Raw genomic sequence first — 61,859 nt, 5'->3', positions numbered from 1 at the left:
GTCATGAGGAATAAACTCCTTCACATTGGGACCTTCCGTCGAAGCCAACACCTTAGCTATAGAGCAAGACAAAGACGAGCACCTACAGAAGCTTCTGCAGAATAATGGAACATCACTGCAGCTGGTGAAAATGGCACACCCCAACAGCCCTAGAAAAATAGTGTGTGATATCAGCACTAACAAACTGCGCCCATATGTTCCAGCATCCTGTGTTTGTTCGTGATACAGCTAGGTCGCATACCCTGCAACCACCGTACCGCGGACCTTTTAAAGTCAACAAGAAAAACAAGAAGTATTTCAGCATCCTCATTAAGGACAAAGAACAAAATATCTCAATTGATAGGTTGAAACCCACAACACTCGAGGATGCATATTTAGAAGTAGATCCCTCAGAAAGGATGCCAGTCGAAGTGACATTGGAAAAACGCCCTCATAAAAAAACACGTTCGGGCAGACAGGTAAAATGGCCTGCCCATTTAAGAGACTTTGTCTCTACATAAAAAAAAACAAAACAAAACAATCTTCTCACAACATTCAATTAAAAGTACTCCATATTTTTTTTGGGGGGGGGAGTGTTGTAGGGGACTAAAAATTAGAGGACACCGGGGAGGAGTAATCTGCCCCTGCTCTAACGCTGGTTGGTTTTTCCTATTGGTCATGGGCAGACGTGTTGCCTTTTCCCTCTCAAGAAGAGGAGAACCTTTGTTCCACCACGAGGTGAGCTCTGAGAACTTTTTCCACCAGTCGGTTAGTCTTATCGAACTGTCGCTATTGTATTGTGTTTTGTTGTTGTTTAAATGTTTGTCAGTGTATAATAAATGTGTAAACGTAATTGGGCAATTGTGTTTATTCATATATATTTTGTTTAGTTAAAACTAACATATATATTATATATACATATATATATATATATATATACTTGTTTATTGTTATATAAACATGCTCACATCCCGCTGCTACAAATAGCCACTTGTTTCAATCAAACAACAGATATCATCAGGCAGCGACTTGACTATTCAAAAGTTCAATTTGTAGCAGCGGGATGTGAGCATGTTTATATAACAATAAACAAGTATTATCAGCTCTTTTTATTGAGCACTATATAACAACCTCGTTGAATTCATTAGTCCATTACTTTTGAATATAAAAAAACCCCGAGTATATATATATATATATATATATATATTCTTAAACCTCCATAAATGTCTCATATTTTAAAAATTCTATTTTGCTACATTGACAAGCGAATTATATTTTGATATATTGTTATACAATCTTACTGTGAAAAAAAAAAAAATCTTTCTGTAAAAAAAAAAAAATATTTAAACCTCTTTAAAAGTTTAATGCTTTTAAAAAGTTTTTTTTACTACATTGACAAACTAAAATCATATTTTGATACATTAAATCACCCATTGAAAAGAAATTATATTAATACATTAAATTAATATTTTGATACATTTTTTTATTCAATAAATGTTTTGATTTTTATATATTTTTGTGTTATTTATTTCGTTATATATATTTTGCGTTATTGTAAACACTTGTTTATATTTGAGGTTCAGATAATGGCCGTTAAGTGTCATTTCTCTTTCGAAGAACAGTGGTCGATAACTCGTTTCTGTTGCTAATATGTCACTGTCATGCAGAAGTGTTACAGGGAAAGGCTGTCCCTTTTCCATGTAAATAAGAAGAGTATTAGATAGGTGAAAATGAGATTAAGATAAGCCGAGACTCGAACCTTGTAAGCAAGGTTAAGAATTGTAATGTTAGAATTTAATCTCTATTGTTAAATTCTATTAGAATAGTTAGATATTGTTTTTTTTTGTTTTTTGTTTTTTGTTTTTTTTTACACAGTGATCACCACTTATCAAGGCCCGGAAGCCACTCAGGGATAAGGGTTATTGCAAGTACATTACGTTAGTGTGGAGATTTGATGAAGTGTTTACTTAAGGGGGCGGTTCATTAGGAATCCGTTAACATTGGACTTGAAGACATCCAAGTTGTAGTCCGGTGGGAAGCAGGCAGACGGAACAGAGTTCCACAGGCGTGCAGCTCTAAGAAAAGGTAACAGTTACAACAGAAAAAGGTAACGTGTTTTTCATCATCTTGTAATGAGCATTGTAAACCCTTCCAAGATATGTATCCCATCTCCTCCATCACAAGAATTGTCTCCCCTTCTCCAAGATGCGTTATAAAAACTGATATATAAATGTCTTCTCTCCCTCATCATCACTATCGTTATGTCCGTTATATGCACTGTCCCAATATGACCTCCCCCTGTCATATCTCTTTAATATGAAACCCCACAATACAACAGACGTGCCAAAATAAATGTAACAGGGGTCGATAACTCATCTCTGTTGCTAATATGTCACTGTCATGCAGAAGTGCCAAAATAAATATAATAGATAATTTTGTATTTTCCGACTCGTTTCTTATTAGCGACTTCTTTACTTTATTTTAATTATCTATAATATTTATTTTCGGTGCTTGTTAAGATCGTCAACAGTGAGATCGATTAAAAAAAAAATGTTCAAACAAAAACGATATTATGTTTTGTTATGTTGAAAATAGTAACATATCCAAAAATTACGAAAAATCATTGAGTAAAAAGTTAATATCTACGGAAAATTGAGTAAAATTGCGTTTTTTTTTTTAGACATGAAGTAGACAGTAGGAGTCTACTCAAGGGCATTGGTAGCTGAGGGGGGTGGTGGGTCCGCTTCAGGCAACACGTGCTAAAGCAGGCATTTTGAGAGGGTGAAAATAGAAATAAATAAATAAATAAAAAATAAATAAATAAATAAAAATTAAAAAATAAATAATAAAATAAATGAATAAAGAAAGAAACAAATAAATAAATAAATAAAAAATAAATTAAAAAAATAAATTAAAAAATAAATAAATAAAAATAAAATAAATAAGTAAATAAATTAAAAAAAAAATTTTTTAATTAAAAAAAAATAAATAAAAACTTACAAAAAATCAAAAATTTTATACGAAAATGAGTCTTTAAGGTTGTAAAAAAATCGGAACTTTTGGAGGTACCGGAATCGTTTTCCGATTCCAACACCGATTCTTTGAAATTTTTAACTTAATTTTTAATTATTGGTACTCATGATAAATATTATTTTTAAATTATTGCTAATTTGTTTAAAATTATCACTAAAACTAAAACGATAATAACCCCCAGGAACTGATTACTATATTGTCCAATTTCTACTGCACACTTTTTAACCCTTATCCTCGAGTGGCCTCTTGGCCTTGATAATGTGGTGATGTCTGTGTAAAAAAAAGAAAATAAATAAAAAATATGATGTAAATTTCTTTTACTTTTAAAGCTAAAATATAAAAATAAAAAAAATATTGCATGAATTCTCGAGGTAATTTATTAATTTATTTATTGCGGACTATTATCCTCATTTTTTCTTAGCTGTAATTTCCCGACGTTTTGGCCAACTATTCGTCGGGTGGTAACCGCGATGGGATAGGAACTCCAAATCTCTTAACTGCATTCTCAGCAATTACTGCCATCCATAGTTGTTGTTGTCTCACCACATTTTGGCCAATAATGAAGGTACTTGTACAGTTTAATCAAGACATTAAAAAATGAAAATATCGAAAAAAGTTTAAATTATACGTATCTGTTAAGGAATGAAGTTCTCCGAAAAAAAATTCATTTAATTTCATCAAGTGGTTTTTGTTTTAACAATTTGTTATGATACCGTGCAAAAGGTTCGATTTTTAGGAAGAAAAGCTAGTTATTAAAGATGGGGGGGGGTCGGCGCTTTACATAGAGTTATCTCCCATGTCGTTTCTAAAATTCAAACAAAAATTTAAAACAAATCCAAGATGTCTGCCTTCAACGCGCTCTCATAAAAACGTGTTTTCCCGCTGTAAAAAAAAAAAAACTACTCGATCAAATTAAGTGAAATTTTTTTTTCGGAGATCTTCATGCCAAAACGGATACGTACAATATAATGTTTTTTTTCGATATTTTCATTTTTGAATGTCTTGATTAAACTTTGCAAGTACCTGGATTCCAATTAAACAATATATATTCTCTAGGTAAAGAAAGCAGTTGAGATTTACATGTTCCAAAAAATGTTGAAAAATTAAACAAAATATTTTTGTCAAGAAAAATAGTTTCAAACATCACTGATAATTAAATGATGAAACGGAAAATTGGACACTGGAAAATTAGCAACATAAAATTACGTAATTTTGGAATTGTAGAAACATTTAACAACTCCGGAACAAAAATCGATTGAAAACAGATTTTATGATTGTCCTATCGGGGGGGGGGGTATACTTTTAAATAGGAACTAAGCGCTACATCTCTAATACAGCTACACCATTTTGGGCAAGTGTAGTGTCTGTTCTTCAGATGCTGCACTTCCATCTCTTGTTCCCTTTCGGTGGAGGAGCAGTCCTTCCCCTTCACGACTGAGACATTTTTTTATTTTTTTTTTGTACCTTTTCTCCACGTTAAAAAACGACCCTGGTGTCTTACTCTGTCCCGTGGGGAGGCATTGTAAATAGGTACACCTCTAATACTATTTAAGTGGCTTTCTATTCGATACTTTAATTACTGCCGAATTCCTTTCAAGTTTCGAACAGTTACGACGTAATTGATTTTTTTTTTTGTTTCGAACTATTAACAAACTTTTATAGTCACTGACGAATTTATGAATGAACCGAAATGTATTATGATGAATTAAATCTGGTAATAGAATTGTAGGGTTTGTATTACTGTACACATAGATTCAAAAAAGTTGTAAAAAAACAAATATATAACAAACAAATGTTATCAAAGGCAAGATAAGTTACTTTTCTACCAAACTGGATATATTTTTCGTGTTTTTATTCAATGTACCATGTTTATTCAGCTCGAAAAACGTACATTGTTTACCGATGTATTGGAAAATTCAAAATGGCGCCCGACTCTCTCTTTAACACGGTAAGTTTGAGAAAAGTTGTTATAAATAATAAACTAGACAAAATACTATTAAAAGAACACCGAATATATGTCAAGTTATGTCACGGTAACATATATTGAGCGAATTTCTAACAGTATTTTGTCTAGTTTATTATTTATAACATTTTTTCCCGAACTTACCGTGTTAAAGAGAGAGTCGGGCGCCATTTTGAATTTTCCAATACATCGGTAAACACTATGCTTTTCGAGCTGAATAAACATGTTAAATTGAATAAAAACTCGAAATTATATCCAGTTTGGTAGAAAAGTAACTTATCTTGCCTTTGATAACATTTACTTGTTATATATTTGTTTTTTTTGACAACTTTTTCGAATCTATGTGTACAGTAATAAAAATCTGAATTTTAATAAATTACTTTTTTATTAATATGATAATTGTAAAAGATAATACAAGACGAAACGTGTCCTTAGAACATGCACCAAACTTAGAAAAATCGACTTATTTGCTTTCAAACAAGAGTAAATATTTAAAAGTATGTATATTTCTGTGAGAGGCACTTGAATCCTATTTAAAACTATATCCTCCTCAAGAATGGTCTTAAAATCTATCTTCAATTGACATTTATTCCATAGATGCTTAATTTTTATACCTTGCAAAAATTAGTTCTCTGGTGTCTAATTTTCATAATTCAATTAAAATAAAAATATAAAAAGCGATTTTTAATGTTTTTGCTTCGTTTGGGATTTTATCTGTTTTTTTTTTTGTTTTTTTTTTTTTAATTAGATGGTGGGGTTTTTCCAGTGCCCTTTTGTCCGGTCCCCTAGCTAGCATTGGCAAAGTTTACAAACAGTTATCAAAACATGTGCTTACAAAAACAAACTTTTGATAATTTCAAAGTCTTAGTCTTTGATGGATAGGACAGTAATAAAATTAATGAATTCAAACTTTTCGCATTTATATGCGACAACATGTGTTAGTTCATTTTTTTTCTTTGATTTTGGTTTATACATCTGTATTTGTTCAGATGAATTGGGCATTAACAGAATTAATAGATTCAAAACTTTTCACATCTATACGTGACTAGCGGGGGGGGGTACCCGGCGATGCCCGGGTGTCTTGAGGTAAATCAAAACTCCGGGGGTGGGGGGTTAAATAAAAAAAATGTTTTGGTAGGTAAGTATGAGAATCGAACCCGTACCCTTGAGTTGGAAATTAATGTGTGAAAAAAAAAAAACGGGCGACGTTACCCATTAGGCCACCACAACACACATACAACATACTCAGGTTTGAATTTATTTATGAAACTATAAAAACAGGCGTGCGCAATAAAAGTTAACTCTGCTGCTTCCATTTGACCTAATTAAGAAGGTCAAATAGAAGTCACTGTTTTTGTTTTTTCCCCCCAACATCTGTTGGGGGGAGGGGAACCAGCTCCCAATTGTCCAGATTGAATAACAATTGTCTGATGTACAACATTGATCAAAGCTGATTGCTTCTGGACATTTCCCAGCGCAATGCCGAGAATGTTGTGCGTTGTTAACTTTGAATTAGTTTCGCTTTTTATACGAAAAAGCCTCATCAACATGCGAGAAGCCAAAATAGCAATAATTTTGTAAAAGTCGACGTAAATAAATCTAGATGCGACGCACTTTCCCAAATCGTACATATTATTATTTAGGACCCATATAAACAGTTGTAAGCGATCGTAACGAACCCGGGAGCGTGTACTCGAAAAGCCTTTTGAAGACATAGACGAAATGGTCACACACATTTTGCCTTTTATATATATAGATAACATGTGTTGGCGCATTTCCTCTATGATTTCAGTTTATGTATCTACTAAAACAAAATTTCTGAATAAGAGATAACAGATTTAGATAGCAATATGAAGCAATAAAATCTCAGAATACTATTAAAAATCATTTTTGATTCTGTTTGGTAAATTTAGTTTCCAAGTTGAATCCCCCACCTCCACCCCGTAAATCAAAATTATTTTCAAAATTGAAAACTTCAGTGGCCACAATACAAATTGGACTAGATTTGAAGAAAATATAATAAAAAAGTTTTACCACTCGATTTTTTATCTTCTATCTATCTATCTATCTATATATATAAAAGCGAAAATGTATGTATGTATGTATGTATGTATGTATGTGTGTGTGTTCGCTTTTTCTGTATGTCAACAAAAGGCTTTTTTCAGAGAAGTGGTCGCTCGCTTCACAACTTTTTAAAACTTTTTATATCACATATAAATCGTAATATCTCACAGTTAACAACGAAGCTCGCCTGTCTATTTAATTTGCTTGATTTCGGGAAGATAAATATTCAATATTTGTCGCTCGCCGCATGTGGGTTAGTCTTTTTCCTATAACATCCTGGGGGTGGGGAAAAAAAGCCTTCATGAATACTATCCCGTAGTTGACCTCATTAACTCATTAAAACGAGCACCTGCTAAATCCAACTAATTAAATTAAATTAAAACGTGTTTCCGTTAGCATCTCGCGCGGTGGGGCAATGGTTAACATCGCACATTTTTTTTTTTTTTTTTTGATTATTATTATAACACTTTAATTTACAACTTTGCCTCAACGGTTCGGGTTCGATCCTCATACTTACTTTTTTTTTTTTAAACCCCCTCCCCCCACACACACACCTCCAAACACCCGGGCAACGCCGGGTACCCCTCGCTAGTTCTACATAAACCTCAACTTTTGTGAGGGGTGGGGAACTTTGTCGTAAAAAAAAAAAAAGAAGCATATAAATTTTTTTTTTTTTTTAAATCAATCTTAAGCCATCCATTCCATGGGTAATCTTGACTAAAGTTGTATGCAAGATGACGGCTGCAAATGGATGTAAAAAATGGAACGGAATGCAAATTTTAGTGAAACAAAATTAGCGAGTCAACTGGACAGCCTAGCAAGAAAAAACAATAACAATAACAACTCGACTGTTGATAACAACAATTAATAATAAACGTGTTTTAATGTTTAACTACTCCGCATTTGTTATGAATATGCTAATAATGAAATGAAATAATTAAGGATGAATTCAAGGAAGTAGCATGACTAGAACCAAAAACAAAAGGTGGCATTAGAAAGCTAACAAAAAAATTGTTTCTATCGGGTTTTGCTGCGGAACCGTGAGACAAACATGGATGGTGCATTATTCTTCTTCCAGAGAAGCCTTATTTTGCTTCTGCTTCAGACTGTTTTCAACTGGACTGTCGAGTTTTTCTGCAGATGTGGGTTTTATGAATTTGTGGAAATTAAATCCAAAAGTATATGAACATGAAGCTAGCACATCTCATGCTTAGGTGTTCCTCAACTGGAAGAATCTGGAGATCCAACTTGCTGAAGGAGAGGTAGTTGACAAAGTAGAGCAACATCTTATTGATAAGGAAACTAAGAAGTGGCGGGAAATTCTAGCTAGATTGCTGGGCATCATCAGGTTTCTCCCCAACCAGAACCTAGCACTACAGGGTCACCAGGAAGACCTCCATGTTGATGAAAGAGGTCAAGAAAACAAAGGGAATTTTTTAGAATTGGTAAATTTATTGGCCAAGTGCTCTGTGTTACATTTGGTGAAAGTTAACCTGGGAAAGAAAATCGCTACTTCTTATGTCACCAGAAATTCAAGATGAATTTGTAAGAAATTTGGCAAAGCAGGTGAGAAAGAAATTCTTCGATCAGATCAAGGAAAGCAAGTATTTTTGCATAATTTTTTATAGCACTCCTGATGTATCTCACAAAGACCAGATGAGTGAGGTGTTGCGCTATGTAAAAATTGACGAAATTGAAGTGAAGGTTGAGGAGTCGTTTTTCTGCTTCATCTAAACAAACGGTAAAAGTGTGGAGGAAATTTCTGAACTGATTTTGAGAGAACTGTGGATTCATATTGGTGACTGTATTGGCCAGACATTTGACATTACCGCTGTTATGGCAGGCCACTGATCAGGTATGCAGAAACACATCTCTGAAATCAACCCAAAAGCTCTATTTAATCCATACACAAACCATTCACTAAATCTGTCTTGTGTATATGCAGCTTTTGTAGCGGTTCATTCTGTTACATTTTTTTGGTACACTGTACCAGTTATTCTTGTTCTTTTCTGCATTGCTGGGACATCTTGATTCAGTTGACCGGTCTAAGTATCAAGTGGGCTGTGGAAGTTGTGATAAAAAAATTATTGAAAGTCGTGGTTGCCCTGGAACAGCTCACAAAAAAAGGAGAAACTGCAACCACAAGATCAGATGCATCTTTAATTCTTAACTCGGTACTGTCATTTCCGTTTCCTTTATTTCTGAGACTTTGGAAAACTATTCTCCCAGAAATCTATGATGCCCAGAAGTATCTTCAAACAAAAAGTTCTGTTAGGCTGACAGCGTTGCGAGATTGCCTTCTTCAGAATAGAGAAACGAAACGTACGAGCGTTCATCACATAAAAAACAGTAGTTCAAAATAACATTGTTTACAAACAAAGAATAAAATTCCCATTCAATATAGTAATTTTCCATGATGAGAATTAAGGTACATGTGCATGGCGTGCAAATTCAAGATGGAGGATTTTAACGCCTCCCAGTGGCGGAGTTATTCTGACAGCCACTCTTGTAAAAAACGAGAGAAAAACTGGAATAAACTCATTTGATTTTCGCAGCAAATCTTTATATAGCGATGTTCTTGAAAGTTCCAGCCTGTTTGCTGTACCTCTATGTGCAGAAACGTAACATAGTTCCATTTGTTCCATGTGTGCAGGTGGTCATATCACAACTTTGTGTGCTTGCGCAATCTTCACACGTGTGGGCGTTGAAAAACGGTGATTGCTATTAAAATGGTACATGACTCTCCTCCTAGATGAAAAGTCAATCTAAGAAATATTATTGCAAGCAGTATTGCGTCATTAGGTATGGCGGTGTCGCAGCACGAGGGAGGAGAAAGCTGAGTAATTTGTGTTAAGTGATATACACGCCAGAAATTCTTTTCAAAGTTGAACGAATCAGTTCTTCCGACTTCCGTCTTCTCGCAAACGTCACACTCTTCACAAGCAAATTCTTTTCAACCGTCGACCGACCAAAAAAAAAAGAAACGACTCACAATCTTTGTTCCGGCTTGACTTTTTATCGCCATAGGGCGAACCCAATTGTTGCGGTAATGCGAGTATCGCTCACAAACGTTTTTCTTTGTAATCTAATGGTCCCAGGTTCAATCCCCGACGCAGGCACGCGCAACTCATACTTTTTGTGCGCTTTTGCGCACGCTCGTCACAGCACCCCCAGTTTCCCTGATCTCGAGATCACACATATGACAATGCTGGCCAGGCCGTTTCGTCCAGGTACCTTAATGGTTCAGATTCAAGAACTTCCTCAGTGGTGCCTTCGTTTGCCGGATCATTAAACTCGTCCTGCTCTGGATCATCATCTTCTGAAGAGCTTCCGTCATCCAGCCATTCGTACAGCAGTGGGTCTTCGTCATCTGATGAATTGAGTTCATCATTGATTATAACGTCATGTCGGCATCTCGTGAGGTTTGCGTTTGTACGACAGTGTCGTCGAAAATTGTTTTCTTCAGTCAATCAATGCCGATCAAATCATGTCTGCCATTCTTACCTATCCCGAAATGTTTCGGATACGTTTTAAGCACTTTGTAAGGACCGGAGAAGGATGGCTGCAGGCGTGTAGGTACTCCATCGTTTCTTACGAAGACATATTTGCATGTGTGTATATCGTCAGGAAGTTTTTTGAGACCTCTGCATGAAATAAAACATATGTAAGCATGCTTTACGACCGGCCTATGCCGGATGTCCCTGCTAGTTTAAATAAATAATTTTGCATTTTTATCAAAAGAGATACCAAGGGCGTCTCTATCTACGATGAGCATCCACAAAATGCAAACATCAATATATTACACGTAGGTCCTACTGGTACATTTCGATTTGTTTTATATACACATTTATAAGTCACTACACATTCATGAGCAGTTTTCAGGTTATGGACGGACGATACATTAGTATAATCATCATCTCCTAAAGAAGTGTCTAGTTACTTGTATTGGTTGACCGAAACATGTACATTAATGTGTAGCAACATATAAATGCTTATGTAAATGAAAAATATATACACTCATAAGCAAAAAAAAAAAAAAAATGGGCCAAGCGTAAAAAAAGGAGAAATCGATTTTTCAATATTCTTCTACAAATTTTTGTTAATTTGAACTGAAAATTTCTATTTTGCAGATCATTATTATTATAGCGTGTAATAATAAATGGAAAAATTAATCCTAAAAATGATAAGACCGCATCTTGGCAAGGATGTAAAAAAAACGAATTGCAGGATTAAGGTAGGCGAAAATGACTTACAAGCAAATTTTTGATATTTTAAGAAAATAAAAAGTGAAAACATCTCTTTCTGTAGTGAAGCGAATTGGTCGAAGGTTCAAAGTCAAACACTTGGTAAAAAGGAAATCTGGATCTGGTCGTCCTAGAGCATCCACTTTGAAGGACAACCACAGGCTTAAATTAACTGTTTTGAAGGATAGAAAGAAAACTTATGTTAACCATAGCAAAGAATTCAAAACAGGGGCTGGAAATTCTCTTTCTAGATATACAATATCTAGACGAATGAAAGAAATGGGATTTTCTTCTAAAAGGTGTGCAAAGAAGCCATTTTTATCTAAGAAGAACATCAATGATAGAGATTTTTCTGGTGTTTTGGCAAGAAAGATACAGACTGGTACAGGAATGTTTTCTGGTCAGATGAATCAAGATTTTGTCTTGTTAGTGATGCTCCCGATGCTCCTGAACGGTGCAATCGAAGAACTGGAGACAGATTTTCGCCAAACTTTTACTGCAGCAGGAGTTGGGAAACATAATAGATGTGAGAAGTCAATCAATGTAAAGGAATACATTCGAATATTAGAAACAGGATTGTTACCAAGTATCCAGAAGCTGGGAATATCCCAGAACATTATTTTTCAACATCATAATGCCCCTGCACACACTGCTAAAGTCACAAGAAAATGGTTTTCTGATAATTCAATTAATGTGATATTTTGGCCAGGTCAAAGCCCTGATTTAAACCCAATCGAGAATATTTGGTTCATAATACCTCGTGCATTGGCTGGAAGAACTTTATCGAATAATGACAAACTGTGGGAAGCTGTGCAAAGCGAATGGAATAGCATCTCCTCTTCACAGTGTTCCACTTTGGTTGAGAGCATGTCTAAAAGGATTGATCTTTTAAAGAAATCAAAAGGAAATGCGATTCCATCCTAAGCATTTATTAAAGTAAATGTCTTGTTCTGTGTTATTAGTCTCGTTTAAGTTTCCTTGTTCAATTGTTCTTTGTTCAATATAGCTTTTAGTGCAATAAAATATATAAAATTTGTTTGGCCCATCTTTTTTTGCTCACGAGCGTACATACATATATATATATATATATATATATATTATATATGTAGATAGATATTATTTTATTTGTTGGTCTCAACATGTACTTATTCAAGCGAGATGTTCCTCTCAGCTCGGTTTAACTCCGCATCATTGGGGACACTAACTTCTAAGGTTGCTTCTCTTTTCTTTTTGCCTCATATCAAAATGCCAGTTTTTATAGATACATAGCTGTAGGAATTATATTAGTCATAATGGATGGTGTACGACTTATTTTCAACTGTTCTTTTTGGTATATGTTCCCAGGACTTGCTGCTACATTCAATATTCAACTTTTTACAGATGGTCTAATAGAGATATTTATACATATCATGGTGTCTCTCAGCAGACCATGGTCCTGGATATGACCTTAAACTATATCTAGTGGTGAGACCCCAGCTTGCGGGCTTTGGGGAGTGTGGAGCCACCCTTTAATTGCCATTGCTCCCGGGTCCACTCTGACCCAGAGTGGTAGTACCTGTTAGAGTCCCAACTATGGGTTAACTAGAAACAGACTTGAAAACAACAAATATATTCTATTAAAAAATTCAAGTCAGTGCAATCATTTATCCTGGCAGGGTCAGAAGTGTTTTATACACGATCTTGGCAGCTGTAAGTCCAATGTCCATTTTAATGGTAGATCTGATACCGAGGAGTATGAGAGGAAGAAATTTCAGTTATTAGGATCGGAATCTACTTTAAAAGAAGTTGGTAATGGAAGCATTCAACCCAGCCGTTCAAGACAGATGATAAGGCATGGTGCGTATGTGCTTGCATCCAAAGTAAATGTGAAAGTTCAGTGAAAAGATACGAATCTGTTTACCTCTGTCAGTGGTAATAATAACCCTAACCCTAACCTGTCAGTGGTAATAATTTCCAGCACACCAAATATTGATAACCCTTATCCCTGAGTGGCTTCCAGGCCTTGATAAGTGGTGATCACTGTGTAAAAAAAAAAAAAAAAAAAAATCCTCTGTGAAACGAGCGTTTTGGTGACAGTCTCAACATAAATGTCAGTGATGGTTAAGGCTTCAAGTCATCTAAAGAATCTGTTGACGCAAGTGAGCAGATATGTAAAATTCTTTGAGGAGGTAATGGACTCCCCTCCCCTATGTCAATGTGAACATGTTTAAATTGAGCCTCAGGAATTGGAAACTTCACTAGGAGACTCTTAATATGTCGAGTGATTTTGGATTTCTGGCACCAGTCGCGTACATTCTTGCTAATAACGATCCATATGAAACATGACGAAACTGATTTCTGTGTTGGTCGGACGCCTGTGTGCGATAAATTGTGTAACCTTGAAAAAACTGCTCATCGTTAAGGAGAAAGAGAGGGAGAGGAAGATGATGAGGGACTCCAGATAGCAGTTCCTGGTTTGTGTCCGGTTTATGAGAAAGAGAAAGAGAGAGCGGCTAAAAAAACTATTATTTCTTGGGGAATGGTATTATTTTCGTCCTAATTCTTGGCTTTTAGGGGTGACTCAGCTCAGTCCTACATAGCGTTTGTCGAGGTCTTTTTAAAACTGAGAAAGAGTGCAATTTATGTTTGCTTTATGTAATCCCTTCATTTTCTTTTTTATTCAGAAAAAGATTTTTTTTTTTTACACAAAGGAATCACCACTTATCAAGGTCCAGAGACCACTCGAGCATAAGGGTTAAAGAGTGTACATTGGTCAAAAGGACAATATCATAGTAATCGTTGGAAGTATAAATTTGGTAAATTGGATTATTTAAGGGGGACGACTCATCAAAAACTTGTTTACATTGGACTTGAAGACGGCCATATTGTAGTCAGCTGGAAAGCAGGTAAACAGAAGTGGTGAAGGGCTGTGCTAATTTGGCACAGTGAGGTAAGAATCGTCTGTAAAAGAAATTCCTGTAGCTTACGAAGAGAAATGGGAACAGGGTAATAGATAATAGATCGAAGGGCAGGAGATGAATGCTGTCCTTGTCAATAATATGACCAATAAAAGATAATGACAAAACACTGAACTCACATTTGTTAAGGTTGATAATCACGCCGTATTCTGATAGCCTGTGAAATAATTCGTTGAGGTGTTGAATATGCTCCTCTGTGGATGAGCTTGTCACTAATAAATTGTTGATGTATGCATAAAGAAAAGACAATCTACGTGTAACCGCATCTATGAACTATTGAAAAGCCTGGGTGGCGTTTCTCAGTCCGAAAGGCATTCTGATGAATTCAAAAAGCCAAAATAGAGTAGTGATGGCGATCATGGGGATGTCTTCAGGATCGACAGGGATTTGGTTGTATGCGCGCATGAGGTTGATTTGGGAGAAATTTGATTTTCCGTTGCGAGAATTGGAAAAACAATGCAAGTGGGGGATCAGATAGTTATCTGATACTGTTCGGCTGTTAAATGCCCTATAATCCCCACAAGGGTGACAGTCATCCAATGTCTTCTTGGGAACCACATGGAGCAGTGACGACTAGTTGCAAGTGAGTCTGCACTGCCAAGTACAAGTGGGTCCGTACTGGTGTTATTGATAGCTTGAATGGCATCAATATGTACATTTAAAAATGTACCGGGATTGCTTAAGAATCCAAGGTGCTTATAATGAGCTCGTTCTGAAGGTGTCGAGCATGGTTGACCCGGGGTTAGGAGGAGGGGGGGAGCGTTATTAAATTCTGCACGTGCCAAAAATGTCAGTGTCGCCGGTGTAGTTGATTTGAGAGCACCTGTCTCCATTGTACTGCGAGTTTCATGAGAGATTTGGCGTTAAGCAGACGTTGATAATCACCACTGGCAAAAATGTAGGTAAAGTCCCATTGGTGGATTAACTGACCAATGTGCTGGCTACAGGACTGCTAATCTGTATGAGGACTATGTGTGGCACTATTCTGCTGGAATCAAGGCTGTTAGTTTGTAGGGAGGATCGACGTTTATGTGCCGCCAATTCACTGTAGTCGAAGTTCGATTTGTAGAGAAACCGTGTTTTGTTTAATTTTCGATTTTTGAGCGATTATTGGCATAAATCGCTACTTCATTAAGATCAGCGTTGCCAGTTTGAAAGGAAGGTTCAGAAACAATGAGCTTTGGTAAATGCGGGGAAAAACCTGTCATATCAAACTATTGCTAATCATTTGGACACTCCTCGTTTTTTGGGGAACTGGTTTTCGCAAAAGACAAACAAATACACAGAAAGCGTAAAGCTTAACTGGCTCTGTAGGATTTCATTTCTCTATGGCGTGATGCTTTGACCTAGAAAATCAGACGTTCGTTTTTACGTGTTTAATTTCAGCCATTCTCACTTCTCTGCCTTCTTAGGGTAGCGGTAAGTTGTCAGACTTTCTTTTACACCTTTGCGTCAAGGCTTCGGGTTCGAGCCTACCTGCCTACCAAAACCTTTTTTATTTTCATACCTTCAAACACCCAGGCTCTCCCAGCTAGTAAAAAATAAGACGATCTAGTCATACATATACATGAATAACAACCTGATAGGTCCTGAACTGTCATCTAGGCTTCAACCTCTGTCCCATCGACGAGATGTTGCATCCCTCTGCCTGTTCTACAAATACTTTAATAGTGAATGCTCTGACGAACTGAAAACACTTGTACCTCCTCGATGTAACTACCTCCGACAAGCTAGTAAGTCTCATCCCTTTACAGTAGAGATCCCTAGGTGCAAGAAAGCCTTTTACTCCAATAGTTTCTTCCCCAGAACTGCAGGTCTTTGGAACTCCCTTCCGGGATTCTGCTTTCCCAACTGTACTGATATGCAGAAGTTCAAGTGTAATGTGAACAAATATCTTTCTACTCATCTCCCTTCATAATGCCACTGCAAATTAAGTCCCTGATAGTAGCCCCCTGCTTCAAAGTGGCACTGTGTCTTGTTGGGGGTGAAAATTGAATTAAAAAAAAAAAAAAAAAATTAAAAAAATATAGCTCTCAGAAAAACGCTAAGGTAGTGGAAAAAAAATAAATAACAGCATTTCGAAGTTGTTAATATCGCTCAAAAAATGCCAACAACAAATCTTATATATCTGTTGATTACTGGGTGATTCTATAAAGAAATATTTGCGTCTATTTTTTTTTTTTTTTTTTTTTCTTCCAAAACTTCCGAAGATGAGAAAGGTTATATAATTTGGCATTTAAAAACCAGTTTCAAAGCTTTGAAAAAGAGCATAGAATTCATGAAAGAAATAAAAGATCAAAACAAATTTTAAATTTCAATAATAAATCCTTTTTTATTTAAAGAAAAATTTAAATACAATAAATTTTACCAGAAAAATACAAAATATAAAAAAAATAGTAAAAATGAGAAAAAAAAAAAAACTGACCAAAAAAAGGTCCAAATTCTAGTAAAATTTTTTTTTTACATTTTTATGGAATAAAATATTCACTTTTTTTCCTTTCGATAATCAATTTGTATAAAAGATTAAGATTTAAAAAAGAAAGAAAAAAAAGCAATTTTCCTTGAAATTAAAATTCTCCAGAAATCGACCAGTATCTGTTAAAAAAAATGGCGTCCATATCAAAGTTGTAGAAAAAAGTGCAATTGGTAACAATTATTTCCCTTTCAACCCCCCTGTCATACAACAAAAAAATTATATCTATAATATTAATCTAACTGGTGTGTTTAAATGTATGTATGTTTGACAGGCGACGGATTTTCACGTGATTGGTATCGTTTTGAAGCTCGATCCTTTGGACAACAAATATCGAAAAATTGGCCAAAAATATTAATTCCTTTACCCTCAACTGGACACTTTTCTACAAGGAGGGGGGGATCGCATTTTTCACCAATATTTTCGAAAGTCAGCCCCTCTTTTCGATTGACTAGCCTTAATTTAAACTTCCGGTTTGGTGGTGAACGCAAAAGCAAAGATGTCGCTTTCCTCCTTCATGGCACGGATTTGAGTTTGCCTGCCTACTACCACATTTTTTTTTTTTTGCTAAACACCTCCCAACACCGGGCACCCAGGCTAGTCATTCATAAACTCATTAGGTGCCTGCATTTTTGCTTCAAAATTTTGCTTTCAGTTTCGATTCTGGCTGATAGCACCCAAGTCACTTTTTTTTTTTTTTTAATTTTGAAATCATGACTATATATATATTGGGTACAATATCATAAAGTAATCGATAGAGAATTGACTATTATAATATATATAAGCATATTTTATGACCCCCCCCCATGCTTGTCTAATATTGTGACGTCAGAGCAAAGCGAACATTCAATCTCTCTACTTACTCTCTATCTATATATCGCTATCTCTCTCTCTTCCTAAGACCTAAGCAGCCAAACAACCCTCTCTCTCTGTAAATGATGTGGCGTGGCAGTCACTTGGCTGAGGGAAGTGGGGCAGAGGTTGGGTGTGAATATCGCCGTAACGAGCGGAAATACGTCGTCATGGCAACCAGACAGCGAACATTTGTGGCGGGAAAAGCGGACCACGAGGGATTTGAAAATAAAAAATAAACAGTTGGCGAAAAGAAGCGATACAGCCCGGTGTATAAACATTATCCCCGAGAATCGAACCTCATCGAAGATTGAGATTTGAATCAATTGAATTGCGGATTATTCAAATACGATCGTATTGTCGATTGAACTCAACACTTATTCTGATTGAGATTTGAATTAATTAAATTGCGTATTATTATTCAAATACAATCGTATTGCCAATTGAACTCACATATATTCTTCTTTGGAACTAAGATTCGAGGAAGAGGTAGACTTTCACCATCTCAACTTTTTTCTTGGATATCGTGTTTGTGAACTTATGATCTGTGTTTACCCTAACGGACAAATCAGCTAAGTTTGGCCTATCTCATGCCAATATTTTTTCTTATCCACAAACTTTTATACATATTGTATTGTAATTGCATGTCGCACACATCTGGCAAACATCCAAAATACGTCTATCTCACTCATTCTTTTTATCGGAGCTTTTTCTTCTTCCTTTTTGTATAGAAAAGTCTTTATTGAATTTTAAACGTTGATTGAGTGTTTGTTTCGTCATTCATTGCTCTGTTGTTCCATTCCCCTTAATGATATAATTTCGCTGGTTGATCCGACATCCGATGATTAATCGAAAGTAAGTATGAGACATAGGATATCAAAAAAAATAAATTAATGTGTCTCGATCTGATTGTTTGTATTGTGACGTGCCCTTTCAGAGGTTAGCTTTATTATCCGATCATGATAATTTAAAAAAAAAAAAAAAAAAATTTCCTCAGTTTGCATAGAAAGATGCTAAGATGCTACGTGCCAGTCTGTATTTAATTGACTTCCTCTAAAAAAAAAAAAAAAAAAAAAAAAAAAAAAAAAAGAGCATTTTTAATGGGGATAACAATTATCTGCCCTTCTTGACATAAACGCAGTGTTGTATAAAATAAATATAGGATGAATAGATAGATTTATTTAGCAATTGGCTGTCTGTCGCTGTAAGAAATGGTAGGTCAGAGAAATTTCAGCATATATTTTTAACATGAAAAGATAATGAATTCAACATGTGTGTGTGTGTGTGTGTGTGTATATATATATTCCTTTTATTTTAATGAACAGAATCAAAGAACAAATAGGTAATATATACAAATCTCAAAAGAAAATATTTAAGTTCATAAGTCTTCTTTTTTTCCTTTTTTTGTATATGCCTCGTATACCAAACTCAGTATAAATAAAAAAAAAAAAAAAGAGAAAGGCAAGTTTATAACAGATAATTTACAGCGTTTTCCCTCTTATGATTTCCTTTTGTTTTGCTTTTTATAATAGACCAAGGGAAGCTACTCCGGTTGATTTTCCCGTTTATTTTGTTTTTCTATCAATATTTTTTTTTTTTTTTTTTATCAAACTCTGAGATTTCTGAGTTTTCGTTACTTAATAGTCCTCTTAAAGTGATCCGATATATCTTTATAATTGACAAATGAAAAGAGTAAAAGATAAACCAACCTTTATTTTACACTGATGGACATCGACTGTTTTTCTTTTCATATTTCTTGTGATGTTGATTTTATCAGCGGAGTTGCTTGGTTAGACATGTTCTCTCCTGCAACTCGCGTTTCAAATTCTTAACAGTTAACTTTCTCCAAAAGAAACGCTGAACACATTTTTCTGAATTTTTAATATTTTTCTTTCCTTTTTATTATTTTTCTCTTCGCTGTCGCCATTGTTGTCATGGTAACGGTTCACTTGGTCGTTTTAACTCCTTTGCGTCTTGGAATTTTAACCATTAAATTTATTTTTATTAATATGATATTGATATATCTCAATATCGTCATAGTATACATCTAGAGAGGAATGGGCTGAGTAAAGTAGAAAGATGGGAATTGGAAAGAGATAGAGCAAGAAGTTTTAATAGAGAAAAAAAAAATTATACTTTTTGCAATGCCGGGTAGCTACTACGAAAAAAAAAAAAAAATACTGTTCATAAAAAAAAATAGTCAGACGAACAAGTTACATTTATTAGTGATTTTGTTTAAAAAAGAAATCAACGAATAAAAAGATTTTTGGAAAAAAGTGCTACTCATTTCATCTGCAAAAAAAATGCAACATCTTTGAAAAACATTCAGTATCTGTTCCGGCAGATGCTGCACTTAAGATGGTTTGTACCAGTCAATGGAGGGGAAACCCTCTATACTGGGACAATTATTATTTTTGGTAACCAGAGTGACCCCTTTTAGGGGAGCTGGTTTTTACCTCACATTAAAAACGGCCTTGTGCCTAATTTGCTCAGTGGGGGAGCAAATAAATACCATCTTTGAAAAACATTCAACTTTTGCAATGCAAGAAAAACAAACAAAAAAAAACAAAAAAAACTAAAAAAAAGCAAATAATGCAGGTTGAAAAATAATTTTTATTACCTTTGGTAACATTTACTTTATAAGAGCATTTGTTAACTACATTTAAAACATTATTTTGCAATCGTTTGTTTATAGGAATTTAAAAGTTCCCTTAAAAAGAAAAAAAAAAAAAAAATGTAGAAATAAAGTTCTTTGTTACATGTAAAAAAATTACAATTCATCATTTTGTAATTTACATTTTTGGCATTCCGGCATATTTCTTGTTGCATTACCTCCCCTGTTTTCTAGATGATGATAGATGATTTGACAACTTTTTACAACAGATATCTTAACTTTGATGAATTGCTATTGTTACTAGTGAGGGGGGGGGGCCTGGGGTGTTTGGAGGTGTAAAGGAAAGTGTTAGCAGGCAGCCAGAATACCCGAGAGCTTACCGCTATGTTACGATGACAAAGAAAGTGAAAAGTATTTAAATTTAGCGACATCAATCAAAAGCTGTTGACCCACTGATAATTAGGTCAGGAGTCGGCAAAGAAATTAAATTAATCTCATATTTTCTTCACCACGAGGTCGTGCCCAGCTCCCCACCAGAAGGGAGTGTCCAAATGAATAGAAATTGTCTGATATGAGGGGGGGTTTTCCACACATTGATCAAAGCTAATTGCTTTCTGGACGTCCCCGGCACAAAGCCGGAAAATCGTCTTCCTTTCGTTAGTTTCACTTTTTTTTTTTATACACAAACCACGAATAAACACGCAAGACCACATGATAGCTGGAATTTTATACAATAAAAGTCGCTCAAATAAAAGATAGGTACTGCACAATCACGTTGACACACCAGTTCTCGCCAGATCACCGAAGTTAAGCAACGTTGAGCCTGACCAGTACCAGATGGGTGACCATTTGGGAAGGCTAGATGCTGTATGTACCTTTTGGGAAGGTTGGTGGTGGGGCCAGCACCTTAACCATGTAAAAAGAACTCCTCGCTACAAAACGATCTACAAAAGTTGTAGATGGCCTATGCCCCTCCAGGGGCTCAAGGGCTATTGAAATAAAAGATAGACGACCTCGTTTTGTAAATCGGAGATATTATAATCTAGGCAGTATATAAAATGTTGTAAGAATAAGTGACCCTCCACCCCACAAAAGCCTTTGATGGACATAAAAAAAATGCGCACACACACACACACACAAACACATTTTCGCTTTTATATAATAGATTACCAGTAGTAGTAGTATTTGTTTTATAAAAATTTTCACGCAAGAATGATACTTTCCGGTAATAAAAAATTTATTTACTTTAAAGAAAGTTTCACATAAAGAAAGCTAACAGTTACAAGACATACTACACATTTAAAAAAAACAAAACATAAAAGACTTATTCCCATTAAAATGTTTATAATAAAAAATATTTTAGACGCCATTTTATCACTTCCTATTCTTATTTTTAGACGCCATTTAAGTTACTGTGCTATTTTATCCCAATTCAATTATCTCTAATTTTAAAAAACTCCCTTCGTAATCTCGTTTCATTTTATTTACTTAATCTATCACGCTTATATTTCCGGACGCAATCTTTTAAATTTCTACGATATTTTAGCCCAATTAATTTTCTCGTCGCATTTTATTAATTTATTTATTTTATTACTTTTCATTTTTAGACGTAATCTACTACGCTAGTTTACTCTAATTTATTTTCTCTAATCATAAAATGTATATAGACATCTAATTTACATAAGAAAAACACGCTGCTCTCTCTCTCTCCCATCATTATATATTGCCAAAATCTTCCGACTCTCCGGTCAATGAGCATCCCTCTTGAAAAAGCCCGCATAAATTGGGCGAAACGTTGAGTATTCAGGCCCTTCCACCTCCATTCTATTTCAATAAAAAATATATATTATCTATTATATAAATCTCATCTACCTGTTTAAATGTATGTATGTTTGCCTAAAACTTTCGATAGACGTCGAAACCGGTATCGTTTTAAATCTCGAACTCTTGCACGACAAATATTGACAAATTGGGCAAAAAATTAATTCCTTCACCCTCAACGGGGTAGTTTTCTACAAGGAAGGGTTACTTAATTTGCCAATATTTTCAAAAGTTATCCACTCTTTTCGATTGATTTTAGCCTTAATTTAAACCTTCGCCACTCCGGTTTGGTGATAGGAGCAACGAGAAAGACGTCACATTTTTTTTCACCCTTTGGAGTACGGGTTTGAGCCTGCCTGCCTGCCACCTACCACTTTATTTATTTTTTTCTCAACACACAAATGGGCAACGACGCACCTAGGCAAGTGTATCATAATACATAATATCTGTTGAAAGACGTTTCGTCGGGGACGGCAAATCATCTATCACCATCTAGAAAATAGGAAGGTAATACAAAACTGAACTGTCTCAGGATATATACTGAAATGCCGCAGTTCTATTAAAAAAAAAAAAAATACTGAAGTAATCAAAAAATTTTAAAAAAAAAGAAAAAAATGGATTGATTAGAAGATTAATTGCAATTAAAAATTGCAAATTTATCCCCACAAAATGGCGTCCCTCATTTTTACTTGCTTAAATGAAAGAATGAGTTATCTCCCCTGATTTACGACACTTTCCACTTTTATCAATAGGAGGTGACAATGGTTAACGACACCAACTGACAACCCAGGTGTGTCCCAAGTTTGCATCCAGTTCCTTTCCCTAAGTACCCGATGTCTTTATAAAAAGAATTCTCATAAGAAAAATATCGGGGAAATCAATGCAAACAATAGAATCCCACAATACAATCATGGATGCTGGATCAAGAAAACACTATAAAAAGTTATTGTCGTCATCAAGTTCCGTTTATTTACAATCACGTAAGCTGATATTTGCGCCTGACGATGAATGCCCTGGAAAAGTCACTTTTGATTAATGCTTTAAAATATACAAACAGACTTAGCTGTTTTTCAGAATATTTTAAAAACTGTTAACTATTAATCAGAAGTGACATTTCCAGGGCATTCATTGTTAAACCCATTCACCATCTTCTAATCAATCATTTCTTTCTGATTTTTATTCGTTCTAGCATGATATAAGTACAAAGTGTTTTTTTTATTTTTTTAAATGCAGAGAAGGTATTGTGCTGAAAGAGCGTTTTACAGTAGATATTTTTTGGTAAAGTTCAAGTTCCGTCTGTGGTTGTTTACAAAGGATTTCTGCGAAGCCATTGGTTGTGCAATGAAGATTCCAAAAAAAGTTTCCTTATTTTAAAATGTTTTTTCCCAAATTGTATTTTTCTTTTTTTTTTTTTTTTAAATAAGCAAATGAGCTAAAAAAATTTAAAAAAAAAAAAAAAAAAAAAAGTTATTTTTAAAAATACAATTTGGGGAAAAAAAAAAAAAAAAAATGAAGAAATGAAAAAATGAAAGAGAAATTGAAAAGAAAAATTTTTTTAAATAAAAAATAAATGATTTAAAAAAAAAAATGAAAATGTGAAAAAAGAAATGTAAAAAAAAAAAAAATTTATTTTGCATTTAACAGTTTTACAGAATCCCTTTGTAAACACAGTAAGACTGAACTTCAAGATAACCAAAAATAGTTTACAAAAGTCTTTATTTGACTATAATATATATATATATATATATAATGGTTTTACAAGGATTTTTTCACATACACTAAAAAATATTATCTGCAAAATAGAATAAAAAAATTTCATTTTATTATTGGAAAAAGAAAAAAAAAAAAAAACTTGTAAAAAACTATTAAAAGGGCATTATTAGGGTCTTCGGCATGCGGCTAACTGCTTTGCAGAAATTTATTGTAGACAATCTCGAACAGAAAATGAAGTTCATTTTGATCGAGAGAAAGTTCCATCTGTGTTTGTTCACATTTTATGCCAGTTAACATTTGTGCTTGATAATGAATGCCCTGAAAATGTCACTTCTGATTAATATTTATCAGTTTGAAAATATGCAAACTAACTTGCCTGTTTTTTTTTTTTTTTTTTTTTTTTTTGTTGAGGGGCGCCAGATTTCAATCTTCCAAATTTCACTCCATCATAAAAACAATTTTCTACAGAAAGAGAAAAATTTTTTTTATGACGGAATGAAATTTGGCACACCAAAATGGTAGATTAAAATCTGGTGTAACAAAAGGATTACCCATTTTTTTTTTTTTTTTCCAGAATAGGTACTTGTATAGTTTAAATCAAGACATTAAAAAAAAAAAAATGAAAATATTGAATGTATCAATTTTGCACTGAAGTTTTCAAAAACTTCAGTTTTTTTTGTTTTTTTTACATACCGGAAAAACACATTTTTATGACAGCACATTAAAGGTAGTCATCTTTGAATTTTTTGAAAATGCCATGGGAAGATAACTCAGTTTAAAACGCTGACACTCCCATCTTTAATACTAGCTTTTCTTCCTTAGAATCGAACCTTTTGTTCGATATCATAAATTGTTTTTTTTTCGCTGTAAAAAAAAAAGGGGGGGGGCACGACATTCCAGCATGTCACTAGAGATACTTCATTCTTTCATTACTCCCCCCCCCCATTTTCTAGCCGGTGATTGGCATCCCTGATTAAACATCTTCCAACAAATATAATTTTTATTATTAATATTTTATATGAAAATAAATGGAACAATGTGAATGATTTTAATAATAATATATAGTAATATTTATTTCCTGTTAATGTAAAACAATCTTAAAATAAATTTTTTTTTTCTTTTTTTACAGAAAAGTATTATTCTTATGCCGAACTACTTAAAATAATACTAATAATATATTAACTAGCGGGACCTGTGGAAATTCCACAGTTTACTCATTCATATGTAATATATTGATGTCATCATTCTGTAGATGTTCAGTGTAAACGGAGACGCTCTGATATTAGTGTAGGTTTTTTTTTAAAACTGCAAAAGTGTTTAAGCAAGCACAACCGCTCGGTAAAACCCCGTCATAAAGTACGGTTAAATATGATATTTTTAATTTTTGCAGATTTCGTATATATTATTATAGAGTTCTATTGATTTTTAAATGTTATAAAGTTGCGATTTCAAAAAAAAAAAATAAATAAATAAAAAAAATATATATATATATATATATATCCATATAACTTGGATGCAGTAGCTTGAATTGAAACCAAAATAAAAACTAATATATTTATCTATCTATCTATCTATATATATATATATATATATATACAACTTGAGTTCCTTCAGCTGTAACCAAAACATGAAGAATTGTTGATAAATTTTAAAAAAAAAAAAAAAAAAATGATTTAAGTGCCATTTGGTTTCGACATAGTCGAAATCAAAACTTATGAAGAATTCTTGGTAAAATTATTTATGACAAAAAATAGAAGAACATAAGAATTAAATGACCCGGATGTAAGTGTGACAAACAAAAGAACACACACGCTATCGTATTAATATATAGATAATAATATACTAATAATACTACTACTACTAATAATAATACTAATACTACTACTACTACTAATAATAATAATACTAATACTACTAATAATAATACTAATACTACTAATAATAATAATACTAATGATACTAATAATACTACTACTACTAATGATACTAATAATACTAATACTACTAATGATACTACTACTACTACTAATGATACTAATAATACTAATACTACTACTACTAATAATAATAATACTAATAATAATACGTCTAAGAATTTGTTAAATTCCTTCAGTTAAAATATCTGTTGGAAGATGTTTCGTCGGAGACACCAAATCATCTATCACCATCTAGAAAACAGGGGAAGTAATGCAAGGTCTTGAGAAATATGCCGGAATGCCAGGCGTACTTGTCCAGAATAAGAACGAAAATCAAAAAACTGAATTTCAATCAACAGCAGTGGTTTCTACTTAACTGTCATGCAAAAATTAAGAGATTATAGTTAGCTAACATACTTAACTTCCGGTGTGGCTGTTACTGGAAGCAGTGACAAGGCAAATCAGCACTTCTACACTATCAGAATTAAATTTCGGAAATCGTAAAACTGAATTTCACATGAAAACAATGGTATCTACGCATTCCTCGTATTTTTAAGATGATTATATCTAAGAATTACGAAAATCAATAATGTAGAAAATTATTTATTAAAGAAAATAAAAAATAGAATTTGAAGAAAACTATCATATTTGCTTACGTAAGACACAGGAGAGCTTAAAAGGGAGATAATTTTCCGTTTCGATTTATTTTATAAAAACAAGATGGCCGCAATTTTTCACCTGCTAACATGATTAAAGTTGGTCTTTAATAATTTAGTAATATTCAGGTAATTTTGACTGCATAATGTGGAAGCTACCATTGTAAATTATTAGAATTGACAACAGAAAAAAAAAAAAAAAAAACATCAGTTTCGATTTAAACAAGATGGCTGCAATTTTTCACCTGCTAACATAATTAAAGTTGGTCTTTAATAATTCAGTAATATTCAGGTAATTTTGGCTGCATAATATGGAAGCTACCATTGTAAATTATTAGAATTGACAAAAGAAAAAAAAAACAAAAAAACATCAGTTTCGATTTAAACAAGATGGCTGCAATTTTTCACCTGCTAACATAATTAAAGTTGTTTGTTTAATAATTCAGTAATATTCAGGTAATATCGACTGCATAATTTGGAAGCTTCCATTGTAATTTATTAAAATTAACAAAAATAAATAAAATCAATAGAAACCATCTTGTTTTATTTAATAATCATTGAAAAGGTTTTTGGGGTCTTATTTTTTCTTAAGAAAAATTGAAATTTAAAAAATTTTGTAAATTATATGGAAAATAAATGGAACGCATTGGATACGTTTTTATTGTTTTTTTTTTTCATGAGATTTTAAATTTTGTTATTTTGATTTCAATAATTTTAATTTTGCTTTCATAAACATATTTATTATATAAATGAAAAAAACTTATTTTTAAAATTAAAAAAAAAAGTCTTACAATTTCATAAACATATTTCTCATAAAACTTCAAATTAAAACAAACTTATTTTTTTTAATTTTCTCATTAAAAGTTCAAATAAAAAATAATTGTGTTATTTTATATGTAGAATTAATAATTTGTTAATTTTTATTGTATACTTTTCAATCATGTCCTTTTCTTACATTTTATTTCAACAAATCGCTTCACAATAGAAATACTTAAGAACAATAGAAGCGAAGGAACTTGTCACCGCTTCCGGTAGCAGCCACACCAGAAGTTAGGAAGTATGCAAGTGGACAATAACCAAATTAGAATATCCAAATAGGCAGGGGAGACAACTGTAGTCAGTAATGTTAGATTTCATCTGAAAATAACGACAGTCAGTAGATCATGAAAGTACGTTTTATTTAATACTGTTGCAACAGAAGAGACGTTCCTGTCTCTACTCTTGTTATTTTCATGGCAAGTGCTCGACTGAACTCCAATTTATCGTTCACCCTTACCAAACTCTCACAAAGCACACTCGACTAGCTACAACTACTATAAACGATTTCCTCTACTCTCTAACTGTGCCTAAATCTAAGCATAGATTCCATGGACAAAGCTTCTTTCCCAGAACTGCTTGACTGTGGAACACGGTTCTGCTGGCCTGCTTCCCAGTGGAATACAACATGGTGGTCTTCAAATCCAGTGTAAACAAATTCTTGTTGAGCCGTCGCCATAAATAATCCAAATTCTACCCAATTTACACCATTAACGATTACTTTACTATCACCTTACATTCATTAGCCCTTGTCCTCGAATAGCCTTCGAGCCTTGATAAGTGGCGATTCCCTCACCCACCAAAAAAAGGTTACTGATTACGACATAGATAGCATTGCTTATTCATCGAAAGTCAAGGTGCTTATTAAAATTGGCACTTTTGGCGGCAATTAAAAGTAAAGAAAATACAGAAAAGTCTGTAAAATGTATGTACTCTCGCTACAGAACGAAGATGTAATATTCCAAAAATCACATAATTTGATCAAGTATGTTTTTAATAAAAAATAAAATCAAAATTAACAATTAAGTGAGTCGTAGTGTTTTCGTCGGCCATGATGAGATCCAATGAAATAAGGGGGAGACAATTCAAATCAAAGTGTCAAGATTAAAAGTCAGCCTTATGTATGTTCAATACAGTTTAGTAAAAAAAAAAAAAAAAAACTTGATCCATTTACATGATTTTTGGAATATGACATTTGTTCCATGACCGCTAACGTATATCATAGAGAATTTTAAAAAATAAAAAAAAAATAAAATTTTATTTTTAAATTTCCACCATAAGTGCCAATCCGAATAAGCACTAAATTTTTTACTGAAAATAACAATAATTGCAGAAAAAAAAAAAAGGTTCCCATGTAGCCGAGGTCTCCCTGATTCTACTTTACTTCTCTCAAGGCCCTATTCCAAATTCATAGCAGTGGGCCGACATCATGGGGCCTTTTTTTTTTTTTCCTACCAAAACGGTCATTAAACTGATATAAATTATTGTGCAAAAAAAAAAAAAAAAAAAAAAAAGAATTAAATTAGAACAAAAATCATTTTTCTTATTTCAAATTATTTAATCAAGTAAGAATTCCATTTTTTTAAAATTTTTTTATTCCATTACTGAATTGAAAAACTATTTTTTTTTACTTTTTCTGTATTTTCTTTACTCTTAATTGCTGCCAAATTCCATTTTGTCACTTTTGATTTCCGTTCTTATTTTAAAGAATCCCCAACCCCAAGAAAAGAACTTATTTTAAATTTCCACCATAAGTGCCAATCCGAATAAGCACTAAATATTTTACTAAAAATAATAAATGCAGAAAAAAAAAAAAGGTTCCCATGTAGCTGAGGTCTCCCTGATTCTACTTTACTTCTCTCTCTCTCTCACAAGGCCCTATTCCGAATTCATAGCAGTGGGCCGACATCATGGGCCTTTTTTTTTCCCCTACCCCAAGAAAAGGGCATGTAGTCGAAGAAGGCGATAACTGAGGTAGTTGTTGGCATAGATACAACTGTAATCTTAGCCAAAAAAGAGGTTTGCCCTAAATTTCTCCCTTCATATGAATTACAATTAGTGGAATTGGTTAAAATAAACATGTTGGAACAGATATATTGAGGGTATTGCCAAGGCTGCTGCAAAGAAGGTGGGCTCTCTCTACCATGCTAGAAAGTTACTTATGCCTGAGAGCACCCTGTACATCAACAAGGTCACTCATGTATAACGTATCATTGTCACATTTGCGCTGGTGCATCAGCTACTAGTCTCTCACTCTTAGACAGGGTTCAAAAGAGAGTTGCTAACTTAATACGTCCCGCACTGTCAGTTAGGCTTCAACCACTGTCTCATCGGAGAAATGTTGCATCTCTGCCTGTTTTACAAGTAATGGTAAGTGCTTTGACGAACTACAAGCACTTGTACCCCCTCAACATAAATATGCCCGAAAAACAGCAAAATCCCACCCCTACACGGTAGAAATCCTCAGATGTAAGAAAGCTTTCTACTCTAACAGTTTCTTCCCTAGGACTGCTAGACTTTGGAATTCTCTTCCGGGTTTCTACTTCCATGACTGTACTGACATACAGAAGTAGTACCCCTGCAAATTAATGTCCCGGATAGTAGCCCCCTACATCAAAGTGGCACTGTGTCTTGTTTAGAGTGAAAACGTAACTATATATTAAAAAAAAAAAAAAAAAAAGTTAAATAAATAAATAATGGACATACTTTCATGCAGAATATGGGTTGTGTTGACATAGCGTTATTTAGAAAGCCATTCTTAACATGGAAGAAATGGGAGATCTTTTTCACATCACTATTCTGTACTTTCTACTGAACAATTTAATAAGATACTGTATAAAAAAAACAAAAAAAAAAACAAAAAAAAAACACGGTTGATAAATTGCACAAGTACCAAAATAACAGGTCATAAAGATGAAGATGGTTGAAGAATCTGAGATTGGCATGGATACAAGTCTGAAATCTGTTGCATTATGGCTAAAAAGGGGTCTGCCCTAAACTGCTGCCGCCACATGAATTCCCACAAATAAGTCTCAAGAAGATATTTGCTCGCAGCACATTCTTTCTTATTCTTTTGTGTTGCCTCCTTCCACATCATCTCAACATGATCAAGTTTAGTTTTCTTCATTTTTCCTCCTCCTTCAGTCGAATTCTGCGGTGGTTCAATGAAATCTAACCTATTCTTCAAAGCCAAGTGCCTGTAGCCCTCCCCCAACTTATTAAAAGTCTTCCAACTATCAGAGACTACCGTGCTGCCGGGTAACACATATTTCTTGATAATCGGAAGGAGGGCCTCGGGGCTCAGGTTGGGAACGGGAACAAGAAAACCTTGTTCATCCTGAAGGTCATAACCTCCCAGCACCCACAATGGCCGCACCACCTTATTACTATTATTTCTGTTATATTTGCTGCGGTTGAATAGTATCTCACCGAGTTCAACTGTGTGCCCGGGGCCCCCAATTTGACGACGGTTTTTCTTGAAATATTTTCGACACACTTCTCTCAAGAAGTTCTTCCAGTCTGTTATGGTGCTGGGGGATGATATGCTGCATTCATGTTGAACAGTCAATTCGCTAGCCACTCCGTGTGACCACAAATAAATCAGTTTTAAGATTCGACCAATTTCCAAGTTTGATTGCGCAAATATCGTTCCCGTTTTTAACGAAACCCAAAGTCGACATTTTTTATTTGTGCATCGCCAGGAATATTTATCCTTGATTCTAGTCCGAGTTACAAGGATGCAAATATAATGGCATCTTTTGCACATTTGTTGATTCGCAATTAAATTGTTCGATTGGCAAAATTCGATCACTTTTTCAGGTGATTCAAGACATTTTGATAAAACAGTGAAATTCATTTTTTTTCTTTCTTATCCACCTTTTTTTTTTTTTTTTAAATGATTATTTCATGGATTCAGATTTAAAAAAAAAAAAAAAAAAAAATTGTGAAGGCTTCGTTTGTTTCAGGAAATCAGCTTCGGTAAAAATCAGGTTTTGATTGGTTCGTATTCTGTAGAAGTACCAAAAGAAAAAAAAAAAAAAAAAATTATTTCTCTAGAAAAAAAAGTAATCCCCCACCACCCACCCCTAAAGTTTAATCATACACTATGGTTAAATTAGAAACTGGATTATAAAAAATGTTTAAAAACTGTTACAAAACAGTAATTCTATAGTTTCCCCATTCAAAATATTTTATTTTCATAATAGAATTGTTAAAAAAAAAAATCTGATTTTTTTTTTTTTTACAACTGGATCTGAAATATAATTCTTTAAAATTGAAAATGCCTTAATGACGTCACAGCCGTCCGCCATTTTGGATGAGAAGCTACAAATTTACCCAAAAATACAAAGGTTTTTTTGTAATTACTCTTGTGGTAAAATAGTGGCTGTCCTATCTGAAATTGCAAACCCAGTGCGAAAATGGAAAAGAATCTAATATTTTCAGCCAAATAAAAATTTTAAAAATAAATAAAAAAATTAAAATTTGAATTAAAAAAAGTATTAAATTAAAAAAATAAGAAAAACAAATTTCAAAAAGTTAGAAGGAAAAAAAAAACAAAAAAACGTCTAAGTAAAAAAAAAAAAAACCCGTCTAAATAAGTAATAAAAAAAAAGAAAAAAAAAATTTTTCATTAGAAACCAATGTTCTCAGTTTTATGTCAATTTCAACCCCAAAACAATTTTATCTACTTAACTGTCGCAATTAATTACATAAAACATGTACTTTCACGATTTCACCTCCCAATGGTCGGCCAGATTTGTTTTCAACAACGTAATGTAAATATAAGGGAATTAACTCTGGGTTGCCAAAATATTTAAAGTCAAATTTTTCAGGAAAATTGGCCAAAAAAGGCTGAATGGAAAATTTCCTATATTAATGCTATATAAAATAAAAATGGCTATATTGAAGATGTTAACTCCCAAACATTTGTGTCTTTTGCTAAAACACATGTCATCTACTTAATTATGTTGCAATTAGTAAAATATCACTGCAGAAACATATACTAATCATGATTTTATGACCAGGGCTAGTACAACAGCATATTCTTTTCATTGGTTTTATTCTTGAGTATAATCAACCGAGAATCACATCACTCTACATGAAAACATAAGACATCAATGGGTATATACCAGAGAGTCAAAACAAGGAAAAAATATGCTGTTGTCTTAGTCCTATTTATGACACAATGGTTGGGTATATTTGTTTTGAACATGGAACATCAACACAAGAAAAGTAACTCAGGGTTGCCAGATTAGAAAAATAATGAAAGCCAATTTTTTCTGGGAAAAAGGGGGGAAAAAAAAAAAAAAAAAAAAAATCCAAATGGAAAATGTTCTTTATTAATCTAACCTAAATCTAATTAATCTAAAAGCTGTCTGTCAGTCTGTCTCCATATTTTCAAACTATCTCTTCCGAAACTAAAAATTGCAGATTGGCGTTAGGGGCATCAAATGATTGGATTTTTTTACGGACCGTTCTTTTAAGAGTCTTTTTAGCTGGTTAAAATTGGTTTAAGGGGGTCAAAATTGAAAAAAAAAAAAAAAATCGTTATACATTTTGTATATTCATCTTAGTTTTTTTTTTTTTTTTTTTAATCGGTTTATATGCATGTCACATTGGTACAGTGGTAACGACACAAGCTTTGATTCTAGCTGATGGCATTTAAATATTTCTTTTTTACTTTTGAATTCATGACTATAATAATATATACAAACTCTAGATAAATTAAAATATCATATTTAAGCGTATTTCATAGCTGTGCGAAACTTTATATTTGGGTTTTAGCCAGGGAAAATCTGTACAAAGTGTGAAAAAAAAAAAAAAAAAAAAAAAAAAAAAAATCGAATTTGCCAGGTGATGGCCAAACGACAGCATTACGAATATGCATGCATAATGTAATAGCTATTGGTTCATGTTTTAATTTTTAGCCTTGCAGCAAACATCTTCACAGCTCAAATATTAACATCAAGGAAAAAAGTATAACGTAAGCTAAACCTTTTAGTTTCTTTTTTTTTTTTTTTAAACTTTAAATCATTGGGATCAATCTATATATATAAAAGGCAAAACGGGCGTGCGCGTTTTTATATGCCCAAGAAAGGCTTTGTTTCGGGGGGGGGGTATCGGGGGGGGGGGTTACTATGTCTTAGAAGTGTTTATATATCCCCTAGATCATAATATGTACGATTTGCGAACGTGCATTGTGTCTAGATTTATTTACGTCGATTTTTACAAAATTCTTGCTATTTCAGCCAGTCTTGTGTTCGTTCAGCTTTTTTGTATAAAACCGAAACTAATTCAAAGCTAAGGCACTGTTCCCGGCAATCGCACTGGGGAACGTCCAGAAGCAATCAGCTTTGATCAATGTGAGGTCAAACTCTTTATATCAGACAATTGCTATTCAATCTGGATAATCCCCTTTTTATGGGGAGGTAGTCCCCCACCTCCCCAACATCTTGGGGAAACAACCAGCCAAAGTTGGGTAAACAAACCCAAAAGCTGCCCCGCAGTAAAAGTTAACTCCGCTACTTCTATTTGACCTCATTAAGGAGGTAACGTGTCAATTCTGTTTTTAATACTTAAATAAATTAAAACGTGTTTCAGTTACTCTTTCTTGCTGGCCGAGCGGGTTTTTTGCACACTTTCTTTTCCACCTTCGCCTCAAGGTTTCGGGTTCGATCCTAACGACTTACCAAAACTGTTTTTTTTTGTTTTTTTTTAAAAAAAAGCCCCCCCCCCCAACACAAACACCTGGGCAACGATTTTTTAAAAAGTTTTAACATTGTTTTTATATATATATATATATATATATATATAATATTTAAACAAGGTTGTTACTTTGCTTATTCTTTTGTTTTGATCCACCCCCACCCCCGCCCAACACACACACCTCTAAACACCTGGGCAACGCCGGGTACCCCCGCTAGTATTTTCATAAATCAGAGTCTATTTTCTGTAGGCTGTTTTTGAACCCAGTCAACGACGGGTACTTTTGCTAGTCTATTATATAAATCTCACCTGGCTATTTAAATATGTTTGTATGCATGTACACATGTCTGCCTAAAATTTTTGACAGACGCAACAAACAATGACAAATTTGGTACCATAATGAAGATTGGACTCTCGAGAAAAAAAATATCGAGAAATTAGCTAAAACGATTAATGCTAAGTGGGGGAACTGGCCGGTTTTCTGCAAGGAGGATCATAAAATGTCACGAAATTCTAACCTTATTTCTATGTAATTTTAATCATCTATATATATAAAAGCGAAAATGTATGTATGTATGTAAGCTTTTCCTCGATGTCCACAAAAGGCTTCTTTCAGAGAAGCGCTTGCTCGCTTCACAACTTCTTAAAACTTTTTATATCATCTATAAATTGTAATATCTCAGAGTTACCCACGGAGCTCGCCTGTCTATTTAATTTTATTGACTTTCAAACGTTAATTATTCGACATTTCCCCGCATCGGCACGCGTTACATTCAGTTTTCGGTATAAAAAAAAGCGAAACTCGACCCTAATCACAGGCCGAAAGCCAGTTGTCTCAAGAGAACTAAGTAACGTTTGTTCAATGTTGACTTCGTCATATCAGACTGTAGCTTTCATTTCGCTCCTCCTATATAAACAGGGAGCGGGTTTTTAAAAACAAACAAACCGATTTATTCAAAACTGTTCCGCACAAAATCGTAACTGCTGAATACCTATCGCCGTCACGTCAATCAAAAACGCTTTTCTAACACTTTACTATTTTCCAACTGCGCGTCGTGAAGGCTTCGGTTTTTTTCCACATTTTCGCGTTTTTTTCACATACCCCGAAAAACACCCGTGCAACACCGGGTACCCCTCACTAGTATATAATAAATACGAAATCTGCATAATCAAAATACATCATTTTATAACCGAGCAATGCCAGGCAGCCTGCTAGTTGTTGGTAATTTGTAGGCAAGTATCTTTACCAACCCACACCCCTCCAATTTTTTTTGGGGGGGTGGGGGTGATTACATGTTGAAAAAATAAAAAAAATTTTTTCAAAATTTAGAATGGGAGATTAGTTTTGTATACAAATTTAAACTAAAGACAAATTTTTTAGAAGTGCAAATACAATTTTTGAAAGCCACACTGAAATTTGGCTTCACAAACATCAATTTGGCAACCCTGAAGTAACTCATATAGGATGTTCCAAATGTCTTGGGCACATTTTCACATTGAATATCTCGAGAACTATTAAGTTCTTCAGAAAGTTTGCAATCTCGAGGTTTTCATGGAATGTTCAAAATTGTTCAATGTGAGCACCATTAGTCACATGGCACGCACCAAACTGATTATCCAATTCTTGCCAAACGTGTCCCAGCACTGCATTGTCAATGGTTGCAACAGTTTCTGTTATTTAGGCCTTCAGCTCATTTACGTTTCTTGGAATGCAAAGTACATAGACCAGTTTTTTCACAAATCCCCACACACAAAAAAAAAAAAAAAAGTCGCAGAGCGGGAGATCTGGACATGTGGGAGGCCAGGGTATGAGATTGTGATCATTTTACCCAGATCGTCCGATCCATCTGTCTGGTAGTGTTGTGTTCAGAAACCGTCTAACCCGGAGGCTCCAGCATGGTGGCGCCCCATCCTGTTGGAAAATAAAGTCATTGGACTCTTTCTCACTCAAGCAGATGTTAGGACTTGAAATATACCCAAGACTTTTTGGAACACCCTGTAGTTTAGAAATTTATTTTCATTCATAATCAATTTTCTACTTTATACTTGTTGGATATGTTATAATTTTGACATGGCAATTTTGTTTTAATTGAAATTCAGGGTTTGTATTACTGTACACATAGATTCGAAAAAGTTGTCAAAAAACAAATATAGAACAAATAAATGTTATGAAAGGCAAGATAAGTTACTTTTCTACCTAACTGGATATATTTTTTGTGTTTTTATTCAGTGTAACATGTTTATTCAGCTCGAAAAACATTCAGTGTTTACCGATGTATTGGAAAATTCAAAATGGCACCCGACTCTCTCGGAGAGGGTACGTTTGGGAAAAGGTATTATAAATAATAAACTAGACAAAATACTGTTAGAAATTTGCTCAATATATGTTACCGTGACATAAGTTGACATGTATTCGGTTGTTTTCTAACAGTATTTTGTCTAGTTTATTATTTTTGAATTGAATGACCTTAAGAATGACTTGAATGCTTAAAAAAATAACTGGAATCCTTCAAAAACAACTTGAATGATCTGGAGAATGACTTGAATGGCTTTGAGACTGACTGGTTGTAAAGTGGTTGATCATTTTATATTAATACAGAAAAGTGATCCCCCACTTTATATCACAAAGTTACAAACATAAGTCACAGCATGTAGTAAGAAACGATACTACACTTTGATCTTTATATATAATTTATTTTGTGAAAATGAAAATTACAATCAAAATAATTCAATGTAAAATTAAAATAAATTAAAAGCAAAATTCAAATTTACAAAACAAATTTAGGCACAAGACCCTTTAAGATCTGGGGGGGGGGGAGTGTTGCAGGGTCTTTGTTACTAAAGTGAAATTGGAGTCTTTGGCGACTTTACTCTTGACTGGCAACATTTACCACAATACCTCATTCACTCTGTGGACTCTAAACTAACTAATGAAACCCCCAGCGTTTTTGCAAAAAAGAATATATTTACAATTATTTTGTGTGTGTGTGTGTGTGTGTGTGTGTGTGTAAAAATTTTTTTTTTTTTTTTAATCAAAATGTGTGTGCGTGTGAAAAAAGTTCAATTCATTGGAAAATATACTTTGATCTTGTCTTGGCCAAAAGGCCAAGAAAAGCTTAAAAAGCTAAGAACAGCATCTATTTACAATAGACCTTTGATCTTAACCAAAAAGGCCAAGCACAAAAGTGTTACGGACGGACCGACTTATAGAGTCGCTTGCACGCGACTAAAAATCTACCAAAAATGTAGTAATCATCCAATCAATACGAAATTTTCACCGATTAAATGAAGAATGGTGTAGTTATAATGTTATAAATGTACTTTTTTTTTTTTCATAATCGATACTAATATTTTTTTTGTCTATCCTCCTTCTTTATTTGTGGGTACAAATATGCTTAAAATAATCAGCCGAAACTGAGCAAAATATATTGTAGTGTGGGGAGAGTGAGGATTGTAGACAGGGCTCTACATTGCGAGTGATTTTTCAAAGTGGCGACTAGAAACAATGAAGCGCTTATCTTTTGGCGATTGTGTTTCTTCCGCTGACAATCTTCCAAAACTCACTACTGAGTGAAAAATATCTTTTCAACTTTTTTTTTTTTAAATAAAATGAACAAAGTTAAATTATTTAAACAATAAAAGTTTATTTTTTTTTTTAACGAAGGCTGTTTAAAAAAAAAACATTTCAAGAAAATGTTTATAGCTTCAAATATCAATATAAAATTTGTTGTATATTTAGAATTACACTTATTAGAAAAAAAAAAAAAACCAGAAAAATCTTTATGATGCATATACTTGTCATAGAACGAAAATGTCATATTCTAAAAATCATGTGGGTTTGGCTAGTAACTTTTATATTTGGCTAGTAAACGAAAACATTTTGTCAAAAGGTCAACTAGAGATAAATTTGTCCATATAGACCTGGTAGATAAAAAAAAAAAAAAAATTAAAAAAAACAAAACAAAAAACGCACACATTAGATTTTAAGGTTGAAAATCGGAATTTTGAATGTTTTATTTTCACCTTTTGCATTTTGAAGTGTGAAATTCATTGAATATGTTAATGATTATTATCTTTCAGATTAGCAACAAAAAAAAAAAAAAAAAAAAAACTTTTTCATTATTTTTTGCGAAAAACACTTAAATCTGGAAAATAAATTAATAATTTTCTTTTAGTGAGCACAATATTGCTAAGATACCATTTAATAGGAAATGCTTTGAAGAATATATATATAAAATCAATAAATAATTGTGTATTTTGCTAAAAATATGATAATTTCTTCCAGCAATTTCTTGTTTATTCACCTATGGTGGCCCAACCGTAATAGAAGATGCAAGAGTATTTTTCAACACATGACACCTAGCATTCCCAAAATGGTTACCCATCTGGTACTGGCCAGCCTCATCGTTACTTAACTTCAGGGTTATGTAGGCAACATATATATATATATATATATATATATATATATATATCGCTTATGAAAAAAAAGAATTAAATCCTTCACTTAATCGTCAAATCAAACGTTAAAAATACATGTCTAAATTAAGTTTATTTAGTCCCGTCTAGGCATCCATACTTAATTTTAAACTATAATTAAATTTTGGGGTTTGTATTACTGTACACAAATTCAATAAAGTTGTCAAAAAACAAAAATATAACAAATAAATGTTATCAAAGTCAAGATAAGTTACTTTTCTACCTAACTGGATATATTTTTCGTGTTTTTATTCAACATGTTTATTCAGCTCGAAAAGCATACAATGTTTACCGATGTATTGAAAAATTCAAAATGGCGCTCGACTCTCTTTAACACGGTAAGTTCGGGAAAAGGTGTTATAAATAATAAACTCGACAAAATACTGTTAGAAATTCGCTCAATATATGTAACCGTGACATAAGTTGACATATATTCAATGTTTTTTTAATAGTATTTTGTCTAGTTTATTATTTATAACACCTTTTCCCAAACTTACCATGTTAAAGAGAGTGTCGGGCGCCATTTTGAATTTTCCAATACATCGGTAAACACTGAATGTTTTTCGAGCTGAATAAACATGTTACATTGAATAAAAACAAAAAATATATCCAGTTTGGTAGAAAAGTAACTTATCTTGCCTTTGATAACATTTATTTGTTATATATTTGTTTTTGACAACTTTTTCGAATCTGTGTGTACAGTAATACAAACCCAAATTTTGTTTTTTTATTAATTTCGCTATGCAAATCTATAGTGATATAAAACATTGGAATTATATGAAATTCAGGGACTTAGAATATTTTTTCATATTCGTTTTATCTTCAATTTGTGATATATAAAACGTGCCGAACAAAATTAATTATTAAAATTCTCATAGACATTCCAAAATGGGGGGGTGAATTTATAAAACAACATTTGTCTAAAATATTATATTTAGTTTATCGGAAAGAGCATAAAATTTTACATTCACCCTGAAAAAACGTAACAATTGAACGAATAGGAAAATTTTGATAGATTTTTAAAGTTTAAAAATTGAAAAATATTCATCTCATAAAAATCAATTGATTTCACTACGTAACAAAATGGCTTCCCAGAGCGCACGCACTTTGTAAACAATGTTTTTTAAACAATGAAAAATAATATTTCTATTATTTTTTAAACAACTTAAATAGTTTATTTTGGAAGCATATTCTATAAAGAAAATAAATAACCCACTTTAGAAAGAGAAATTACGAGTTTTCTATATTTTAATCGCAGTTTTCTGTTAGGGGTGTCAAAAATTCCCCCAAAATTCTGATACTGCTAGCAAATAATCCTAAATCTTATTTAGACGAAAAAAAATTATTTGGTTAAAAAACCTTTAAAAAAAACTATTTTAGCGATAGAGGCAAAAATGACAGTGAATGGTGTGGTTTTGGAAAATTTAAAATTCTATTAAAAATAGAAAAAGTTTTTTTTATTATTCTGCTTTTCATATGATAAAATCCAGGCTTTTATTTTTCCGGGGGGGGGGGGAAGTTGCTAAAAAATAATGGATTTTAATAGATTTTAATTCATTTAAAAAAAAAAAAAAATTTTTTTTTAATTGTTTTTTGCTTATAATGGGTGCAATTTAGTATTTAAATTCCTATTACAGAAGTTTTTATTTTCTCAGTTAAAAAAAAAAAAAAAATAAAAGCAATTTATGTGATTTTTGGAATATGACATCTTCGCTCTAGGATAAGTATGCACATCAAAGGTTTTTCTGCATTTTTTTTTTTAATTAATTAAATTCTAAATAAACACCAGGTTTTCTTTTTCCAAACTTGACTTTCAGAATTACAAAACCAAAAAACACAGGAATTTTTCGATATGGGTGCACTGACTAATCGGCCAATTAATTACTTTTCTCTTTCCTATTAAATTTACACCATTTCATCAATGCCAAGTGACTCATCAGATAGCTTTGACACATTAACACAGTAACTGCCAATTCAACTTGACATTTGTTAAGTGTCTGGCTGCTATTATGGCTTTTTGCCTTTTTTTCTTTATTTTTTTCTTTATTAAATGAAATCACAAAATATTTCAATTCTTAAGCAAATTACTATAAGCCGAAGTTCTGGAGGATGCTGCGATGATTACCTCTGCTCTGCACCTGCTGCTGCTCTACTTCTCCTATTCTTGCTGCCTATTCTTAGTATTTAAAATTGAATACTCTCAAGTTGTAATGTAGAAACATTAGAGTTTCTCCATTCTCCGGACACAGCCTGTTCCTTGTAGGTTCATACACATTACCACCTGTACTGAAGAGCCTCTCACTCTGCACGGATGAAGATGGTGCGCTTAAATATTTTGAAGCCAGTTTACTCAGCAGTGGTAAGGTCTCTCGCGTCATTTTCCACCACTGAAATGGATCATCATCTCTAGCGAGTAGTGGTAAAGCCACATAATGGTCAAGTTCTTTTGTGCACTGATGAATAAGAGAGTTGCTCCTTTTGTGTTCAGGTGCCGATTCTTCTATTTCTGTTGTGGTTGCAATCTCTTGCTTTAACTTGGCCTCTATTTGCTCTAAGTTTAGACTTGTTACTGTAGACTTATTCGAAGCTAATTCATCAAACAGGCTTGAAAGAGATACAGTTTTAATTTCACTTTGATCTTCTTGACCCACAGCAGAGCTTGAAAAAGTGTATCCTAATTCCACTTCATTATTATCGCCAGTAGAAAGCAGAACATGCAGAATCCAGTCCTGAATGGTGTTTTCCATATCGTTTGTTTGGATTTTAAATCTTGGATCTAGGAAAGTAGACACGCACAAGTTCTTATCATTTAGATAAGACGAAAATTTTGTTTCCATTGATTCAATGAATTGTTCAACAATGGCAAGAAGGATTCCACTAAAGTCAGAAATATCAAAATTAGATTTGACAGCTTTTGACAGAAATAACCTCAAAGCTAAAATTGTAGGTATTATCATCGATATGGTTGAAGTTCTGTGACTTGCTTCTTTGATGATTTCCTCAAATGGGCTCAGTAACTGGACAATTTTTTGAACAAATCCCCATTGGTAAGTCGTTAACGTAGGAATCTTATTATCAACGGCATACATCACAAGAGCTTTTTGTTGTTCTAAATTCCTTTTCAGCATATAATATGTTGAATCCCATTGTGTGGTCACATCTTCAATGAGCTTATGTTTTGCCATATTAAGTTGATCCTGTATTTTAGTTAATTTGCTAATAGCTAGTGGAGAGCGATTAAAGTGAGAGACTATATTTCTGTTGATTGTAATGATCGTCTTCACAGCTTGTTGGGAAAATAACAAATCATTTATCGACACTTGCAATGTATCTATGAAGCATGATAGTGATTCTAAGCCACATTCTCTGACACCAGCAACCATATTTGCTCGTGAATCTCGCAAGACTAAAAAAACTTTATTGGAGATTTTATACTCATCCAAAACTTTGCGCAATTCTTCACTTATTCTTGCACCTGCATGCGCACCAGGGAATGGAACAACTCTAAGCACAGCTCTGCAGGGTTCAAAGTCATTCGAAAGCCAATGACCTGTCAAACTCAGAAACGGAGTATTATCTGTTGTAGCTGTCCAAATGTTTGTAGTTAAAGAAATGCTGTTAATTTTATCAAGAGATGATTGGATTTTTTTCCTTACTTTTGTAAATATATCTGGAATTATTTTTTCAGTGAAGTATTTTTTTGATGGAATACTGTAATTTGGACAAAGTTTTGCAATAAGCCTATTAAATCCAATGTCAGAGGTTAAAGAATATGGTTGTAGATCAAGAGCAATCATTTCTCCTATCCGATAATGGATCTCTCGTGACCTGTGATCATTAATATCCCAGATTTCCTCGACAGATATTGATTCTGTAGTATTTTGGTGTTTCGCTGGCGGTTCATAGTTGCTGCCACTTGTTCCTGGAATGTCTGTCCCTAAGTATACATTGTGTTTTCTTTTCTTATCAGCAACTTCCGTTTCTATTGAATGAATTTTTCTAAGATGGTTTAACATATTAGTTGTAGTAAAAGACTTGGCCGCTTTGCCTCCCCTTGATAAGACGGCTTGACATAACTTGCAGATAGATGTCGTCTTATTCTCGGGATTGACATCAAAATACTTCCAACAGAAACTGGTCGTCATGGCGGTTAATATTTAATCAATTTTTTTTTTTACGTATTTAAATTGCTTATGCCCGATATCTAATTAGTAATTTGTCTCATTAAAATATCTAAACCAAAAAAAAAAAAAAAATGAAATTATGTACTGGTTGCACACGTCCAAAAATGAGAAACAAGATTATGATTGATGATGCGTTTTTTTTTTTTTTCGGTTCACCCGCAGTTGCAATTGACCATACAGTTCCTCAATGTGAAAACTGAAAGATAGAGTAATAATTTTCTTTGATTTAAATTTGATTTTAAGTAAAATAAATAAAATAAGATTATCTTCAAGATTAGTTTCCCAATTTGTCAATTTAAATACAGTGACTCAGATTGTTCTGACACATTAACACAATAACTGCCAATTTAAGTTGACATTTGTTAAGTGCCTGGCTGGTTAACTTATAGTTATGTACTTTTTTTTTCTTTTTACATAGGCGTCACCACTTATCAAGGCCGAGAGGCCACTCAAGGATAAGGGTTAAAGAGTGTAGAGTAGTCAAAAGGACAATATAGTAATCGATAGTAATGGAAGTTCGGTAAATTTGTTAACTTAAGTGGAACGGCTCATCAGAAACTTGTTCACGTTGGGCTTGAAGACAACCATATTATAGACAGCTGGAAAGCAGGAAAACGGAAGACAATTCCACAGGCGTGCAGTTCTAAGAAAGAAGCTTTGTTCATGGAATCTACGTTTAGGCTTAGGCATAGATAAAGAGTGGGGGGAGGGGAGATTATTGATAGTGTTTTCAGCTAGACGAGTGTTTCTTGTGAAAGTTTGGCGGGGGGGGGGGGCATAGATTGAAGCTCAGTCGAACACTTTCCATGAAAATAACGATAAAATAGAGACAAACTCACTCGCAACATCTCTTCTGCAAGATAGAGGTTGCAGGGAAGAGAAAAGGACATCTCCCACAAGGCCACGAAATCTATTTTGAACTCTAACAAGGCAGGACAAGTCCTTTCTAGCAGCTCCTGTCCAGATGTGGTAACAGTACTCCATCACAGATCAAAGTGTAGTATCTGTTCTTCAGACGCTGCACTCCAATTTCTTGTTCTCTGTAAGTGGAGGAGAAATCCTTCACGACTGAGACAATTTTTATTCCTTTTCTCCACATTAAAAAACGACCCTGGTGTCTAACTGTCCCGTGGAGAGGCATTGTAAATAGGAGCAGTACTCCATCCTTGGACGTACATGGCTCTTATATAGATAGAGAATTGCATCAGCAGTGAGATATCTACTGGATCGATAGAAGGATCCGACCATTTTTCCAGCGGCCTTGGCAACAGATTTGATGTACGTATTCTATTTAAGATCAGATGTACTTCCTAACTTCCGGCATGGCATCTTCTAGAAGCAATGACAAGGCAAATCATTTCTTTTCCTTTTCTCTTTCATACCTCCATCTCTCTTGTACTTTTTGTTATGTTTTCCCAATTTTTTTTTTTTTTTTTTTTTTTTTTTTAAATAATCATTGAAAAGTTTTTTGGTCTATTTTAATTAAGAACTAGCGAGGGGTACCCAGCGTTGCCCGGGTGTTTGGAGGTGTGTGGAAACTCCGGGGGTGGGGTGGGGGGGGCTTAAAAAAAAAATGTTTTGGTAGGTAAGTATGAGGATCGAACCCGAACCCTTGAGGCAAAGTTGTAAATTAAAGTGTGAAAAAAAAAAAAAAAAGTGCGACGTTAACCACTGAGCCACCGCGAGATGCTACCGGAAACACGTTTGAATTTATTTAATTACTTGGATTTGGCAGGTGCCCGTTTTAATGAGTTAATGAGGTCAAGTTTGACTGCGGGATAGTATTTACTGCGGGAACGCTTCCCAAGATGTTATAGGAAAAAGACTAACCCACATGCGGTGAGCGACAAATATTGAATATTTATCTTCCCGAAATTGAGCAAATTAAATAGACAGGCGAGCTTCGTTGTTAACTGTGAGATATTACGATTTATGTGATATAAAAAGTTTCAAAAAGTTGTGAACCGACCGACCGCTTCTCTGAAAGAAGCCTTTTGTAGACACACAGAAAAAGCGAACACACATACATACATTTTCGCTTTTATATTTATAGATTATTGAAATTAACTTTTTTTCCTTTTTAATTATTGAAAACACTTTTTCAAATATTTTTAAACTATTTTGCTAAAATTTATCGGATACATTTTTTTTTTTTTGTTATGTTTGAAATTTTATTCGGTTTTCAATAATTTCATAAAAAAATTTTAATTTTGTTATTAAAAGTGAAAAATTTACTTTTAAGAATTATCGAAAACACTTTTTAAAATACTTTAAAACTATTTGGGGAATATTATGTATTGGATACGTTTTTTTTATGAGGTTTGAAATTTTTATTTTGATTTCAATAATTTTATTTTTTATACTTTCATAAACATTATATAAATTCAAATAAAACAGCTTATTTTTAAAAAATTTTGTTATTAAAACTGCAAATAAAGTCTAATTGTTATTTTTATCTTTATAATTTTGTTAATTTTTATTATACTTCTCAATAATGTCCTTTTATATTTCAATCAATCACTTCACAACAGAAATACTGAAGAACAATAAAAATGAAGGAACGGATTTACCTTGTCACCACTTCCAGTAGCAGCCACGCAGGAGGTTAGGAAGTACGTTAGCTGACTATAACCAGCTGGCTACTATTATGGCTTTTTGCCCCCCCCCTTTTGCTTTATTAAATGAAAATTACAAAATATAATTTCCAATTCTTAAGTGAATAATTATAAGCTACAGTTCTGCTTACACCAGAGCATGCTGCGGGGATTACCTCTGCTTTGCTTCCACATCCATTCTTGTTAGCTGCTCTCATCAGTATTTAAAGTTGAATACTCTTAAGTTGTAATGTAGTTTCGACACATTAACATAATTCAACTTTACATTTGTTAAATGTCTTGCCACTATTATAGCTTTTTGCCTTCACAGCTAGGCAAACTTGGGTCCTTGTACGGGAAAAAATATCCAGTAAATAAAACGTTTAGTAAATCGTTATTTTTTTTGCATTTCCATACATCAAAACATGGATATAAATATCACTAAAACATCCGCTGGGTCATAAGCTTCATCTCGGTACTTTACTTGCCTGGGTGGGTTGCCTCTAGGCTGAGATAAACCGCATCACACACACACACAAACAAGACAGACAGGCACTAGGAAAATTTATAATAAGATTAACCAAAACTTGGCTGGGTGCCTGGCGTTGCCCGGGTGTTTGGAGGTATATAAAATTTTAAAATGTGGTAGTAGGCAGGCAGGCAGGCTCGAACCTGCTACGTGAAAGTGGAAGAGAAAGTGAAAGAAAGCCAGACGTCTTACCGCTACGCCACGACGCGACTGGAAATGTAAAGATGACTTGCGGAAATGGTGTTGCTTTAAACCTCCCACGAAAGTTGTTTTTAATGCGAGGGGAGGGGGGACCAGTTCCTGCAAAAAGGGGACACTCTGGCAGTATCCAAATAAATAGTAATTGTCTCAGTATAAAGGGTGTCCCCCTACGTTGACCAAGGGTCAATTACAGAACAGATACTACCCAGCCGAAGGCCAGGCGCTGCCTGTTACGTTCGATTAGTTTCGCTTTATTTCTATAAAAAAGACAAACAGCCGACACGATGGGATGGCGGGAATAAAAAAAAAAAAGACAATATCCGTTCGCGAATCTGAGATATTATGATTCAGAAGTATGCGCTAACCGACGCGAGAATCCCTGTTTGGTTGTCTGTCTATTTAATTTGCCCGACTTTGAAACGTTAAATATTCCACATTTTTGGACTGCCGCGTGTTGCTGTCATTTTTCGGTATAATGAAAAAAAAAACGCAAAACTCGATTCGATCGGCCAATGTTGGCTTCACCGTTATATCAGACAATTGCTTTATTACTCCTCTCCTAATAATAAACATAAAAAAAAAATCATTAAAAACTATCCCGCACTAAAAAGTCACTGCTGAATAGCCATTGCTTATGTCTTCGTAACGCTCTCGCAATGACCTTATTAAGTGGCCACCTGTGAATCAAACCACTTCGACTTGACTCACTTTTTAATCACTCTTATATTGCCACTGTTGCCGTAGCACAGGTGTTCAGGCTCAGCCTATTGGCCTCAAGGCTCTGGGTTCGAGCCTACTGCCCCTCCCGACATTTTTCCATTTCTAAAATCACTACCGTTAACTTTCTTTGTTCCGATTTACCCCCCCCCCCAACACACACACCTACAACACCGGGTACCTCCACTAGTCTATATATATATATAAAAGCGAAAATGTGTGTGTGTGTGTGTGTGTGTCCGTCCGCCAAAGGCTTTTTTCACCAGGATTCTCGGGGTTGTTACTATTTCTTATAATTTTTTATATGCTATCTAGATATGTAACAATTACGGAACGACGTCGTAAAAGTCTTATTTCAGCAACTTTTATCTTACAAAATTTGCGCTGTGAATTTGTTTCCTTTCTTCTGCTCCTCCTGCTGCTGCTATAGCATGAGATTTGACCTAGAAAACCACCTGGGTTTATAAACACTTATTTTCGACTCATCTAAAGTTACTGCCTTCGCGGTGTCGTGTTATGTCATCAGACTATTAACCTCAAGGCTTTGGGTTCAAGGCTACCTTCGTCCTTAAACTTTTGTCTGTTTTTGTTTTTAATATTTAATGTTTATTACTTTTAGTTTCCATCTATCCACACACATACACTTTTCGCGTCCGCTGTCTTTTTGTTTTCCAGATTTTTTAAAGAACTTAATATCGTTCGTTTTTGGGTCCCCCACCCCACCCATCACGTTCGCATGTTTTTTTTTTTTTATAATATTCAAACAGGGTTATTACTTCGCTTATTCTTTCGTTTTGATTTACCCACCCCCAACACACACCTCTAAACAGCCGGGCAACGCCAGGTACCCCCGCTAGTCTGTACTAAAGAGCGGCTCACTCATCACAGATGAAGGTGGTGTGCTTAAATATTTTGAAGCCAATTTACTCAGCAGTGGTAAGGTCTCCTGTGTCTTCTCCCACCACTTAAATGGATCATCACTCCTTGCGGCATAATAAAAGTAAAACTACATAACGATCAAATTCTTCTGTGTACTTATGAATAAGGAATTAAGTTAAAAATAGTTAAGATCGACAAATGATTGTAAAAGGATTTCTGCGGACCCGTTGGCTGCTGGTGAAGATTTTGAAAAATACATGTTTTTACTTTTTGGGTTTTTCTTTTTATGTTTTTTTTTTTTCAAATATTAAAGTGAAATTAGGCGTTTCAGTAAAGCATAAATTTTTTTTTTTTAAATATATATTTAAAAAAAAAAAAAAAAATCGTTTTGCTTTATTAAAAAAGGCGTTTTAGTAAAACATACCGATTTTTATATATATATATATATATATATTAAAAAAAAAAAAAAATCAATTTGCTTTACTGAGAAGGGTGCCAACAAAGTTTAGCTGCATCATGTATAATATATATTTTTGTCCGTTTATTTATTTTTAAAATATTTAATGATTAAAAATAGAATATATTTTTAATATAGACGGGGGGGGAAAAAAAAAAAAAAAAAAAAAAGGTATGAATTCTCCATAGTCTTCAGAGGATGGACAAATCCACATAAATTTTACAATCGTTTGTCAACGAGACTAAACTTGAAGATAACCCAAAATGGGAATTCGGAAGCTTAACTCGTTCTTAGGGGAGGTAACTTTTTTACCAAGAGATTTGTTCATTATTTTTTTTTTTTTTATATACGAGAATTAGGGATGCTAAACCTAACAAAGGAAGAAAATGATAAATGGAGATCAATTGTAATTTTTATTGAAAAAAAAAAAAACATCCGAGGAAGTTTTTTTTCAACTACTTTATTTAATGCAACAAAGTTTTCTAACATTAACTACAAAAAATATAACCTTGAACATTTTTGTAAATAGGACACGTTTTGGGGTAAATATGCACTTTAGATGCATAAATTCTTTGATCTACATAAAAACATAAAAAGCATTTAGTAAATTTTTGCCTCAACATTTTCTTTAAAAAAAAAAAAAAAGATGACTTCATTATGTTTTCAGGTATGCTGAAAACGAATATTGCACTTAAATTTTCCAAATATTAAACAATGCCATTTCTTATGTTATTGCTGGTAGGCATCTTGATGCACACGCTCTTAAAACTCTGAGAAACTATGTGCGCGCACCAAGATGGCCACCAGCAATGACAGTGCTTAATATCCGGAAAAATACTTGAACCTAAACGAGCTTTCCTTTCTGCTATAAAATTAATTCCTTTTCACGTTTTATTTTTCTGCGGATTATTGTTTCATGTTAGCAGGAAAATTTTTTTAAATGTTTATTTAATGACTTTTAATGTGTGTGTGTGGGGGGGGTCACTTTTCAATTGTAACGTTCTATTAAATCCATACCCCATTTGCGGTCAATCAGCATAACTTTCCTTATTGCGTCACGTATCTGCTGTTGTGTAAAATGAAATGTTAATATGTAAACTTTATAAAGAATAACAACCGCAAAGTGGGGTATCAATTTAATAGAACGTTAAAATTGAAAAGTGATCCCCCACGTTAAGTCATTAAATACACTTTGGGTTTGTTTTTGGCCAAGATCAAAGTGTAGTATCTGTTCTTCAGATGCAGCACTTCCATTTCTCGTTCTCTTTTAGTGGGGGGAAAAATCCTTTACGACTGAGACAATTTTTATTTTTGTTTTTCTCCACGTTAAAAATCGACCCTGGTGTCTAACTGTCCCGTGGGGAGGCATTGTAAATAGGTACACCTCTAATACTATGTAAGTGGCGAAAAAGTTGTCAAAAAATTATATATATATATATATATATATATATATATATATGTGTTATAATGGAATAAATCCATAAATCCAGAGGAAATCCGGGTATGAGAGCTCAATGTGGTAAACAGAGCAATAAGATAAAAAATATAACACGGAAATTACATAATTGTCGATGCAATAATTTATTTCAACCTTATGGTATTTTCAAGCATCTAAATCAGACAATTACATTTTTGATACTGAAAAAAAGAAAAGAAAAGATCGGGCTTCGACCCTCTGGTTTTTTGAGGGTCGAAGCCCGATCTTTTCTTTTCTTTTTTTCAGTATCAAAAATGTAATTGTCTGATTTAGATGCTTGAAAATACCATAAGGTTGAAATAAATTATTGCATCGACAATTATGTAATTTCCGTGTTATATTTTTTATTTTATAATTTATTATATTATATATATATATATATATATATATATATATATATATATAAATAAAAAACAAATAAATGTTATCAAAGGCAAGATAAGTTACTTTTCTACCTAACTGGATGTTTTTAGTGATTTTATTTAATGTAACGTGTTTATTCAGCTTGAAAAAAAAAAAAAAAAAAAAAAATGAAAAATGCAAATGGCGGCATGATGCTCGCTGTTCGATACGGTAAGTTTGGGAAAACGAGTTTAAACAAAAAAAAAAAAATATACAAAATACTGTTAGAAACTCACTCAATATCATATTGAATATAAGTTACCGTGACATAGGCTGACATAATAGGTGGGTTTATAACAATATTTTGTATATATTTTTTGTTTTAACTCATTTTCCCAAACTTACCATGTTCAACAACGAGTATGCCGCCATTTTGCTTTTTAAAATATACCGATAAACATTGTATGATTTTCGAACCGATTACACGTTTTAAAGTGAGTAAAAATACTAAAAACTTTTCCAGATAGGTAGAAGAGTAACTTATCTTGCCTTTGGTAACATTTATTTGTTATATATTTGTTGTTTTTTTTTTTTTGGGGGGGGGGTCCACTTTTTCGGATCTATGTGTATAGTAACACAATCCCTAATTTTTTTTTTCCTGCTAATATGAAAGTTAAGTCTGTCATAGACAACAATCCGCAGAAAAAAATAAGCAAACATAAAATGGAATTAAATTTACAGCGAGGGGGGGGGAAGCTCGTTTAGGTCCGCCAACATTTTATTTGCTAAAAATTTAAGTGCGATATTCGTTTTCAGCATACTCGAAAACCTATCTGAATTGTCTTTTAAGACAAACGTAAAACTGTAAACGTAAAAATTTAGCAAGCATTTGACGGGGGGGGGGGGGGGGATACAACTGGTGGACCACTGGACCTCATGCAAAAATTTACCAAAAAGTTATCCGCGCGTGTAAATTCAAAATGTTTGTAAGTAAATAATTAAAAATGTTATTTCTTGGCAAGTATAAAAAAAAAAAAAAGTTGAAAAAAAAAAAAAAACAATAAAATTAATCAACTTTTAAACAATTTCCATTTTAAATTAAAAAAGAATTCAAAATTTACGTGGATGCAGCAAAGAATTTTGCCAAATTTATTTAATAGTATTTTGTATAATTTTTAATTCATTGTCGAGATTTCAAAGATATAAGACATACCACACGGTTATTTTTTTCTCGTGCTTGTAATAAATCTCGACACTTGTTTTTCGAACCGAATAAACATTTTGCATTAAATACAGATTCGAAAAAGTTGTCAAAAAAAAAATAAAAAAATAAAATAAAATAAATAAATAAATAAAATAAAGGTATTTTTTAGATTAGGTCCACCTCCACCTCCACAATTGTCTTTTAAATGACAACTTTTATAGGTTTTCGACTATGCTGAATACGAAAATCGCATTGAAATTTTGCAGAAATAATTAGTTATCGAGATATATTATGCATTGTATTCTTTGGCGGCCATCTTTTTTCACGCGCGCCAGTGCCAGTCATAGATGAGTAGATTTGTTTATGGCGCGCGTGCACGGGCGTAAAAAAGATGGCCACCAAAGAATACAATGCATAATACAACTTTTTTATATCTCGATAATAACTACTTATTTCTACAAAATTTCAATGCGATTTGCGTATTCAGCATAGTCGAAAACCTATAAAAGTCGTCATTTATAAGAAAATTGCGGAGGTGGAGGTGGAGTGGACCTAATCTGAAAATTTACCAAAATAAATAAATGTTATCAAAGGCAACATAAGTTACTTTTCAACTTAATTGGTTCAGTTTTTAGTTTTTTTTATTTCATGTAAGATGTTTATTCGGTTCGAAAAAAAAAAAAAAAAAAAAAACAGTGCTTATCGATGTATTTGAAAAACAAAAATGGCGGCGAGGTACTGTTTACCACATGAAGTTTGGGAAAAGGAGTTCAAACTAAAAAATTATGCAAAAATACTGTTATATATATATACCGTGACATGGGCCGAAGGTGCTAGTGCACTTACTGATCCGCGCTATTTTTTAAATAGTATTTTCAAGTTTAATTATAGTTTTATATCTGTTTTTATTAAACTGTAAGGTACAGAATAGGTACAAAACACCCTCCTCCCCTGTTAAGAATGGCTTTCTAAATAATAGCATTATTTCAGCAAGGATCAATAAATGCACTCACTGCACTAGTACCAGGCCGACATATATTTGGGGAGTTTCTAACAGTATTTTGTAAAACAATGTATAATGTTTTAGTTTAAACTAATTTTCCCAAATTTAACTTATTCAAAAGAGACCTCGCCGCCATTTGTATTTTTCAAATACATCGATAAACACTGTTTTTCGAACCGAATAAACATTTTACGTGAAATAAAAACACTAAAAACTCATCCAGTTAGGTAGAAAAGTAACGGGTTTGTATTACTGTACACATAGATTCGAAAAAGTTGTCAAAAAAAAAAAAAAAAAAAAAAAAAAAAAACATATAACAAATAAATGTTATCAAAGGCAAGATAAGTTACTTTTCTACCTAACTGGATAATTTTTCGTGTTTTTATTCAATGTAACATATTTATTCAGCTCGAAAAACAGTGTTTACCGATATATTGGAAAATTCAAGATGGCGTCTGATTCTCTCTTTAACACGGTAAGTTTGGGAAAAGGTGTTATAAATACAAAACTATATAAAATACTATTAAAAACCCGCCGAATATATGTCAACCTATGTCACGGTAACATATATTCAGCGAGTTTTTAACAGTATTTTATCCGGTTTTTTATTTATAACACCTTTTCCCAAACTTACCGTGTTAAAGAGAGAATCAGACGCCATCTTGAATTTTCCAATACATCGGTAAACACTATGTTTTTCGAGCTGAATAAATATGTTACATTAAATAAAAACACGAAAAATATATCCAGTTTGGTAGAAAAGTAACTTATCTTGCCTTTGATAACATTTATTTGTTATATATTTGTTTTTTGACAACTTTTTCGAATCTATGTGTACAGTAATACAAACCCAAAGTAACTTATCTTGCCTTTGATAAAATTTGTTATATATTTGTTTTTGTGATTGTATTACCGTACACAGATTCGAAGAAGTAGGTTAGAAACAAATATATAACAAATAAATGGGTACTAGTGCAGACAGAACTGCAGAATCCGCCGTAAATAATAACGTTATTATTTAAAAAGCCATTCTTAACATGGGGATGGTGTTTTGTACTTATTCTATACTTCAACCTTACAATTGAATTAAAAAAAAAGCATAAAACTTTAATTAAACTTGGAAATACGATTTTAAAAAAATAGCGGATCACTATCTGCACTACCACCTTTTTTATTCAGCTCGAAAAACATACAGTGTTTGGTAAAATCCATTGAAAGCGGTCGGTGGGTATATGAGAAAATAAAACTGTGTACGCATTATAAATGTTTCTTTTCTGTGTCTTACGTTATACATTAGTACATTAAGGGTCATTTCGAGTTAAAAGTTTATTTACTGCACTCATCTGGACTAAAGAAAATCATGATTTAAATGTGTATGTGTCGTCTAAATAACTAACGATAATTCTATGATATGGCCGACCAGACGGGTGATCAAAAAGTCAGATCGAGCGTACCGGAAAACGAAATGAGATCAAATTGACAATTGGCCTTGGGGGGGGGGGGCTTGAACTTTGCGCTTTTCATATTAATTTGTTGTTTTATTTTTTTGGTGGATAATTTTTTTTTTGGCCGTGTTTTTTTTAGTCTCATTTCGTTTTCCGGTACGCTCGATCCGACTTTTTGATCACCCGTCTGGTCGGCCATATCAGAGAATTATCGTTAGTTATTTAGACGAGACATACACATTTAAATCATGATTTTCTCTAGTCCAGATGAGTGCAGTAAATAAACTTTTAACTCGAAATGACCCCTAATGTACTAATGTATAACGTAAGACACAGAAAAGAAACATTTCTAATGCGTACACAGCTTTATTTTCTCAACCACCGACCGCTTTCAATGGATTTTACCCAGTGTTTACCGATGTATTCGAAAATTGCAAATGGCGGGGCACCAGGCACCGCTCTCTGCCAGAAAAAATACACAAAATACTGTTAAAAACCCACCGAATATATGTCCGCCTATGTCATATTGAGTGAGTTTCTAACAGTATTTCTTTTAGTTTTAACTCATTTTCCCAAGCTTACCGTGTTTACTCACTCAATATGACATAGGCGGACATATATTCGGTGGGTTTTTAACAGTATTTTGTGTATTTTTTTAGTTTTAACTCGTTTTCCCAAGCTTAGCGTGTTTACCAGAGAGTGCCCCCCCGACTACCCCGATATTTTTCGAGCTGATAAACATGTTACATTAAATAAAAACTTTTTTAAAAAATTATCCAATTAGGTAGAAAAGTAAATTATCTTGCCTTCGATAACATTTATTGGTTATATATTTGTTTTTTGACAACTTTTTTGGATCTAAAAACAACCCCGGTTTCTAAATAATTTACCCAAAAACAGAATTCGTTCGACAAGAAGATGGGTCACCACCTTTAAAAAGTTGGGTTTTATTATAATACCCAACTTCTAAGATGGTCAACCAACGCATCTTACTAGTATTTTTATTTTAAAAAGTCCATCGCTATAGGTCTTATAAATATGTCAGCCATTTATAAGTGTCGAAAAAGGAGATAAGTATGTCCCCTATATTCGCAATCGTCAAGGTGTTCACATCTAGAGAAATACAAATTTTCCCCCATTTTCCGTAATTACTTTTAACTATGAATACTTTCTTGAATTTTCAATTACATCGGTAAACACTATGATTTTCGAGCAGAATAAACATGTTACATTGAATAAAAACACGGAAAATATATCCAGTTTGGTAGAAAAGTAACTTATGTTGCCTTTGATAACATTCATTTGTTATATATTTGTTTTTTTAAAAACTTTTTCGGATCTATGTGTAATACAAACCCTATTTTTTTTCTTCTTCTTTGGTTTTAAGCCTCCGAAACTCTCGTACGGAAAAAAGAATAAATCTCGGTACTCATGCAGAGTGATCCCTGCTGAAATAAATAACGCTATTATTTAAAAAGCCATTCTTAACATGGGGAGGGTGTTTTGTAAATATTCTATACTTTAACCTTACAATTGAATAATAAAAAAAACCCCATAAAACTTTAATTAAACGTGGAAATAAGATTTAAAAAAAAATAGGGCGGGTCAGTGGTCACTCTGCACTCTCTGCATTAGCACCTAAATCTCTTAATAAAATTGAGTTACCTCCCTTAGAATAATGAGTTAAGTTTCCGAATTGCCCCCAAAATAATAATGTTAATTCGACAGGTAGTGAAAGGGTAGAAATTTTCCATATGCTTACCTCTGCATAAAAACTCAGGTCAGTCGCACAAAGATAAAATAAAATACGGTGTAGACGGTGCATGTCTCTTCGGTGAATTTCTTCCAGCAAGCAAAAAAGGGGACTTAACTTTTCTAAATTACTATTAGTCAATCGCCTAATTTGCTTATCGGTGTATATCCCTACTGAATAAAAAAAAAAATCTCTGAATTCTTCATGAAACAAAAAAGGCGCAATTCAAATGTTATTGTTAAATGCTGGAACTACATTTTTCTTGCGTTCAGGACTCTTCACATGTATTCATACGCAACCTCTCCACATATCTATTCTATTATATATATAAAAGTGAACGTGTGTGCGTCTGTGTACGTAATAAGTGTCAATTTTCAGTCTACAGACTCGAAATTTGATATACAGGGACTGAGATTTGGGAAAATCTTTGTAATCTGTTTTTGGCTAGAAATTTGGCTGTTAAGGGGTCAAAGTTCAACGATTTGACCTTTGAGAACTCTACCAAACTCCTCCGACAATTTTGCGTCTAAACACTTGAAATTTTAGATATAGGTTCGTTCCTTGGACATGGATCTAACTTAATAACTTGATTTGAGCCCTAAGCAATAAATGTTTAGGGGTCATAATAGGGGTCAAATTTAAAAAAATTTACCGCTTTTTTTTTTTTTTTGTTCAACTTACACCTCCAAATACCCGGGCAACGCCGAGCTGAAATACTAGTAATCTATATTCCTATAATTTTTTTTTTTTTTTTTTGATATTCATATTAAAAACCCTTTTTTCTATTGGTATTTATTTGCTTCCCCACGGAAACAAAATGTGACACAAGGTCGTTTTTGATGTGGAGGGAAAACTAACTCCCCAAAAGAAGGGCAAAAGGAACCCTCTAATAGGGACCAAAAATAATAATTGTCTCTGTATAGAGAGTTTTCCCTCTATTGATTAAAGACAAATTAACTTAAGTGTAGCATCAGAACAGATACTACACTTTGAGGTCTCAAATCTTTTATTCAGGTTAAACATACAATAAAAATTCAACATGAAAAAAAACTTAGGCACAGGGCCAACTCAAAAATGGGGGTCGTTGGTCATCCTTGTCTAGGACTAAACATAAGGTTCTTTTAACTAGCATCCTATTTCACCATAACACCGCATTCACCCTTTCGCACTCGAGGATCTCCTACTTGGAGCCCAATCGTATAAAAACGAAAAAGATAATGATACGATAATTCATTTGTGCTGAAGGTGGGGGGGAAAATTAAAACGTGGTTAGTAAGACCCTTCCAACCACGTCTAATCGATAGACCGCCCATTTCACTTCGGTTTGTAAAGGAACCTCAGGTCCTGCAGGACAGTCTCTAGGTTAGAATGCCCTCTAGATGGAACGAAAGGGAGAAAAGAAAAATTGGTGGGTGAGTGGGGAATGTTAGTGATTGATTTCTTTCTTTCCAAGATGGGTGAAATTCAGAGGGAGGGGAGTGAAAAGAAAAATTTCAATTTGAAGGGGGTGCGGATGTTGGAGGTTCCCTTCCTAGTCAAGGAGGGAAAGCACTCACTCGGCTAGCTAAGAGGCTAAAAGTTACATGGTCCTATATCCGATGGTGAGGGCCCCAGCTTGCAGGCCTTAGGGAGTGTGGAGCCACCCTTTAATTGCCATTGCTCCCAGGTCCACTCTGACCCGGAGTGGTAGCACCTGTTAGGGTCCCAACTATGGGTTAAATAGAATACGACTTAAAAAACAAATATACTATATTACAAAATTCGTTCTTCAAAATCACCAGATTCGGCATTAAATAACCTGAAAAGGGTTGATATGCCGTAAAACAAAACAAAAAACCAAGTAAAAGTTACATCATACTTGACGGAACTGCACGCTCCACACCTAGGCGGGGAACATGTATTCAAATTTGGCTCCTTTTCGTACACACTGACTTGCTACGTATATCCATCTTCTGTCGAATACTGCGCAATGCAGCCTTTTTCTCTCACATCTGCGCTGCACCTGTAGTTGGTGTTTAAAGAAAGCAATCAGATCCTGATTAGAAAAAGATACCCCCCCCCCCGTGACCACTTTGCAGTTGCAACGTCCAAATCACCACTCTTGTCACAGCCAGGATTGTAATGTAGACCATTCGTCTGTTAAGGTCCCACGGCGGCCTCACGTTGTCAATGACATTGGATACGGTAATTAAGTGAGCATAGCTTCGGATCAATGCGAGCTGTCACTTCGCTGACATACAACCAGTACCGGCAGACTTTACAGCAATCGAAGAATGAGTGATCAGTTGTTTCTACAGCAGTCGTTCCAAAATGAGGATAAGCTGACAACTCCAAAAAATCGGAACTGCATTGCATGTTGTTGAGGGGAAGTGCATTTTGTTCAGATGACTCACACCTGGCGCCCAACTCCACATGGAGCGGATCTCATTCTGCTGTCAACCCAAATGCACACATAGCAATCATCTCCCAAAACACATACTTAAATCATTCGTTGACATCTATGCCGATGGCACGACCATCTATGGCAACATATCAAAGGCTGTAAATGACAAAGTTCTCTCTGATTCTCTCTCCTCTGATCTTGAGCGCGTGGTACAATGGGGGAAGGGGTGGCTGGTCACTTTTAATGCATCCAAAACCAAGCTTCTATCTTTACATCATCAACGCTCTGATCCCCATCTGGCATCAATTGAAATGGATGGCTCTCGTCTTGGGGAGGCTCCATGTTTTGACAAACTTCTGGGTTTGACCTTTACTCCTGATCTAAAATGGAACACGTACATCAAATCTGTTGTCAGGGATGCTGGGAAAATGGTGGGATCCTTCTACCGCTCCAGAAGATATCTCACTACTAATGCAATTCTCTATCTGTATAAAAGCCAAGTACGTCCAAAGATGGAGTACTGCTGCCACATCTGGGCAGGAGCTGCTAAAAACAGCCTATCCAGCCTTGACAGAGTACAAAATAGACTTCGTGGCTTAGTGGTGGATGCCCTTTTCTCTTCCCTGCAACCTCTCTCCCACAGAAGAGATGTTGCGAGCATGTCTTTGTTTTATCATTATTTCCATGGCAAGTGCTCGTCTGAGCTCCAATCTCTCGTCCCCCATCGCCAATCTTTCACAAGAAACACCCGTCTGGCTGAAACTACTGTCAATAATTTTCCCCACTCTTTATCTGTGCCTAAATCAAAACGTAGATTCCATGAGCAAAGCTTCTTTCTTAGAACTGCACGCCAGTGGAACTCTCTGCTGCTTGCCTGTTTCCCACCTGACTACAACTTGGACGTCTTCAAGTCCAACATAAACAAACTCCTGACAAACCGCCCCCTTAAGTAAGACACTCTACCAAAACCCCAATACTAATGATTATAACAATACTATCTCATTGATTACTGTACACGCAATAACCCTTATCCCTGAGTGGCCTTCGGGCCTTGATAAGTGGTAACCCCCCCCCATGTAAAAAAAAAAAGAAGCCCCCTCACTAGATCCCTGGGGAGTTCCCTCTGGGTAGCAGTCTCAAGGCTGCTGGACCTTGGTAGTCATGTTAGCGCAGCTCGGCACTCTTTTCGGAAGGTAGATTCTCCAACAGAGGGATCGAGAATGAAGTCAGGAAAGGCAGCAGCAACCGTGAGGTGCCACAGTTGATCTTCTTGAAGGTAGTGGCTCAGGAAAGTCAGCCTCTTGGCGTCTCAATGACACTTCAAGCCCGGCATTTCCAAACCTACCTCATACGGATGTTGAATACAGACCCATCTGCGCACCCAGTGTTTTTCCTCGTCCCAAAGAAGTGAGGACAAGAGCTTTTAGGTGTTGTGCAGGCAGGAGAAGTACAACCAGTCGGTAAAGGATGAGAGGGAAGATGTACATGGCGTACGCCTCAGCTCAACCTTTAAGGAAAGTTTCCTAGGAAGCCACGAGTTGACCGCAGCCTCCATCTTTGACCGTACCTCTGACCAATTCTTTTTGAGCTGGAGACCCGGTCCGGATCACACACCGAGGATCCAAACTGGGCCATCTGTCCAGATGAAGGGCGCCGGGAGGTTTGCGTTACTACTCCAGGCGCAGTCCAACCGTCTTGCTGTAGTTAATCTTGTCTCCTGTGATTCTTTCGTACTGAGCGAACACCTCTGACATATTTCTTTCCTGAGCATTTTTACAAACTTTGAACGGTTTATTCATTAACTAGCGGGGGTACCCAGCGTTGCCCGAGTGTTTGTTTCCGGGACGGGGGGGGGGAGTTTTAAAAAATGTTATGGTAGGTAAGTAGGAAGGATCAAACCCGGAGTCATGAGTAAAAGTAGGAAAATAAAGTGTGAAAAAAAAACAAAAACATCTGCAACGTTAACAGTTCGGCCACCAAGAAAAGTCCATTCCAGTTGTTTAGGAAAAAAAAACAAAAAAAAAAAACGACTACGGTAGGTCGGCATGAACGTGAAAATATAATGTGAATTGTCCAGCACGCTAACCACTACGCCACAGAGCACTGCAGCTTAGTTTAGTGATTTTAAATAACTTCACATGAAAGAACTACGAAGCCAAACCGGTGTTCTCTTCTCAACTGTTCCTTGTGAACGATCCCCAAACGGTGTTAAGTGGTGGCAGGGGAAGGAGGAATTTATTAGAGAGAAAATATTTTACCACTTCCATTGATCTTAACAGATTTTGGCCGTGACTTCTCAGCAGAAAAAGAAAGATTATCGAGGAATTTGAGAAATAATAAGCCTATAACACACCTCAGATATTGTTCTGCCATTTGTGCATATTATATTTGCATGAAATATCTTGATTTTTAATCCTATTAAGGTCAAAATCAGCGGGAAAAAATGAGTTCATTTTATTTATATAGAGATTACTTTTTGGTACTAGTGCATGAGCTGGCCTGGGCGTGGCTTATCACTCGCTCGGATTTCTCCGTAAAATGACGTCACATGCTGCCATCTGACGGAGAAAATGGACGAGGGGTGGGGGTGGGGTCGTACAGAGAGAGAAAACGCGAAAAAATAAATGGCCGACAGGGGAGGGGGGCTAGCAGCGCCAAATACAAGTTTCCAGAACATTTCAACATGAAACTGCTTGAAAAATTAATTCTAGCATTTTCTTTAATTACTATAAAATTAATATAGTGGTAAAATTATTTAAAAAAAAAAAAAGAAAACAGAAGCCAAATTTGAAGCCAAATTAAAAAAAAAGAAGGCCAAACCATTTCAAAAAAGGTCAAATTCACGAAATTAGCCATTATAAGAATAATAAATGGTAACATTATCAATAAAAGTTATTTTCCAACTTATCTGCATCATTCGTTGGTATTTTTAAGTAGTTTTAAGTGCTTTTTATTTCATATCGAATGTTAGAGCGGTTTCCGCTAACCTTGCCAAGTTCTAAAATGCCGTAAAACATACTCTGTTTTTTGGGTTTTTTTTTTTTAATAATTACTACTTTTTTAAATAGAAAAATGAATGATGCAGGTAAGTTGCAAAGTAATTTTTATTGTCAAATAATAACAGAAAAACTTACCGTAATTATTTTTCACCTGCATGGGAGTCAAATAGAAGAAAACTTGTCGTAATGTTTCCAAGGAAAAAAGCTAAACAAAAAAAATGGACGACTGGGGGGGGGCTAGCAGCAGCGCCGGCGCCAAATACAAGTTTCCAGTGCTTGAAAAATTAATTAACGAATAACACCGACCACTCTAATTTGTTTTTTGTTTTTTTTATAGGTAATTGAGGTCGCTGACAACGAATCTGATAGTCAAACTTGGGGCAAATTTACCGTTTGCATGGTATTTACCCCTGAACCCACGAACTACTTTTGACCATTTTGCAGCTTCCGTTTATGCTACGCGCATACAGGGGGGGGGGATGTGATGTTAGGGGCGCGCATCATTCATTTTTCTATTTAAAAAAGTAGTAATTATTAAAATCATCATTCATTTTTCTATTTAAAAAAGTAGTAATTATTAAAAAAAAAACCCAAAAAAACAGGGTATGTTTTACGGCATTTTAGAACTTGGCAAGGTTAGCGGAAACCGCTCTAACATTCGATATGAAATAAAAAGCACTTAAAACTACTTAAAAATACCAACGAATGATGCAGATAAGTTGGAAAATAACTTTTTTTTTCTTTCTAAAAACAATAGTATTTGTTTTATTGAATGAGTTTTGGTAATTTTTGGATGTATTAATATTTTCGACATGACAATAAAGGGCTGTTTTTGCTTGAACCACATATAAAAATTTAAAAAAAAAAAAGGGTTTTGTATTACTGTACGCATAGATTCGAAAATGTTGTCAAAAAACAAATATATAACAAATAAATGTTATCAACGACAAAATAAGTTACTCTTCTACATAACTGGAAAAGTTTTTAGGGGTTTTACCTACTTTAAAACGTTTATTCGGTTCTAAAATCCGACCAGACGGGTGTTCAAAAAGTCAGATCGAGCGTACCGGAAAACCGACATGAGACCAAATTGACAACTCGGAAATTCTAAAAGAAACAATTTAAACCAATTTTATTTTCTACTTATGTAGAATAAATGCAACAACAACAACAACAACAACAACAACAAAAGAAAACATGGAAAATAATTATATTTAATTAATTAATTCATTCATTCATTAATTTGTTTTCAAATGTTTTTTTTTTAATTATTTTTAATTTTTTTATTCAAGAAAATAAAAGGTAATCATTTTTGTTTATCGCTACATTACAAGTGCTAATCTGGACTTGCACCAATTTTGTTGTTAATAATATAACTATATAATCTATAACTATAATCTCTGCCCCCCC

At 34.0% G+C, this 61,859-nt stretch overlaps 2 protein-coding genes across 2 annotated transcripts; both read right to left on the bottom strand.

Moving 5' to 3' along the window:
* Positions 1–30,006: 30,006 nt before the first annotated feature.
* LOC145268595 (uncharacterized) lies at positions 30,007–30,957 on the bottom strand. Its single transcript, XM_080124042.1, has one exon. The coding sequence runs from the start codon at positions 30,955–30,957 to the stop codon at positions 30,007–30,009; it is 951 nt and encodes a 316-aa protein (XP_079980168.1).
* A 9,332-nt stretch (positions 30,958–40,289) lies between these two features.
* LOC145268665 (zinc finger BED domain-containing protein 4-like) lies at positions 40,290–55,191 on the bottom strand. Its single transcript, XM_080124152.1, has 2 exons — positions 55,077–55,191; positions 40,290–42,662 (listed from the first exon to the last, which is right to left on the bottom strand). The coding sequence occupies exon 2, from the start codon at positions 42,425–42,427 to the stop codon at positions 40,460–40,462; it is 1,968 nt and encodes a 655-aa protein (XP_079980278.1). The 5' UTR covers positions 42,428–42,662; positions 55,077–55,191; the 3' UTR covers positions 40,290–40,459.
* Between the last annotated feature and the right edge of the window lie 6,668 nt (positions 55,192–61,859).

This window comes from Euprymna scolopes, chromosome 44, assembly GCF_053919585.1.
Source record: "Euprymna scolopes isolate OS-2025 chromosome 44, ASM5391958v1, whole genome shotgun sequence".
Lineage (NCBI taxonomy): Eukaryota > Metazoa > Mollusca > Cephalopoda > Sepiida > Sepiolidae > Euprymna > Euprymna scolopes.
This window is presented reverse-complemented; position numbering and strand designations above follow the sequence as displayed.

Coding starts and splice junctions, on each gene's coding strand:
- LOC145268595 (XM_080124042.1), bottom strand. CDS start 30,957: ATGAATTTCACTGTTTTATCAAAATGTCTTGAATCACCTGAAAAAGTG.
- LOC145268665 (XM_080124152.1), bottom strand. CDS start 42,427: ATGACGACCAGTTTCTGTTGGAAGTATTTTGATGTCAATCCCGAGAAT.